This window comes from Hippocampus zosterae, chromosome 10 (assembly GCF_025434085.1).
Source record: "Hippocampus zosterae strain Florida chromosome 10, ASM2543408v3, whole genome shotgun sequence".
Classification (NCBI taxonomy): Eukaryota; Metazoa; Chordata; class Actinopteri; order Syngnathiformes; family Syngnathidae; genus Hippocampus; species Hippocampus zosterae.
The window spans coordinates 19,992,609-20,064,697 of NC_067460.1; the positions used below are offsets into that span (position 1 = coordinate 19,992,609).

Genomic DNA, 72,089 nt, shown 5'->3' on the forward strand with positions numbered 1-72,089 from the left:
ACACATAGACGAACAACCATCCACGCTCACACTCACACCTAAGGACAATTTAGAGTGTTCAATCAGCCTGCCACGCATGTTTTTGGAATGTGGGAGGAAACCGGAGCACCCGGAGAAAACCCACGCAGGCCCGGGGAGAACATGCAAACTCCACACAGGGAGGCCGGAGCTGGAATCGAACCCGGTACCTCTGCACTGTGAAGCCGACGTGCTAACCACTGGGCTACCGGGCCGCCCTTAAACCAAATTATTTTCGCATTAATAAAACACGTTTCACACAGAAAGAGTGTGATTTCATTTAATCGTCCAACACATCAGAGAACTAACTTAGGGTGCATGGCGCCTAAGATGGAAATATTACATTTGATTAAAAAAAGTAAGCTTATTTGCAATGAAGTGCATTTTTTTTGTTTGAACGCTTCTCATGGTACACTCATTGACATGTTATGTCTACAATGGCGGCCTCCGATCTCAGTTTTTGAACAGCATGAATTCAGACCTACTCATACAAATATGATTGATGTCATTCTGCAGAATGTTTGTCGAATGAGTTCCAATTTCACGACCTTCGCCAAGCCCGTTTGTTCTGCTGCTGGTCTTAATTAACATGGGCGAGCGTCATCCCTTTAAACTGGAGTCTCTTAAAATCAGACTCGCCTTTCTCTCCTTCTTCGCCTTGCAACCTTATCTTCTTCTCCATCGCTTGGAGCAGCAGCACTTGATGGATCATTCAGGTCAGCGGGGTTGACAGGCCAAGTGATGTAAGAGACAGAGAGAGTGAAGGACATGGCCTGCTCGTGGACGGGAAGGGCTATTCTAGGCGTCGGCTCCTTGCAGCTCCCCTTTTTTCAACCTTTTCCTCACCTCACCATGCTTCCCTCTCTTTGCGTGGCCTGACATCTGTTTGTCGTGATTTGACTGTTTGTTGGTTTATCTTTATCGCACCTCTTCTGAGCTCATACGCCCCTACACCCCTGCCCGGCGCCTCAGGTCTGTGGACCAGTCTTTGCTAGACGTACCAAGAACTAAACTGAGGCTCAGAGGGGATCGAGCCTTTTCTGTTGCTGGTCCATCTCTCTGGAATGACCTCCCACTGAACATTCGGCAAGCCTCCTCGCTGCCCATCTTTAAAGCCCTCCTCAAAACTCACTTGTATTCTTTGGCGTTTGACTCAGCATGACTTAGATTTGCTCTTGATTTTACTGCTTGGTGCTTTCTACCGCCTTATTACTTATTACTTATTACTGATTCGTCTTACTGTTTATTGTATATGTTAAATCGCTCCATGTACAGCACTTTGTATGCAGCGATGGCTGTTTGAAAGTGCTCTATAAATACTGTTGACTTGACTTGACTTGACTTTTGGAGGAAATGGAGTGCCGTGAAAAGGTATTCTCACCAAGGTAAATGCAAAATGTATTTTTTTTTAATGACGGGTTGATGTTTTGGATGGGATCAAATGCTATTGGAGAAAAGTCATTGTGACCTCTTGAATTAAATGACGCGGATCATGTTTTGTGAACAGCAGATTTGAATTTCACAGACCACACCCAAGCATCTTGAACAGCACAACTTGACAAATGATTTACATTTTGCACAATGTTTTCCAACTTCATTGGAACTCCGCACCTCTTTTTCACGCTCATTATCATACCATTGTCGTATTTTTCCTGCCTTGCTCACGACTCTCGTACCAAGTGCCTGCATTTTCTCGACGTTCCTTCTTCTCGCCTGATCGTCCTTGTCATAGTGAGTATTTTTAGATGAGAGCTATTCTGGGTTTTGTTCGTTTTTGGTCATTTGATTTCACTTGTCCTTTTGAGGCAAGCAATTCATGTGCTCATTTTTTTTCCCTTGCCGTTTGCAAGCGCTACCTGTTCATTGCCTTTTCTCCTGGTTCATGGTTACCAGCGTCATTGTTTGTACTTTGCCGGTCTTGTTTTGTACTTGAATACATTTTTGTCTCTTGATCTAACTTGGTCTATGTTTGTGGGATCCACTTTGATTCTTGATTTATGGATTTTGTATGAGAATTGGGGGTTTGTTATACCATTATGAACCCATGAAGTTCAACCTATATGACAGCATTATCACCGTAGTGGCTAATCGCATTCTGCTGTTTTACCTTGAAGGAATATCGGTTTTAATTGAACATAAATCAATCCACTTCGAACAATAAACCCTTTGACACGTAAGCTCATGCATGAGATATACATAAAATGCAAGTTCGACTGTAGGCCTACACGCGGCTGATAGCTAGTGATGCCGCATTCATGATGCAGTGATCCTGGACGAGTCAAAGAAGAAGAGAATTAGTAGCTCGATGGATCCTTTTGTTTTGATCGATCCAGATATATTATCGTTTGTATGCATTGGACTGTAATAAGGGGTTCAGATAATGCTAAAAAAAAAGGTCCTGTATCTTTTAGTAGTGATGTTGGGACCAGAATTTCGATGAAGTCTGCTAGTGTGTGTGTGTGTGTGTGTGTGTGTGCGTATACACGTATTTATAACACAAGGACAGTGATGCAAGTAGGAGTTGCATATTGATTAACTGAAGTCTGAGAGAAGGTCTCTGTGATGGCAGGCACAGCCACAGAGCCAACAACAAGCCATTCACCCCATATAACACACGCACACACACACACAAAGGTCCATCTGATTCATCCAACGTGTCCAGAAAGCACAATTCCTTCTGTTGTTGCGATGCTTAAGATGTTTTTGCTTCATTATCTAATTATACTAATGACACGTTCCCTTGGATGTATCTTGAGGATCGTCATAGATGAAAGCGAGGTAGTGGAGGAAACACAGATCTGAAAGAAGAATCACGGAGGGAGGGAGCAGAGGGCTGCTAGCCAGTTAAAACGGCAACGCAGGATGGATATGGTATGGTGTCGGTTGGGAGAAGACAGCACACACTGTTTCCTTCCTGGCCATCATAAACTCAAAGGGTGTGGTAGCATGCACGCATGCACACACATTCAACGCTATTCTACTGCAAGTGAGCTCTTGACACCTGACAAAAGTTCACCGGCTCAGAGTTACCATGGCAACGAGGAGATTCCTTGTTGCTACCCGCACAGCATGCGCTCAGACAGTATGAGGAGACCGCCGAATAAACTTACCATCACGTCTTTAAATGCTGAATAGAATGTTGGAGACTAAATTTATCTAAAAACAGGGCAGGATATTTGTGGAGTGTGTTTCATTAAAACATCGTGAACATTGTTGGACATTACTTGAGTGTCCAATTATTTATCTCTTACAGTTACCTGTTTTGCCTTCTGAAGTCAAATGAACACTGGGCACAACATACTGTAAGAGCGCAATTTCGTTTCGTCAAATGGTTACACGAACTATCTTCATCTGGATCCAGATGAGGCCTGGTTAGCGCGTCGACCTCACAGTGTAGAGGTGCAGGGTTCGATTCCGGCTCCAGCCTCCCTGTGTGGAGTTTGCATGTTCTCCCCGGGCCTGTGTGGGGTTTCTCCGGGTGCTCCGGTTTCCTCCCACATTCCAAAGAAACATGCATGACAGGCTGATTGAACACTCCAAATTGTTCCGAGGTGTGAGTGTGAGCACGGATGGTTGTTCGTCTCTGTGTGCCCTATAATTGGCTGGCAACCGGTTCAGGGAGTCCGCCGCTTGCTGCCCGTAGACAGCAGGGATGGGCTCCAGCACCCTCCGCAACCATTTTGAGGATAAAGCAGATTGTAAAATGGATGGATGGATGGAACGTTTTACAGAATCTTTTGCTGGAAGTTCAATGGATTCAGTTAAGAAACAATGACAAGAGGAAATTATATTGGAAAAATAAACAAGTGGTTAGCATTTGCATTCAATGTGGGTGGAGATACTTTTGAAATTACTTTTTAGACTAAATCCACACAAGAGACACACGCACACATAACACACTTTTGCACAGAGTCCTACCCAAACTACGGCGGAGTGGTTGGCAGCACTCGATGTTGAGTGTCTACTTTTAACAGGACAGGATCGATACAGGGGACTGAATAGCCAATTTCAGTTTGTTCTATTGATATCGGCGCAGTGTTGCAATCCAGAGGGGGAGCACCTGAAATTGGCACTGGCGGAGTGGAATTGGATTTGTAAAGAGAGAACCGCTGATGAGTGAACAGAATGATCAGTGAAGGATCGGGAAAATAGCGCTATTCAAGAGGTACTAATGCTCTTGTTGTACACACATAAGCGTTGTAAAAATATGTTGAATCGCCACTGGCAGAATTACTCAATCACTTGTGCTCAGTGTCTTTTTCCCCCCACTGCATCATTGAACCCAGATGGATGCAATAGCAGATGAATGTGAGACCTGAAAATGAAATGCCAATCATTTGATGATATACATATACATGTATTTTTATTTGGAATGAACTGGGGGTTTGTCACGAGCAAAATAGCATGGGTAGATATAGGACTGCTAGAACTACACATCTTTCTTTTGAAACAAGCGGTGACTTGAATTCGGGGTAGGATAGGCACACCAGAGGGCAATGTTTTACTTTATTCATTCATTATATTTAATACAGAGTAATTCATTTTAATAAATGAGTTTGCCGTCTTGCTGTTTTTGGAAAAAGGTGCTTTAATGTGTACGCGGTAACGCTGACAGAATGAATTCATTCTGCCTGGCAGTCTGACCAACGGCTAATTGGTTAAAATTGCTCAGAGTTATCAAGCTCAGATATTATTCACATTGTTTCATTGTCTGTGAGATACACCGTTTTAAGAAAGTAACTGAACCCTGTGAACACGATGCGGCGAACGTGCTAACCAGTCAACCACCGCTTCTATGTACTTTCTTCATGTAAGTTAAGTGATAAGTGATATATTTTTTAAATGCTTTTTGGGGATTTATATTTAGCTTACTCTGAAACCCCTCCTCCCCACAAAAAAACGGACTTTTCACTGAACATAGAGTAGTATCATTAGTGTATTGTTATCGTCAGTACAGTCCTAGCAGCATCCACAGTCAGGCTTTCTCAAAATAACATATCACAGATTTCCAACATATTCAGAATCTTGCTCAAGACACTCGTAAGTCGAGTAAGTCTAACTTTAGTCTGGCACCCTAAATACCAACGTAATTTGAAATCATGATGATACGATCCGAGGCAGACTGTGTTTCATCAGATATAGTCCTGGCAAAGCGAAGACCAAAACAGATCCGAATTGCGTAAACTGTTGTGCAGTACAAGAAGGTGTGTTGTATATTTATTGCTGCTAAATGAAGACTGTCTTTGTGATAGTGTCACAATGGAGTGGCAGTAATCAGTTTTTTTTTCCTGTAAAAAGATTGAAGCCAGGAAACAAAGGCTGTGGAGAGATGAATAACGTTGGAGCTCGATGGGGACCCCGAGTTCATTAAACAAGCCAACAAATCCCCGTGCGCTGTCTTATGTCAATGAAACTCACACCTTAATGCATAAAACAGTTGGCACCGAAATACTTCACAGATTGGCAAAGCTCAACTCAAGGTCACGAAGATACTTGATAAGTGTTACGTCTTTGCATATGGATGTCAGAGCTTAAATTTAGACTGCATCAGAGTGCGAGCCGTTTTTAATATTCTACCCTCGTGTGGTTCAGTAATAATGTTAGAAACATTTCTGCCTTCTGAAATGTCTAGTTAGTATCAGTAAAGTGGATTGTAACACAGGGATTACAAATATAATGCGTGCAAGTCCATCAGGTACAGAAGACGGAAAAGCTCCAAAGCCAATTCAAACATTTGCACAAAGTTCAATTTCAACCCATCCATCCAAATTCTGATTCGCTTATCCTCACAAGGGTGGCAGGCGTGCTGGAGCTTATGCTAGCTGTCTTCGGGCAGTAGGCGGGGGACACCCTGAACTGGTTGCTAGCGAATCGCAGGGCACACATAGACAAACAACCATTCACACTCATAATCACAACGAGGGACACTTTGGAGTGTTCAATCAGCCTGCCATGCATGTTTTGGAATGTGGGAGGAAACCGCAGTACCCGGAGAAAACCCACGCAGGCACGAGGACAACATTCAAACACCACATAGGAAGGCCAAGGCCCTGTACGCTGTACTGTGATGCGAACGTGCTAACCCGTCGCTCACCGTGCCGCCCTGCGTTTTTCATCTGGTAACGAAATAAAATAAATTCATTTTCACCAGGGTGTTTCGTTTTGCTAAAGATTTGAGGTGTCCTGATTCGTGTATGTGGTTGTGAGAATTGTGTGCAGAGCTATGATCAAATGGGCCCTGTTTTCAAAATTGTGTTTTTCTATTTATGATATACAAATCGTGTATATAATTCATTGTACCTTTCATCTCGTTCTGGTACATTCGTCGACTGAAAAAGTCATGCGTGGTCCGTCATTCTCAAACAGTGTGTTTGTGTGTGTGTAGGTGTGTGTGTGTCTCAGGGGCCATAATAGCATGTGTGGTTTATGAGGTGCTGTCTGGCTTCGGCTCAGGCACTTGCAGGAGAACTTTGCCCAGGACACAGTGAAGAGAGCCAAGGTAAGACAACAGTTACAGCCCTTCTCCCTCTATAAGAACAAGGAATTCATCATTTATACTTAATCTAGTTTATTAGTTTGTACATGAAATGAATTCAGTTCATTATAGTCAGACTGTCGCCTGTGTGCCGCTGCTGAATGATTCACAACAAAGAACTCGGCGCTCGCAGGATTCATTTTAGGTGTAACTGCAAAATGAATAATACAACAACGTGAAAACCTGTTGCGGCCACAGAAATGCATGTTTCATTACGCTGTCTACTCTGGACAATAATGTCCATGATATATCTTTTACTTGTGTACTGCAGTAAATCTGACTGAAGACTTTTTTTTTTTAAGGGAAATGGACGACTAGACTTGATCGATTAACATGAATCCTTTACTTGCAATATCTGCATCAATCCTGTCAACCAATGACTTCACCAATTCTAGCCCCATTTTTCTTTTGGGATGCTTTTCTAGGATTGCGCGGCAGCCTCTTGGAGTTGAGCATTTTGGGAGATTTCGCCTTTCTACCGTTTAAAAGGTAAAGTGCTTGGTTGTCAGGAGGTTTTCAGGTCTGATTTCTTTTGTTGCTTTGACAGTACACTTTTGTCATTTTCTTCAAGCATGATGAAGGAGCTCCCAATCCGTGCGGTTGCGTCTGTCTTTAAATTGGTTCTTTTTTCAGGGTCTTACTTTACAAAACTAAACATGTTTCTGCCATCTGCAAATGTTCTACTTGGTCTATCTATCCCTTCCTTTGTCCAACAATGGTCTCTTTTCTCGTCTTCAGAACATTCCTAATGGTTGTATAGGTTATGGCCAAAGTTTGTGCGATTACTGTAGTTGTCGTTCTGTACACCACTTCAGTAGAAGGCACACAAAGTGAGTTTTTATAACCCGAAATATTATCATGCTCAGGGGATAGGTGTGGACCGTCCGTTCTCAAAGTATTTTCCTCCATCCCAGCAGGATGGGCCTTCAACATACACATTCATCTCTTATTGATTAACAGCTGAATGTCCACCTAATATATTTACGTCCACCAGGAGGGTTGGGAGAGGGCATTGTGAATGACACAAAAGGTTGGCCCCGCCCTTTGCACAGCACTGGCATTAGCAAATACCTTTGATCAGGATGGTAGAACGGTGGCTGAAAGCCATTTTGGGTGGGTCACGGCCAGGTTTTAAAAAAATTGCGGGGGCTCGTCAGGTGACAGCGGTTATAAGCAGAGGACATTTCATTGTTCCAGACGCCAATGTTCAGCAAACGCATTTTGTATTTGCAGTTGTGATGTTCATCTTCAGTTTCTCCGCAAGGCTCCCTAAAAGAAATTTTGAATACGTAGCCTAAGCGTGTGTCATTAAAATGTGACACAAATACGGTTTTAAAGGTTATTTTTGAACAGTCGGTTTTCTTTTAAAGTTGGGTTCGACTTGGCAACAACAGCATGATTTTGCTGTTGAGAACCAACGTTTTATATTCCATGTACTTTTGCGTTAAATTCTTATCTCGTCTCTTCCTTACATGAAATGTTTTCAAACACTTTTCATCGTTGCGTCATGTGCATATGACTCAGAATCACACAGCGGCATGGGGGCATACGTCTCTTTCTTTGCCCTCGCTTGAGCTTCACAGCACATTAAACAGTATGGCAATAAATGTCTAATTCAAGCAAGAGACAAAGCCACAAAGGCAGCTTGACATTCACCTTGTTTCTGTCTGCAATAGTAAATTGGAGGCAAGTTTAATGGCTTGAGGGACATGATGAATGTCTTTGAAATGGCTTGCTGAAACCTCTCTGTAGATTTGCCGATAACATGTAGACAGCTCCTGGATGTCTGATCATTCCAGGAAGAAAAAATTGATTAAATAAATCGAGCAGCACTTCTATTGGTGGTATAGTTGTTCACATAGCTGACTTGACTGCAGCTGGCATGGGGTCATTTCCCACTCAATTCTAGTTTCACAATTTATTTGTGATTTGGTGGTGACTTAACCCCTGGCAGTACCGTGAACAGGTTAAATGGAAAAGGATGTCGTTTACGAGTAGGATAGGTGGAAATACAGTGGTTGGGCTGGAGCAGGGAGTCACCAACCTTTTTGGGTACCGGTTAATGTGAAGGGCTAACATTTTGATACACACTTCTGAAATAACAAATGACCTAAAATCACATTTATATGAATCATACCTAATGGGATTCAATCAGTGAAGACGCTGATCATATCAATGATGTCTCACAATGATTAGGGAACAGATTTATTTCAATAACACTGATTTTAATAAATCCTGCAAGAGTTTGTTCAAAGCAACTCATGGATCCCCTAATATGCGGCTACATTTTGAACTGGTTGCTTAAAATGTCATTAATCTGAATATCTCGGATTACAGGGACATTTTGGGATCCAACCCAACTGTTGAATGATTACTGTATATTCCGCTCTATAGACGTAACTAACTAACATTAAATTCTCTCAAAAGCCGACAGTGTGCCTCTTGGATGCATTTTAAATGTTTTGTAAAGTGCTTTGTTACAGCTGCAGCGCTTGTGAAAGCTCTTTATCGTAAAGTGTCCTTGGGTGTCTTGAAAGGCGCTTATAAATAAAATGTATTATTATTATTATATACATCAAGCTGTATTGTTTTGTATTCCCTTTAGTGTAGTGCCATCTAGTGTATGCATAATGCAACCGTAGCCAAGATTATAGCTTCTATTGTATGCGCCTTATAATGCGGCGCACCCTATATTTAAAAACTGTTTTAAAGTAGGCCTTTCATTGAAGGCCTACTTTATAATCCGAAGCACCTTGTGGTGCGGAAAATTTGTTCCATTCTTTGTCTCAGTAACGGCAAGCAGCTATTGGAGAGAAATATGAAGTACTTCACTCTTTTTCTGAAGTTAAATATTTCATAAATAGCTTTGTTAAAGGTTACTGGTTGTTCAGAGGGAAAATGTCCACTTATCCTATAAGTATATCAGTTATGTGAGTGCGTTGAGGTTTTATTTCTTGGTGAGCGTCCTGCCATTGGGCCTCTTTCAGCATGAAATTAGAACTGACCTTCGAGAAGTTGCCTTTTGAATCATGGTGACATTAATTGGTTCTTAAGTTGTTGACCTTTGTAATCACTCATCTTGCACGCCTTTGGTTTTTGTGTTTTAGATGGGGAAAAGGCAATTCTCGGCTTTGGAGGTGACCTTAATGGTCCTGTTCGCATTGATGCTGGTGATAGCAATTGCTCTAATCGTTCTTTTTGTGACTGGCGAACCTGGTGCCATTCTGGATGGTAAGTAAATTTACACGTGTATGGGTTTACTTTCGTGGGACACAAGATTAGGCACACCTGGACAATAATGCAATGAGAGAATCCAATCCAGGGCCTCTTAAAATATGCCTTGAAAGTACTCTGTATAATATCATGTCACGATGGCATGTGTTGTTGGAGTTAGGACTATATTTTAGAACCATGTATAAGTGAAATAATTCATATCAAGTACTGACCATTTTTCATGCCGCTACTGAGGTCACCAAAATATTAAAAATACTACCTATTTATGAAACTACTTATTTGAGTGAACAAGTGCTCTGTGTCGTGGGCTCTGAGTCCTACAGTTCAGAAAATATTGAAATATTATAATCCGCATGAGATGACCAAATATTTGAACGGATTAGGATTACAATGTTTATTTACAGAATAAATCCATGAATAATTCTATATCAAATACTGAGTATAACTTTGAATAAACACAGAAAAACGTTTTACTGCCCAGTCTGTTTTTAATCGTTGACTGTTCTTAATTTATTATTGTACTCTGTAAGGTAATAAAGCACAATGACAATAATCATGTTTAGTATTTATGTACTGTATGTTTGTCACGTGGAAATGTCCATTCTTTTTTGACAGAGCCAACAGAGGTGTTTGTTCCACAGTGTCCAAATATTCCTCTTGCAGCAAGAGTAGACTGTTTCCCTGACGCTGGAGCCTCCAAGGTATGTGTGACAATCAATACGTGAGGGTTGATGAGACTTTGGACTCTTCGGCATACTTTACTGCCTTCATGGGTCTCTTTCATATTACAACCAGTGCTGTAGCTGATCGATATTATCTATTTACTTGGTTAGAATGATTATTCAAACACAAAAAATGATGACCCATGACAGTAAAATCATGGCATTAGTATGGAGGTGCTGTAAGAGGGTAATCAGAAATACCGTGTTGTTTTATTGTTTGGTTTCTTACAAATTGTACAGTTGACGAGAGGCCTTTTAAATATCTGATTTTAGTAATTTGTTGCATGGACCTTGTCATCTTGTTCAAGGCCATCCGTGTGTTCAATTTATTTCAATACGAGCCACCTCTTTATTTGGATCCAAATAAATGTCATTGCAGTCATATCAAGACCAAAAAGAGGACCGTCTCACTTATAGTCATGTTGCTTCCACAGAAAGGATGCCAGCAGCGTGGATGTTGCTGGAGCCCTCTAGATGAGCGAAATGTACCTTGGTGCTTCTTTTCCACCAACCATGGATACACTGTTGAGTCCGTGGAGCATCCGGATCCTTATGGTAAGATTGTAATGTCGAAGGACCTGACATTGAAATCTTTGTGGAGGGCAAAGCAGTGACATTAAACATTTCCCAATCACTGTCATAACACATCCCAGATAAGACCCTGCGGTTTATCTTCTTTTATTGTACTTTAAAAACAATAACAATTTTGTACGTTTGAAACCAAGGTGATTATACTGTATATTCATTACTCAAGTAAAAAAAAAAGATAACTGATTAATTGATTGATTGACTGATTGGGAAACACTGAAAACTGAAATAATTTCCACTTTGACCAGTTTTTCATCTCTTGTTCACTAACTGACAACCGTATTTCCTTTTCTATTCAGCTAAGTTTGGAGGCCAACCGAGGACGTATGACTGCAATCTGTCTGTCTTACCCTCATCTTGTTTTTTCCTCTATCACTCACTTTGCCTCGGGCATTTCTGTCAGTGAAACATGATGTGCAGCCTCTAAGTGAGCCTGTTTGAATTTGCAAAATGCAGATTTTTCTACTTCCTGCACGGTTTTATTTTTTGCCTTAAGTGATCTTAGGTACTGGTTTCTTAGCTTGAACAAACAGCTTTTCAGCAATAGAGTTGGATTTACGACAATAGAGTTGGAATTAGCAAAAAACAATGTGACGTACTACAGTCGTAACTCGACTGTCATGTGGTGCACCTTACTTTGAACACCACTGACCAGGATGTAATTTGATCATACCTGACATAAGGTATTCAAATACTGGCGTCCTTGTCAGCAGAAATTCAATGTAAAAAGTCTTGGCCAGGGATCAAGGCAGAAAAAAAACCTGACAAAGATCCTTTTTATCGCTGCATGATATGTCAAGTGTGATATAAAAGATGTCATGTTCATGCTCAATATATTATATATGTATATATATATATATATATATATATATGTATATATATGAAACTCGAGAAATACCAAGGGCTCAGAGAGGAGCTGGAGAGAGCCTGGAAGGTAAAGGTGACAGTCGTGCCTGTGGTGGTCGGAGCACTCGGGGCAGTGACCCCCAAACTAGATGAGTGGTTGCAACAGATCCCGGGAACAACATCGGACATCTCAGTCCAGAAATGTGCAGTGCTGGGAACAGCAAGGATACTGCGCAGAACCCTCAAGCTTCCTGGCCTCTGGTAGAGGACCCGAGCTGAATGAGGGACGGACACCACCCGAGGGGTGAGATGAGGATTTTTTTTTTTTTATATATATATATATATATATATATATAATATTGACTTTCTTGGCCTCAAAAGGCCCTGAAGAATATTTGTATCAAATGGGTAAATTAATAAACCAAGAGACACTCAACATTTGATTGTCTACCACAGTTCACCTGGAAAATGTCATAGGCAGCATTGGAACTTATGAAAGCAAAATGTATATTCTCCTAATACATGTGGCTGTACATGATAAACAGTACTTATTCCAAATTCCATCCATTTTTCTTTTTCCTTTTTTTGTTTTATAGTGGTTGGCCTCGGATGAGCTGAAAGCTTTTCCAGTAGCTTTGGGGCAACTGGCGGGGCATCCCCTTGTCCGGTCGTCAGCCAATTGCAGGGCACATGAACAAAAAGATGTTCACACCTTTTAATCAAACAAACACGTGTAATTTGGGCTGGAGAATTTGCAGAAAACAAATGGCCAATGCATTTGAGGGAACGTAGGATAATTAATATAAGTTCTTATCTCGCTGTTTGTTTGTTATTGTTTTGCGAAATCTACGCCGTGTTTGATTTCTTGCTTTAACATGACTTGTCAGACATTTAGCCATGATCTCCTCTGTACTATGACCCGGACCTTGCTTTTATTGTGTTTTTATGGCAGTAATACAGGCACATCTGAGGAGAATGCCCTCCCCTTCCTTGTTTGGAGCAGATATACAGGAACTGTCATTTCATGCTGAAATGCAATCAAGCAATCGACTTCGTTTTAAGGTACACACATTTACACACACTTTCACGCACGTTTACACACACACACACAATTGCGCCAAAGAAAACTGTCAGATAATTTATTCTACATCAACTCAGATTTATTTTTATGGTGTACTTAGATATATGACGCCCGCATGCAGAGGTTTGAGGTGCCCCATGAACATGTTAACAGCCTCAGCAATCACCCGACCAGTCCCATCAGCAACACACTGGAGCTCACACACAAACCTTTTGGGCTGCTTGTACGCAGGAAGGAGAACAAAAAAGTCCTGTGAGTTCTCACCGTTCTTTGATGATTTTTCTCTTTATATTGTCTGTGGACGTAACAGCGCACCATTGTTTTCTCATGGACAATCAGTCACAAGTTACAAAGTTGGTAGACCACACATTTTAATAGGACATAAGTCTGGTTAGCACGTCGGCTTCACAGTGCAGAGGTACCGGGTTCGATTCCAGCTCCGGCCTCCCTGTGTGGAGTTTGCATGTTCTCCCCGGGCCTGCGTGGGTTTTCTCCGGGTGCTCCGGTTTCCTCCCACATTCCAAAAAATATGCATGGCAGGTTGATTGAACACTCTAAATTGTCCCTAGGTGTGAGTGTGAGTGCGAATGGTTGTTCGTCTCTGTGTGCCCTGCGATTGGCTGGCAACCGATTCAGGGTGTCCCCCGCCAACTGCCCGGAGACAGCTGGGATAGGCTCCAGCACCCCCCGCGACCCTAGTGAGGATCAAGCGGTTAGGAAGATGAATGAATGAATGAATGAATAAGTCTGGAAGCAGTGGTTGACTGGTAAGCACGTCCACCTCACAATGCCGAGGTCACGGTTTAGATTCCGGCTCCAGCTTTCCTATATGAAGTTTGCATGGGTTTTCTCTGGGTACTCCCACATTCCAAAAACATGCATGGCAGGTGAATTGACCATTCTAAATAGTTTATTGGTGTGATTGTGACCGTGAATGGTCGTCTCGAAATGTTTACATTTTACAATGTGTTGCAATGAGTTTAGGCTCAATTGTGTATAATATATTTGTATTCTAACCTTAATTTCTTACATTTGCCTCCAATTTTCTACTTGCTTGCTAATTACATACAGATTTGACACAACGATGGGACCATTGGTGTTTGCAGACCAGTTCCTTCAGCTGTCTGCAAAACTTCCATCCTATAATATTTATGGCCTGGGAGAGCACGTACACAGGCATTTTCGCCATGATACAAACTGGAAAACCTGGCCCATCTTTACCAGAGATGCTTTTCCGAACGGGGTGAGAAATCTCTTAAATGAGTGAATGTGTAAATGCCATTTTGCTAAAAGCCTTCTTGAAATATTCCTTTGCCTTGAAGTGATGACATAAACACATACATATAGTGAATGTCTTGGGCAAGCTAATTGGAAAATGTAGGAAGCTAAGCGAAAAATTATTCTACATTAAATGAAGCTTCAGTCAGTGAAAAATAGAATTCAAAGAAGCGGAGAGAAGAACAATCAGGTGGTTATACATCTGAGTAACATATTGTTCTTCTGTAATTACCTCTCTCTCTAGGGAACACACAATCTCTATGGACACTATCCCTTCTTCCTCTCTCTGGAGGACGAGAGTGGAAAGTCATTTGGGGTCTTCCTCATGAACAGCAACGCAATGGGTAAAAAAAAACAGAGCAATATAAAAAAAAAAAATCTTCCAATTTCTGAGTCCAACATGTTACACTCATCCGAAGCTAATGGGACTATTTAAGGTTAGGCTTAAGATGCCACAAAAACCTTTCATTTCTGTGCGGTGTCTATTTTCAGAAGTGACGTTGCAACCTGCACCTGCAGTGACATACAGAACAATTGGAGGAATCCTCGACTTCTATATTCTCTTTGGAGATACACCGGAACAAGTGGTGCAGGAATTTCTCGAGGTGATCCATACCTAGAAAATTCAGAAAAGCAATTCGAGCAATACAGATTACAGTGCATTTTGTTCAAATGTAGTCAATAGTTTTGTCACTTAACAATAATTTTAATCAATGAAACAACTTCAATCAATGTTTAACTTGCACTCTTGTTTGTCACGGGGACAGACTTTCAATGGATGACTTCCATGAGCAGTCTATTGTATGGGTACAGACACGTTTTCCAGACTGACTTGACCTTACCAACTGTGCTTTCAGCTGATTGGCAGGCCTGTCATTCCGCCCTACTGGTCCCTGGGATTCCAGCTTTCCAGGTGGGACTATGGGAGCTTGAGTGAGGTCAAGAAAACAGTGGAAAGGAATCGTGCAGTGGACCTCCCCTATGTAAGATGGTTTTGTTTCCGGGGAGTGATTTGCATGTTGTCCCTGTGATTGCATTGCTTTTCTTCGGGTTTTGTGAGCTCTCTCACATTACCCTAAATTGTCTGTAGGTGTGTACGTGAACGCTTGTTAATCCGCAGTAAATTTGTCTCGCAATTGACTCGCGACTAGTCCAGTGTGTAGCCCGCCTCTCGCCAAAAGTCAGTTCGGCTCCAGCTCATTTGACGTATTATCATCAACATCAACATCAACATTGACATGACAGACCACCAAATCCCTGCAGCTCCGTTGACCACAAATGCCAAACACCTCGGACAAGTGTGAAGTGCTCTCTACTCACTTTGTGACACATGCAGAAACTCTTCTGCGCTCAGCAAAGTCACGCTTCACTTTACTCATTGTGCTCATTGTTAAAATGAGACTGTAAGAACTTTGCGGCGGGGGCAAATGATCAGAGATGGGCACTTTTACATCCGTTTACCGCTCCGTCCTACATCCTCCATCCATGACCTGGGTACTCTTCCGTCATCGTCCCTCCGTCCTTATTCATATAATAGTCGTCCTCCATCCCCGTCCGTCCTCATCCTTTTGAAGCGCTTCTGTCCCAAAAAGAAATAAATAAAATTGCGTCCGTGAGTGAGGCCGTGGAAGAGCGTTCAATTGCATCTTTGCAAATTATAATAGAGTGAAACTGTACGAAAGGGGGGGAAAAACCCACCACGCATTGATTGTATTCATAAAAGCTCATTGACTGCATACAATATTTCCTCGATAGAATCGACTCGGTAAGACAGAGCAAGTATGCCAACTGTAATAACACAAATATGAATGGATTTTTCTTGTCTGCAAGCAACTCCACAAAGTTAGAAGAAGTTGGCATTGATCTGTGTTCGACTCTGCTGCTTGGTAATGAACCCCCGTAACATTTCTTTTATATTTTGCTAAACATCACAATAAAGACATCACGAAAAAAATATATATATACGTTAAAGCAGTTCGGTATATGACTGGCATGCTCATGCATTAGGGTTACCGCCTTTCTTTGATTTTTTTTTTCCAGTACTGATTTTCTTCACAAAGAAGAGGATAAAAATAGGAACAGATCAATAAAACGTACAGCTACCAAGAATGTGTGCCACCAGTGGTTTCTTGAGGAGCGCAGGGGAAACACTTTCAGTGAATGGTATCAACAACCTTTGCGACCTGTTATTCTTTAACAGTTTACACCGAACTGTATGTTTGCATGGGCCTGACATGTTACACCGTGGAGGCGCGATGCGGAGGTGCAAGCAGCAGTTGAATCGACAGTCTGGAGTGATAGTAATGGCCTTTCGCTTAAACGGGGTTGTTCAGCTTTCTGCCCGCTGATACAGCTTCTGCTGGGCTCTTTTCAAGTTCAAATGTGAGAGCGGCGTTTTTTTTTTCAACTTGAAGTGAATGTCAATGCTGATCAAACATCAATCGAAGAAGTTCCTTTCATTATCACATTCATTCCGATCAAAGTGTGAAACCTACTCCGGCCCTCTCTCCACTTCACCGGTGCTTGATAAATGCCAGTTATGTAAAGACATTTTCTTAGAAATGTGTTTTTTTTCCCACGTGGGGCAGAAGTTGCTCAGCACACAAGAACTGAAACTTGACACATCTTTTTAAATTAATTGATAAGCTAAACTCCTAACCTATACCTTTAACTTCATCATACCATCATAAAATGCTATCACAACATTGGTATTTGATCTCACGGTATCATCGCCAATCAAGAGCCACGCCGCCTTATCTGATTAGTACCTGTAAGTACAATAAAATACATCACTGATTACGTTCAATCTTTCGTATACTGTGTATTCAAAGATTGCAGCATGCAGCTGCTTCCTCTTCTGTCAAGGGGAGCGATTTATGACAATTTAGAGAAAAACTCTTGCATTAAAAGTGACTGCGAGTGAAAGAGGAGTCAGGATGAACAAGGTGTTCTCTATTGCGCTCAATTAATTGATTTTCTTCTGAAATAGAATGCACTTGTGTCTACAAATGTGTAGGAAAAACTGAATAATGTGTTAATGTTGATATTGGCTGGGGACCGGTGCAGGAAAGGCCCCGCCTCTCCCCTAATGGATGGATGGATGGATGATGGATGGATTGAAATAACCACTGAACGCTCTGCATTCTCCGCATTATGTCAAAATAAGTTTTTTTTTTAATTCACAGAAGGCTTGTCATTCTGGACCAATGTTCCCAGCGAACACTGACATCAAACCAAATGATTTCCTTTCACATCATATCCTGCGGTTGGTTGTCTCATCCCAAGATTGCGTTTAAAGAATTGCATGTGTTTTGTCTGTAACAACCTCACGCAGGACATCCAGTATACTGACATTGACTACATGGAGGAGAAGAAAGACTTCACTTATGATAAAGTCAAGTTCAGTGAGCTGCCCCAGTTTGCCGACTACCTTCATGCGAAGGGACAGAAATACATCCTCATCCTGGTAGGGAACACCCCAGTGTCAATTTAGCATATTTCATTTCGCATAAAGAGGATGGTGTACATTTGAAAAGAAAGTTCTTTCATAATAGCAACGCATATTTTTTTTTTCAACACAACAAATTTATTGTTGCTTTTTGTTGAGTCAAGTCATTAAAGCAACACAACTTGACACACAAATGATACAGTTTCGTGAGTTGATGAATGCAGTTTCCCCCTCATGGATCGACAGTATGTCTGTGTGCACTAGGATCCGGCTATTGCCACCAGCAAAAGAGTCGGGGGTCTGCCGTATGAGTCCTTTGACCGTGGGACGGAAAAGAAAGCCTGGGTCACTGAAAAAGATGGCAAGACTCCTTTATTGGGAGAGGTGAGATGAAGCTATGCATGGACGCTAAACAATACGGGTTGCGGGCTAGTCGTGATGTTCATATCTCTGTTCAATACCGACTGCTTTATGAGTGCTTAGAATTAGCCATTTGCCCAAATGAAATGTGTAATTTATGTTCTGTATGCAAAATCAAGGTAAACAAGATTAGACAAGAGTACAGGTTAATATCACAATGTACGGGTTAATTACAAAATTGCAATTATGCAAATCACAATCAGTATCGCAATTAATATGGGATCTCCGTTGATTGTAGTTTCGGCGGAAGTCGTACCAAAAGTGCGTACGTTGGCCTTCGCTGAGCTTGAAGTGGTCGCAGAATGAAAGGAACATGTGACACGCCTTCTCTTAGAGTTTGTGCAACCGCTTTTTGCGAAACTGCGGGTTTTGCAATCAGCAGCTTGAAATGCACTCTGACAAGAAAGAGGCTGTCGATAGCAGTGAGAGTGCCAGATAAAATTGTGTCATAAACAAAAATTAGGTCAGCGTCAACAAAAAGTGTTTGCCACGCGGAAAATGACAAAACACTATGGAAATAAACGCACGGGACTGTGCTGTTTCAATTTCAATTATTAAAAGAGAAATAATATATATTGTTGCACTTGAATTTGCATAATTCTGCTAGCAATGACCAAGAAATGCGAAATTTATTAGTTTAAGTGTTCAGATAAAAAAAAAAACCCACAACCCACTGGCCAAACATGCAAGCTCTCTAAAAATTTGTTGTGAATTCACAACTGTTGGTGCTTTCCTCTGTTGGTTTAAAATGTCTTTTCTTCGGCCAAACGTTGAAGATTTCTTTGCTAGAAAAAATATATATATTTGTGTGGGGAAAAAAATGTAACCTATTTTAAAAAGAAGACAAGCCGAACGCTACATAACATTTTCCTCTGTTGCTCTATAAAAGTGAAATAGATGATGGATTGACAGATGGTCCATGCTAGTAGTTTGTAGCGAGCCTTTTAGTAGCTCATCTACTAAGCAAGTGTATTTGTGTGTACACTGATGTCCGGGTGACTAGTTTGTCCTAATTTCCATCAAACCATAACACGCCCTAATGGAAGTTCAAATCCCCGGTGTGCTATTTTCTACCCATTGCCCCCGCACAGCTTGTTTTTAAAAGGCATACCCGCTGTGAAGGGGAGATGTGTGAGGGATAAACTTCTGTTGCTCTTATGGTTTTACTGCCTTGTTTTGATTATGCACACGATTAGGTCCAGTCCCACTGCTAATCGCCTTTTCATGCTGCTTACAACAGGTCAAACATATGCATTGATTCCACATTAGGATTTAATCTTAGAATGTTCTGCATTACTGCATCGCAGATTAAGCAGAGAGAGAGAGAGAGAGAGATAGAGAAAAAGAGCAAGACAACACTGAAAAACTGTGCCTCGAGTTCTTTAATGACATAGCTTCTGTTAGTTCATGATTTTCAAGTGTTATGAAAGATGTGATTAGAGACTCTTGTTTATTTTCATTCAAATATGTGTCCTAATTCGGTACTCATTTGACTTAAAAAAAACTGAAGAAAACGGCATTGTTTCGGAAATTCTCAATGATTTCTACAAAGATTTTTTATCATCAAATCAATGTTTTATTTTTACTTAGTTATTACGCAGTTATTACTGTCATGGCTCATGCAAATGAACCACGTCTCACCCTCACCACCATCTCTGACTGTTAGGTGTGCCAATGTGCCAAAGCAAGTATTTCAATTAAAGCAATTTACCAAGGGGAGAACTGAGGGGCGGTTGAAGCCCCAAGTGTGAGTTTTGATTTCAAACATAGAAAAAAAAATTGAGTCTGAGGGCCTACAAAGTGAGTCAAAGCATTGTTGCATGGGAACTATGATCATAAATGAGTACACTAATAACAAGTCTGAATTCTTTCTATGACACGCACATACTGTAGACTTCTATTGCACTTAGGTTTGTGTGGGAGAGTTGACATTCACTCATTAAAATTGAAACTTCATCCTACTTTGTAACCCCCCCACCCGCGCCGCAATCCTCCAGAAAAAAATACCCTTCTTTAAACTTGCAATATTATAGCACTATAGACAAGGAGTAGAAAAGCACGCAGATGGAGCTACAAAAGCGAACAGATTTGGTTAGGAAAAAAAAAATACAGGAAAAGGGAGGAAGCCCGGATTTTAAAAAAGTAGCGAGCACCAAACAACCTTGCAGTTCTAACCACCTGCCAGAAACATCTGCCCGAAAAGTAAAATGCAGCGTGTTTGTGTGTGTGTGTGTGTGTGTATGTGTGTGTGTGTGTGTGTGTGTGTGTCTGTGTTGGCGCACTGGCCATATTTAATGCTATGATTCAAGGCTTCTAACGACTTACTTTAGTGGTGAAGTAAGTCAGGGTGAAGTGAACCAACCTTGGGATTCCCTCTGTCCGCATGGAACTTTCTCTCGCATCAATTACGCGCAGATACCAAGAAGTAGAATCGCTTTCATTCTTAGTGGATCATTTTCCCTGATACGACATACAGACTGACTCAGATCACATGGTTACATCTTGAGAGCTCTAATACTTTATACATTTTTTCCTCTCAACATTGTTCTTCCTCAGCTTTTACTACATCATTTTTTAAAACTATTTTGAGAGTTATTATGCTGTTTCCCCACTCATGTTTGTAAGACTGTTGCTGTTTACTCGACACTCTCTCTGTCCTTTCCAGGTTTGGCCCGGAGAAACCGTATTTCCAGACTACACCAGCCAAAACTGCATTGACTGGTGGACTGATGAGTATAAGAGATTCTCCCAGGAGATTAAACATGATGCCCTCTGGATAGTGAGTTTGAAAATTCTGCATTAAGTAAATGAATTTTAAAAGCAATTTAAAATTAAGGTAATTAAACACTGTAATTAGGTAATAACTTGCTCTTTTCACAACCGATTTGCATGAAGCTTACTTTCTTGTCAAGGTCATAGCGCATGCGACCAATGCGGGAAAACTATTTAGGGTTTTCTTTTTTTGAATTTGTGTGTCATCCACAAACATGGATCTTTTTTATTGCAACTGCAATGGTTAAAAGGTAGAGCGATTCATCAGTGTGACTCATCCCGTTGCAGGACATGAATGAAGTGGCAAACTTCAAGAAAGGATCAACGAAGGGCTGCGCTGATAACAACTTGAACTATCCTCCCTACACTCCAAGTAAGGGACATTCTCCCATCCAATGTCTCTACAGCAATCTACTGCATTTCAGTATTTCGAGCGCCAATCTCCTGAGTCATTTTCACCCTTTACATCCGATGACTCAAGTGATCATGTAAACAATGTAATGTGGTGTGCTGTGTAGGGTAACGGCCTTTTTATAAAATCTGATCAACACACTTAAATACGCTGACTTTTTTTTCTTGTCTGCCCTGTGTACCCGTTAAATACAATCTTCATTGTTCTTATTCTGGTTGACCGCGCTTTCTCAGTAGTAGGAACGACAATAGTTACTCAAGTGACTTGTCTAGGTATCCCCAATTCATTCCATGTTCAACAAGACAGGAAAATTAACAGAAAATAACTGGAGAGTTGACTTTTGTGCCATGATAAATGTAGAAAAAAATAATAATGGACTCAAATCATGTACCGGGGGAAGGGGGGGGGGGCATTTCGGGCCATCACTCACTATGTAAACAGGCTCACCATTTGAATCCATTCCTGTCCATCACCGCTATCATCTCTCCCTCCCACAGAGATTCAGGATGAGGTGATGTATAGTAAGACTCTGTGTATGGATGCCAAGCAAGCCTGGGGGAACCACTATGATGTTCACAGTCTCTATGGCTACTCCATGGTGCTGGCGACTGAAAAGTGAGTGCAGAATCAATGTTTGTATTTTGCCAACTGGTGCTTTGGAAGCCAACTTGCTGACATCCCTTGAGAGCAATGAGGAATTCACATCAAAATACACCGTCAAATTACAAAAATAGTTGAATGTACGTTTTGATGGGGTACTGATTATCGTAGAAAATGAATGAGAGCAATACATTCCTTTTGGCTTTACATCGACAACAATGGGCACCAAAATGTCCAAATCGCAGCCTCATGAGGACGGATGAAAATCATTACAATCAATTTATCAGGTTTTTCATATTTGGCTTGGTGAAAGCAGAAACCCGCTGAATGAAACAATTGTCCAGTTACATCATAAGCATTCTGAATCTTTCAGTAAAACAATTCTGCTTTGACTTCCTTCAAGACAAAAACATGATGTAGATACCTTTGTGTCAACATTGACAATCTCTGGCTGTGCATGCAACCGCACAATCTCTCCTAAATGTCTTATTTCATTAGCCATTATCTTTGACCTCTATGCTTTTTTTCTCTGTTAACCTCAGGGCTCTGCAGCATGTGTTTGGTGGCAACCGTAGTCTGATGCTGACCCGCTCGTCCTTTCCAGGTGTGGGGAAATATTCAGGTCATTGGCTGGGGGACAATGCTGCTAACTGGAACGACATCAAATGGGCAATCCCTGGCATGCTAGAATTCGGTCTATTTGGAATTCCATATGTGAGTTCTGAACTTTCACTCAAGATCAACATGCTCTTATGATTGTTTCGGTGCGAGTTGACATCGGATACGATGACTGGATACCACCTGCTTAGCAACGTTTTTTGAAGGCAGTAGGGCAGGTGCCCATCTGAAGAGAGACATTAATATTGTTTAGAAGCTCTTGTCAGAACAGTCCATAAAGCGAGGTTGGTATTAGGTCCAGAAAATAAGTGGTGGGGCCTACTGTGGAGAGAACCTTATTAGGCATTTCAGCATTTTCCAGGGCAAGGTAGTGGAAGGCATTTTGATGCAGTTGAAGTCATGTTGCGCTGAGATCAAATATTGCATCTGATCATGCCAATCTTTGCAAAAAATCATCAAGAAAGTGCATTCATAAGGGTTAAAGTAATCTTGGTGGGTGGGCATGGATCTCTTGGGCCCACCCGTGGTGATGGGTCTGGTGAAACACACACACAGTTAACACAGTCTCAAATACAGCCAATGCTGTCACGGTATGACTGTGTCATTTACATTTAAGATTCATCTTTATGTATACACACTCGATACATGTAAGGAAAAGAAGAGAGAGAATTGATTTTGATCGATTCCACCAAGTGGTTTTATTGTAAAATCTGGCCAATAGTAAAAAAAAAAAAAAAAAACTCAAGCAGTCTCAAAGTGGCCTTTGAAAGTCTTTTTCAGAGACTTGCATTGTGTAATCAAAGCAAATAAATGATCACAGTCCTCATCTACTGTCTGTCTAAAACTAAGCTGACACCAATAGACACAATGCGGTGCAGTTCTGAATGAGTTTGCACAACCACAAATGATTTGCAATGAAATACCCACTAAAGATTTCTCGTATTTTTATTTTCTTGTGTGCTTTTGTGATGCTGCATACTGAGATGAAAGTTATTCTTAGTTACCGGTCTGCCTGCATTCCCTGAAGTATAATGCGGTTATTATTTTGGCAAATCATTCAAAATTGAGGCACCTTAATGGTCAATGCCAATAAGTAGGTGACGGTTTTATGTCTACTTCGTTGTGATGGATTATGTCCAAATACCTCTGTCCCTTAACCATAGCATTACGGATGCTGTTTTATCGCAAGACTAATCTAGAATAAAGATTTGACATTTAATGCGTTCATACGTTTCAGATTGGAGCTGACATCTGTGGTTTTTTTGATGACTCAAGTGAAGAATTATGCCGTCGCTGGATGCAAGTGGGAGCTTTCTATCCGTTCAGCCGCAACCACAATGCCCAGGGCTACAGGGTAGAGTGTGCTTGAGTCATGTTTGCACTTTTCTTGTTTTATTAAAAGATCCATTTGACATGTATACTGTATATCACACAGAATGAAATGTTTTCCCGCAGAAGAGAATTAAGTACTCGGGACAGAAATAGTGGAAGACGTCGTCAAATTGATTGACAATAGTTTTTATACCTAAAAACAACCAATTATTCATTCACGGAGGAGATCTGTTGAATTTGGAAATCATTTGTTCAAACATAATTTGCACTTGGCCGCAGTTCGATGATTGACTTTGTGGTTCTATCATCGGATTTGCGGCCGCATGTTTTGGACACTCGGGTGAAGAGAGAGGCGGAGCTGTCAACTGATCAGCACTCTTTGTTTTTTTTACCCCCCAACATTTCAGGAAATGAAAACAATCCGTGTCATTTGTAAATGTGAGAAATGTTGTGCAACTAGCGAGGCTGACTTGTAGGTACATGCATGTGCTTCCCCTAAAACAAATCAGAGGGGAAGTGAGGTCCTCGCTCATCAAATCCAGTTTGAGTAATTGATGTTGTCTGCAGCCTCAGGATCCAGCAGCATATGGGCCAGGCTCAGCTCTGGTGGAGAGCTCCAAACACTACCTGAGGATTCGTTACACACTGCTGCCGTACCTCTACACACTTTTCTTCAAAGCCAGCACCACAGGGGAGACCGTAGTGCGTCCCCTTATGCATGAGTAAGTCATTTTGAAGATTGTGACTCCCACAACACACAAATGGGACTTCCAGGAAATGTACAATGTTTCATTCAGAAGAATACATACAGTATATTCATATTCATTGTATGCATTTATTTCAAAATACTAATGCAGTCACGATATATCACCTGTATAATAGCCTCTTCATTTTTCAGTTGTGAATTTTGCCCCGCCCCCTACCCCTCCTCCTCCCGCCCCTATTTTCTTTTAATCCAAGAACACGTTCTTCTAATATTCATTCATTCATTCATCTTCCGAGCCGCTTGATCCTCATTAGGGTCGCGGGGGGTGCTGGAGCCTATCCCAGCTGCCTTCGGGCAGTAGGCGGGGGACACCCTGAATCGGTTGCCAGCCAATCGCAGGGCACACAGAAACGAACAACCATTTGCACTCACACTCACACCTGGGGACAATTTAGAGTGTTCAATCAGCCTGCCACGCATGTTTTTGGAATGTGGGAGGAAACCGGAGCACCCGGAGAAAACCCACGCAGGCCCGGGGAGAACATGCAAACTCCACACAGGGAGGCCGGAGATGGAATCGAACCCTGTACCTCTGCACTGTGAAGCCGACGTTCTTCTAATATTTTTTTTTTTATTTTTTCCACTATTCCTGTGCATCCAGTTCTTAAGAAGACATTAAGTCAAGTCAAGTCAACAGTATTTATAGGACACTTTCAAACAGCCATCGCTGTTCAGGGACTGGACAGGTCTTCTCAGGTCTTCATAGAATTTCACAGTGTTCTGTTGTAGTATCTCTGTGCAATTTGTTGCGTGACTGATATTTCATTGTTCACTGTTGCTTCTTAGGTTTTACTCTGACAGTGCCACCTGGGGGGTGGATCGTCAGTTTCTCTGGGGCAAACACCTGCTCATCACTCCTGTGCTGGACCCGGTTAGTCAACACACTCGGCAAACAATTGCGCAACCACACGTGTCTCTGGACCGTTCACGACAACCACTGAACCCTTGAGACCCGGACACTTCAAATGAGACATTTTTAATGCCATATGTGCCATACAGATTGGATGACCAGTTCATCTCTCTCTCTCTCACACACACACATGCACACACACACATTGACCTCCACTGGGAAAACATGACACGGGATTTGCTTTGTTGCCCTCCCCTCCACTCATCCCTCTTTCTTCCTCTTTCATACTCTCCCTCTTTTCTCTCAGCTCTAATGAGAGCACTGACCTCATTACAAGCAGATTAGAAGTGTAGATGGAAGTGTGTGTGCGAGTGCGCAGAGTAATGTGCAAGTGGTAAGTTTCCTGTACGGCGCTGCGCTGTACGGGCATCTGTATGTGCATAGATTGCGGTCGTGTCAAAGTGGGCTGATTAATGAGCACTTTAGCATGGCCCCTTGTTAATTATGGATTGGTGGAAAGTAAATTGGATTCAAAGGTGTATCAAGTTATTTCAATCGGTGTGGTCGCAGAAAAGTTGAGTATATGTTGAGTATCTATCTATCTATCTATCTATCTATCTATCTATCTATCTATCTATCTATCTATCTATCTATCTATCTATCTATCTATGGATTTCACTTAACAAACATAATGATATGTGAAAAATCCGCCATATATATTTCAGGGCTTCAGACAACCTTTTATAGTACAAGGCTAATAACCCTAAACTTATCATTTTAGGGCTGGAAGGAGAAAAGGGGCACACAAACTGAAATATTCACATTTTAACTCATTGTCGATCTATTATTGATAAATGGATGGACTTTTTTGGGGGGGGGGAGGGGTCAAAAGGACACTTGGAACATCAAGGGAAAAAAAGATGTTAATTTAGGGCAGCTGGAGTTTAAACTTTCGTTTAATTATGGTTTGGAGATATTTGATTTCATGGATTCAAACACATTACGATAAAACCTTTTGGCGAGTTCTTTAACAGGAAGTTGTCCAGCTGGAAGAACCACATGCTTACTATCATGGAAAATGTTGCCGTTGATTGTCAATTCACACATCTTTGCATCTCACAGGGAGGCCAGCAGAGTAGCTGCAACCTTCCCAGCCACTGTCTTAAAACGTTGAAGTAACAATAGGCAGTGACTGCAAAAAATTGCAGTGACAGACCATCCTCTCCTTTATCTCTCTGCGGGGCGTCATCGTAATGGGCCGGTGTATTTTACACCTGTCAGGGGCTCAGCCACTAAACTGTTTTTCGATCAGGGAGGCTGCCAATGCAAAAAGGTCGTAATAAAATCGTGGTTGCCGGTAGAGCACTGAGGACAAAGTCATGAAAGACCTAATCCCCACCTCTTTTCTGTTAACCCTTCATTTTCTATCCTACATTAACTTTAATTCACTGTCTTTCTTCGTTCATCATTCCGTCCATCTGCCTGCTCATTGCTCTAATGATGCTCGAGCACCACCCTTCAGATCAGAAGCTGCAGTAACCTTGCAGTAACTTTGTGAAAAACAGGGTTGATCTATTGACTTGCTTTCCATCACCCCCTCTGGCCACCGGCCACACCGTTATTTTCCACTTCAGTTTTTATTCCTTACCACTGTTAATTTTGACAAGTCTTGAGACAAAAAAATGAATTGCAATCTACCCTGTAGTTGCTTATTTGGGGAATCTAAGCGAGGCGACCAGATAACCTTGTGACCTGGATTAAATCTTTCATAAGCGTTGCCCCTCCAACTCACTGCGAATGCTACAAATTCAAGCATCGATATTGCAGTCCAACGCAATAGATGCTGCGTGTTGTCTTGTAACAATTCCATTTAATAATAATTGCACTTGACAATACTTCTTTCAAATGTGTTTATGCCTACGTCAATATGGGTCCTTGCTGATCATGCCTTTTATGTGGTTATTGTTTTGTTATGGATCTATAAAATGAAATTGTACCCCTGTTTACAATATTAAGACTGTATAATGTAGCTTCATCTTTTTATTGTCTGGTCTTCAGTGAAAAAAAAAACATCTAAAATGCTGCTAAAGAGATGACACATGACATGCTTTTGATTGGCACAGTGACTCAACACCACTGACCTCCTGTTATTAATAATTTGGTGGGTTGGGGTGGCTCCTTCATTCAATGCTCTCTGTTTACTGTACTGCCTTCCTCTCTGTCAGTAAGAGCCATGATCTGACAACGCTATCAAAGGCCTGGTGCTCTTCTATTGATTGCTCTTGTCTGTCGGCGATCTTGAACCATCAAAAAATTGTCGACAGTTGTCACTTGATGTGGTCTTTGCCATCACGAGTTGCATTTTAGTGCTGCAGACTGAAATGTCACAAGATGCTGTATGGAAGTCACACAACAAAATGTTTAAAACGACTTATCTGAGATAATGATGTCTCAGGATGTGAACATTTTGAAAAATATTCCCTTGTGCTGTACTTTAGTGTCTACCGTCACAGCCTTTAAGATTATTATCACCAGACGGGCAGCAAGTTTAAGTTTCAGGAATTACTTTTTGCTCTCTATAATTCAGACCCCGAAATTGTGAATGGAAGAAAAGATAAAAATACTATAGATCAAGGTTGAAACTGAAATTTGCTTATGGATGACAACCACTTTTTTTTTCCAGGGTGTGGTTATGTTGAATGCATATATCCCGGATGCACTGTGGTATGACTACGAGACGGTAAGACATTTTGAAATACAATTTCTATTGTACTCCACCTCACCTTTTCGATGATCGAATGAATTCAACATTCAACTTTTTTTTGGAGAGATTATTTACTAGAATTCTAGAATGTAATTTGAATTAATTTAATCTAATGCAACAATCATCATGCTCTTAAAGATATATACAACTTGATTCAGAGAGCAATAAATATTTCATTTTGCATGTACTTATGATCCCACTGCAAAAGTTTCCCCCTGTTAGATTGTTTAAAGGTAGCCAAAATACTACTTTATGTATGACTGCAAGCCTTTGGATCCTCCATCGAGATACTTCAAAGACATCATTCATTCATTCATTCATTCATCTTCCGTACAGCTTGATCCTCACTAGGGTCGCGGGGGGTGCTGGAGCCCATCCCAGCCGTCTCCGGGTAGTAGGCGGGGGACACCCTGAATCGGATGCCAGCCAATCGCAGGGCACACATAGACGAACAACCATCCACGCTCACATTCACACCTAGGGACAATTTAGAGTGTTCAATCAGCCTGCCATGCATATTTTTGGAATGTGGGAGGAAACCGGAGCACCCGGAGAAAACCCGCGCAGGTCCGGGGAGAACATGCAAACTCCACACAGGGAGGCCGGAGCTGGAATCGAACCCGGTACCTCTGCACTGTGAAGCCGGGCCGCTTCAAAGACATCAGCTGCTACAAATTCTGATCGGCGTTCACCAGTGATTTTTATTTTATTTTTTTTTAAACAGCTACTTTCGTAATACGGTTAATTTGCCTCACTTAACATATCCTCAAATAGCTATTGTTTTCTTCCACAGTATAGATGAATAGAAAAACTGTGATTAGCTTGACAACATGAAAAACAAAGGCCTCCAGTATTTATAATTAGGCTCATCTTGGAAACTAAAAATTGAAATCTGACTCAGATTTATATCAGTGATGGAAAGAGACAGGATAAAAGCAGTCAAAATATTCAAACGTGTGTTTGTTATTCTTGCATACATAAGCATACACATTTGGAATACCTTGTATGTAGACGGACGGGCACAGCAATTACACGATTTAAGCCTACGTGAAGACATGATCATCCGGTATAGTGTAATCCAGGTCAAAAAAACAAGCGATTCACAAATGTCAATGGAGCTCAATTAGCATCTCCTTGATACAGCCTTAACAAAGACTAAATATCATAAGCTGTCTCGACGGGGGGAAAGGGATCTCGAATAGGCTAAACTGGATTCTTTGCTGCTGCATCACTCCTGGATTAATTTGGAGTGCGAGAAAGCTTCAATTCTACAGGTGCAATGAAATGCTAAATGTAGTGCTCGAGAGAATGATTGCAGAAGGGGTTTATGAGTATTAGAGGCATTAGCAGACACCACAAACACACTTTCACGTGGACGTCCGTGTCTGAAGTTGTTTGTCAGCGATTGGGAAACAAGAGATAAAACGGCGTAAGACTGGAGACAATGACGAAGTGGTAGTTGGGGTGCCGCCGAGAATGGCGAGACCGTCTTCCCCACAGAGAGATAAAAGAAGCGTTGAGTCCCTCTGAGATCTTATTTTGGACATCACAGTGGAATTGTAAAATGGCCGCCTGATCTGATGGATGATTAAATATCGTTGCTGGTTTCTTTGACCTGGTTCCCTTGTGGCTATCTAGTTAGGAATGCCAGACTAACAGAGAAAATGACATACATGAAGTGAAATGAGAAACCACAATATGAGTGGAAAAGGAAGAGAGGGTGTGGCGGGGTTGTGGAGGGGAGTACTTGATTTGATCAGGTTCTGCATCTATTGAACATTTTAACACATTTCAATCACGGGCGATAATGTTTCAACTGAGAACATTCCAAGGACTTTCTTTTTGTCAGTGGGGATAAGCCAACTGCAGAGACAAACACACGCAGCCATTGCACTGCACTGCATAAAATGGCTCACACCTCAGTGGGAACGCAGCAAAAAGAAAATTAGAGCATCACATGAGAGGAGAAGAGAACCTAGAATAGGGCGGTGAATAAAATGAGATTGAGAGAAGATCCTTTTAAATTGTTTTGGCCTGCTATAAAAGTTCAGGCCTCAGGAGATCAGAAATGAAGTGTGCACTATCCAGGCCTCGGCAGCAATGAGAGAGTGAGAGCAACTGAAGAGGACTCTTCAAAAAGCTTTTTAATAAAAGGAGGCGACATTTGTATGCAAAGAAAAATTATCGAGTGTCCTGCAAGTATGGAGATCGGCTTCAAGACAATCCGTACATAACGTATTCTCTTGTTTTATCAATCAGATGAAGCCATTGGCAGTGCGCCGACAAAACATTCAACTGCATCTACCGGGTGACAAGCTTGGTTTACACATAAGAGGTGGCGCAGTTCTCCCCACGCAGAAACCAGCTGTCACCACCACGTACAGGTACAGACTCCGAAAAAAAAAACACTTCGAATTGAAGCAAAAGCCCCCTGCGGTGTGTCTGTGGGCAGTCTTGAGAGGCCCCGTGCCCAATAAGGGCAATTGGGGTCCACGTCTTAAACCAAGAGAAAGCTGCTTATCTTGACTGAAGAATTCAGCAGGGAGTCTAAAAAATGGAGCTTGGAAAGCCTCATCGATAGCCCTGAGATTGTCAATTACAAATTCTCGGCAAGGCCCAAAGTGTAACTACAAATTGCCCGGGCATTGGACGATTTTGACCATGCCGTTTGTCCCGGAAAAACTAATGAACATTTGACAGTCTTTGTGATTGGGAAAAGGTGACATTCCCATGGAATTAGGGCTCAGTCAGTCACCAACGCATCGAGCGCTCCATGATGTCGAACTAAAAGAATACCCGTGGCAAACCTGAACATCATCTACGGATCATCTCTCTTGGGAATGCCGGGAGATGCTGCAGGGAGAAGGAGATCTGGCGTGCACTAATCACCCTGTTCCCTTGGTGACACTTGCATAAGATGCAAAAAACTACTCCATCGTTTATGCCTAAAACTGGAGGGGGAAAAAAAAGGGATCCAGACAATATGCTATACCGTACATATTAACACGGAGGTGCCTTTTAATCAATTTTCGTCATCTGAAGGCTTGGCAAGGCCCTCTGCTTCCCCACACATCTGAATTATTCATCTGTCATATCTTGCATTGGAATGCTAACAAAAAAAAAAACAAAAAAGAGGACATATCCAAAACGTCTTCTACATTTAGCTACGACAGATTTAACGGTAAAGATGAATGCATGTTTGTTTGCAATGGAATATAAAGATGGAAATGAATGTCCCGAGACTCTATTGCATATTCAATAATGAATGTGAAAGTTGTTGCTGTCCTATTTTGATGTACAGTCGACGCAATCCAATGGGTCTGATCATTGCTCTCGACGACCGAGCCCAAGCCGCCGGGGAGTTATTCTGGGATGATGGAGATTCCAGAGGTATGTTACTCAAATGGTGTTCACGTTGCTCCGAATATGAGCACGGCCAACCACTTAATGTCACTTTACCGTTCGTCAGGCATTTTCTGTCAGCTTTAAGTGCTTTTGTGTATCGTTTTATTCATACTTGAGCTATCAACTGACCCTGCAAGTCGCTGAGAAAATCAAAATCTTACGATATGTATTGAAAGGATGATGGTAACGTGTACTCACTCATGTAAAGGTCAATGACTATTTCAGTGACACTCGACTGTTTTACTTTGATTAATGAATGGATACCGCTTTTCCATTAGGGATGTGCAACTTACGAAATAAAAATGCTCATACCAGAACTGTTTAAACATTCTGCTCACACAGATGAATAAATGAAGGTCGGTCAGTCGGTGTGACAGAACGCCGGCTCTGTCAAATCACTGTGAAAAATTCCAACATCTGTTCTATTTTTTTTTTTCTTTTCTTTTCACAGACACGCTTAAAAAAGGCAACTACATCCACTACAAATTCACAGTTCTCTATGTAAGTCTCCTCTGTCTACCTGTTTTCTTGTCAATCCAGCCCTTGCTCTCCATCTCATCAAATTCAAAGTTTAAAACGACTATATTTCTGCTGACTGATGATAGTTATTCTGCTCAAGATGACGGTTTGTCAAGTTTCCAGCCATAGCAACGAAAACGGTTGCTGGAGTTTGTGTGTGCAATGGGCCTTTTGTCCAGTTATGAAATAAAAGCAATAATGGCCGGAGGACTTGGCTTGACGTCAATCACGCTCTGTTTTTTCTGCTTCACAGGGGTTGCTGACCATGCAGGTGATGCATGCTGGCTACAGGGATCCCAACAACCTACATTTTGAGAACATCACAGTCTTAGGCGTTCCCCATCCTCCTTCGTCTGCCTCCGTGACACACGTGGACTCTGGATCGCATGAAAACTCCACGACAATTGTTCCAGATTCCAGCATCGAGTATGATGCAGCCAAGGAGGTACTGTCTATTCATATTCATCCTCATTCACATACGTATGCGCCGTATTATTAACGTTCAATGAGCTGCTGCTGCTTTATTTGCGCTCCGGCAGCCATGTGATGCTGATGAATCTTGCCCGGTTACAGAAATATATGCTATGTATTCTACACATACTGTATGTACTTCTGCCAAGTATTATTAGAATTTTGCGCAGACACTATTTGACACAGCTTTTATTTATGGCTTACTTTCAATTTAAAAAAAAATATTTGGTGAATTCAGTGGGTGAATTAAGTGTTGCGCCGATGCAGGAGAAATGCGAGGTGGATGACTTAACAGTATTGGCTGTACCATTTCAAGGTTAGCCACTAAGTGTGAGAAATGAGAACAATTTACGGTGGGCGGGTGTTTATATAAAAAGAGGCAGGGAAAAAAAAAATGACTAAGAGCAACAACCCTTTCATGTGCCAACGGGGTTATGAGTAATAAGGCCACAAGACAAGAGTCTATAAAATGAGAAAACACCCAGTTAACCAATATTGTCGGTCGATGCCCCCATACAGATTATTTTTCACGCTCAAGGTTTTTCTGGTCAAACACAGTATGCATTTATCATATTTTACGCCATCATTATCTGGTAGATGAGGACAAAAAAATGTTCTAAACTCTAATTGTTCAAGCTCAAGGAATATTCCCTGGCCGGAATCTGCTGCATTCACCTTGAGTGAAATAGAGCTGAATTGTCATCTCATGACACCTTCACTGCGATTTGTGTTTTTCGCTCCAGTTTCTTGCTTTAAATTTTGAATCTTGCCTGTATGGTATTTCCCAACTGAACGTCTCCGCTTGGATGTTCCCCGTCAAATATTTTGACTCCGTTTAATAATGGGAATATGACTTCAAAAGACAAGGACAGATTATGAGGAACATGACTAATGTGGAGCAAACGGATCGAGAAACTTGACTGTGACTGTAGAGCTCCCCCAAGATTTGCTGTGACTCAGTTCCCCATAGAGGCCGTTAAAGAAGCTTTGGAAATTAACAGATGCGTCTTAATTGGGAGCACAAACAACATCAAGCGCATCCGTTAGTCTCAAGGAAGCCTGTCTGTACAAAGCTTTGCCGTAAAGACGAATTGGCCTCATTCGACTCTACCTTTGTTCTCAGCGGTGTTTTACTGAATAGAAAACAAAAGAAATGTGGTGCACTTAGCTACGCTGCATAATGGGAAAACGTGCATGTTTATTTTTATTTCCTAATGTGGTTGTTAGTGTAATTGAGATGCTCCTTAATGCCTGTATTTCGACGTGAAAAAAAAAAACATTTTGCAGAAAGAGTTCAGTGTTTAGAATACAAGGACATGTAAAGCGTCATGACTGATAGCGAAGCGTCCACTGGCACGTGTGCGGTAAATTCATCGGTCAGATGTGATGAGACGATCTGTAAATGTATCGCCGACATGAGGCTCATTAAAAAAAGATAAAATAAAAATCTTACCAGGTTCAGGGCTGTGGGAATACTGGAACCTGTAACTCCCCAGATTGTGATTGAAAGGCAGACGACTGTGTAGATTGTTTGCCATTCAATTGCAGTGCCGACAATGACAACTTTTCGCATAATATTGCCATTTGCAACTCCCACTCAAATGCAGGTCCTGGTCTTACGACACCTGTCTTTAACTCTGGGGGAGACGTATCTCGTGCGTTGGGAGGTGCCGCAAGAGGAGTACCAGCGCTTCGACTGCCACCCTGAGGAGCATGCCGATGAGGCAAAGTGCAAAGCCCGAGGCTGCATCTGGAAGGTTCGGAGAAAATGCCCCATTACAACTCATTTTTCCATTCTCAAGTTTAAAATCTGCTTTCTTCTTAATCAGCAAAGCAACATTGAACGAGTTCCCTGGTGCTTTTTTCCGAAAGACCACGGATACCACGTCAGACGAAATGAGCATACCATGTCTGGCATTTGGTTCCAAATCACTCGGAACAAAAGGTACCAGAGCAGGAGCCGCTCTGAGTCACCTGACATAGATGACCTCCATGTTCAGGTCACCTACCACAGCGGTAGCATGCTGCAGTTCAAGGTCTGTTTATTTGTCCATGTGCCATGTCACCTTTCATGTACAGTATTTTACCATCCCAAAGTATACGTTAACATGGCCGATTGAAATCAACTGATATATTCATTCATTCATTCATTCATTCATTCATCTTCCGAGCCGCTTGATCCTCACTAGGGTCGCGGGGGGTGCTGGAGCCTATCCCAGCTGTCTTCGGGCAGTAGGCGGGGGACACCCTGAATCGGTTGCCAGCCAATCGCAGGGCACACAGAAACGAACAACCATCCGAACTCACACTCACACTCACACCTAGGGACAATTTAGAGTGTTCAATCAGCCTGCCACGCATGTTTTTGGAATGTGGGAGGAAACCGGAGCACCCGGAGAAAACCCACGCAGGCCCGGGGAGAACATGCAAACTCCACACAGGGAGGCCGGAGCTGGAATCGAACCCGGTACCTCTGCACTGTGAAGCCGACGTGCTAACCACTGGACTACCGGGCCGCCCAACTGATATATTATACTCTGTATATGTAGCTGAATTGGACAACTTCGTTCCCTCATAATACCATTGAACAGAACTACAACGGGCCCTCTTGTTTGACTATTTTTGACGATTGAGTTCATCAGTTGATAGCATTTTGTCCAATACCGAATCATTTTTGTTTCCACCAGCACGACCATCCTGTGTGGTCGCCACACATGTACTAATATGCCCTTCTGTCCAGATCTGGGACCCAGCAACAGCTCGTTATGAGGTTCCAGTTCCGCTGTCTGTCCCACTTGTTCCTGAGACTAATGAGGACACACGGCTTTACAAGGTCCTTTATAAAAGTGATCCATTTGGCATCCAGGTCATCCGGAAAAGCACAGGAACCGTGATGTGAGTGCAAGTGAACGCAGAGTTGTTTCAGACTAGCCGGATCGGCTCAAATTACTTACGCTGAATCCGACCAATTAGTGTATGTTATAAATTATGTGGATTTGCATTTTTGTGACTATTTGGAAACATATAAGACATCAAAGTAACCCTCCCTGTACTGGTCGCTGCCAGTCAATGATAGTCAATTCTTCACACTCACACTATCGTTGAGTGTGACTCACTGAAGTCAGCATCGTTTTGTCATTTTTTTTGTTAACTTTTCTTTTGATGGCGGCGCGGACACCCGCAGCGGCTCCTCTTGTTTTGTGTTGAGAGAGAAGAAATGTCATCTGTGCTGTATGTTTTACATACGGTACATTTGACAATAAAGTTTATCCAATCCAATCCAATCAATCCGGAAGCATATTGCTGCCACACAAGGAAAAACAATACAAAACAAAATACAAAACGTATGTAAAAACTTGATTCTTATGTAAAAACGTGAAAGTTATCATGTAAAAATGTCATGACTATCATGTAAAATGTGAAAGCTCTCATGTAAAAACGTGAAATATCATGTGAAACCGTGAAAACTATCATGCAAAAATGTGAAAATTATGTGAAAATGTGATCATTGCAAAAATGTGAAAACTATCATGTAAAAAATCGTGATACCGCGTAAAAATCTGCCATTAGCGTGCAATGAAAAAAGTACACATATGTTCTTGCTCAATGCATATGAGGAAATCTTCTGGTACACTGCAATTTTTTGTAAATAGCTCAGCAACTCCAGTTTAGTGCCATCGGATTCAGAAGCAAAAAAAAAACTAAACATAGGGGCGGTGCCTTGCAGCTAAAAACAACATGGAATATTTGCAGCGCTCAAAAACTCATGTGCATATTTTGGGACCTCTCTAATTATTTTGTGCCAGTTGAAATGTTGCTAATTAATCCATCTGAAAATGAACAATGACTTCCTTGGGCGTTAACCGTGTTGTGTTCAACATTGTGATGTGAATAACTCTTTTGACAATAATGTCTCTGATTGATGTCTCTGTCACTTTATCTCAGTTGGGACTCCTCGGTGCCAGGTTTTACCTTCTCCGACATGTTTATTCAAATATCAACACTTCTGTCATCAGAGTATGTCTTTGGCTTTGGCGAGACGGAACATTTAACATATAAACATGACCTGAACTATCACACCTGGGGTATGTTCGCCAAAGACCAGCCTCCTGGTGTAAGTATCTTACAGAAAGCTGCATTTTATCATCTTAAGATGATAACATCTTTCACATAGTACAAACACCATATCTTGTAGTTGGGGTAGCTTGTTGTTGTTGTTTTCGATTGGATAAAGAACAATATATCTTTACCTCAAGCCAAAGATTGCAAACAATAGGAGGTCCATCCACATCACCAAATGCGTTAACAAAAGGGTTGGTATAGATTAATTCAATACTAAATATTTTCAACCCTAGATGTGTCCTGTAAGGTCACCATGTGATACCAGCGGTGTGGCTATGTCAACACAAGCTCCTTATAGTGATTGTAGACGTCACTGCATTACCAAAAAAAATACATTTTCCTTCTTCTTGAGTTATGTCAAACAGATGGCAACGCAACACACACCCACGCAAACCCAGGCCTACCCTACACGTAATCTCACACACACACATACACACACATATATTTTTAACAGCTCCGTTAGGTACCAGTAGAGTAGGAAGCTGATGAAGTCTGACATGCCCGTGAGCTTTTGTCAGACATGTTGACATCTCAAAGTGGCAGATTTCCTGTGTCTCGCAAATCACTGCGTTCCCTGTTGCCCAATCCATCTTGTTTCATAGTCTGATGGTAATGTTCAACTGGGTAAGCAAGTCTGAAAATTCCACATTTTACAATTAGCACTGCCTTTACCCTGACTTAAAAAAAAAACTTGACAGAAATGCTCTTGGACAAACATGCAAACAACGCACCAATTAAAAATAAAAATCCCAAGCTTGATTGTGTTCTCTTTATTACAGTACAAGATGAACTGCTACGGAGTTCACCCATTCTATATGGGCCTCGAGACCACGAATGATGCTCATGGTGTGCTGCTGCTAAATAGCAATGCGATGGGTAAGAGGAAATAACTTGCACGTACAAGCGAGCGCGTGCACACACACACACACACACACTTAACCAAACACACGCTTGATGAAACACATTATGTCAGCATAAGCCTTGACATGGATGCAGTGGGCATTTACTGTTGGTATTAATAGTAATGGAATATTTTATCGTGCATGACAGGAAGCCTTCTAAAAGCTCAATGCAACTCAACGAGCATTTCTTGATTCTTCCCACATTATTCCCACATTAAAATCTATTTATAGCCAAGAGCAACAGACACGCCATTCTGCAGAAACAAAGATGCTGTTATATACAGCCATACTATAGATTTAGGAATCTTAAGTATTTACTTGAGTTTGTTTGCTCTCATGTCAAAGTCGACGGCGGATTTATAGGTCAGTCTTAAATCGCACTTGTGGAAGCGCGAGCCCAATTAGCATTGCTAATCAATCGCCTTGCAAGCATTCTTTTCGGAGCGAAGCGCAAATATTAATTAGTTATTGTCTTTTCTTCAGTTCTACAGTTGTGCAAATTTATGTGAGATTAAAAAAAAAGATTCACAAACTTACGTTTGGAAAAATATATATTTTCAAAATAATTGCATATTGTTAGAATAAACAGCACAGTGAATTAGTGGGTTCCATGCCTGCGATACAACCAAGAGGTTTGGTCTTGGAATGCTGACTCACGCCTGTTTGAAGTGTGCATCCATGTTCTCCTTGTGCTCTCCGGGATTTTTGTCCGTTATTCCAGCGTCCTCTCACATTTCAATAACATCCATGTTATCCTGGACTGCCTTAGAGGTGTGAAAGTGTTTGTCTATTTGTGCCCTGCGATTGGCTGGCAACCAGTCAAGAGCGACCACTCATACAAATTCAGGTGGGATATGTGCCAGCTCACCCATTACCCAAATGAGGTCTTGTGGCATATGGATGGACATACTATAACACACACACACACAAACTCCAATTGGTTAAAACAATAGGGGTAAATGGGATTTCCTCTTTCCATGAAAATGTAAAAGTAATTCACTGCATTATATAATAGAATTCAGCTGGTCTTGTCTTTTAGTATAATGTACCACACCGAGAATGAGTACACACACACACACACACACATTAACGACTGCACTCGCTCATTAATTGTGAATAAAATGCAACTATGTAAATGTATACAATTCATGTATTTGTTTTTCATGTGCCGTTCCCCTTTGCTTTTCATGCTCTCATCATACCCAGGCGAGCAAAACCAAGACTTACACATAGGGCAAAATAATAGAACATGCTAAAAACATTTAAAAAAAAAACAACAACAACCAATATCTTGCTTTCTTCGAACACAGATGTGACTTTTCAGCCTACCCCAGCTTTAACCTATCGAACTGTGGGAGGCATTCTGGATTTCTACATGGTCCTGGGACCTACACCTGAGAATGTGGTGCAGCAGTACACTGCTGTAAGTCTTCTTACTTCTCTGATTTGTTTGTTTGTTTATATACAGTATATATATATGTATGAATGTGTGTGTGTGTATTTGACAGTCACATTTGAAATTGTGTTTTGACCCTGTATGTGTGTGAGTGTGTGTCCTGACTGGCCCTGGGCCTCCGTTGATGGACTGCAGCAGCTGGAAGTTTTTCGCTTCATTGCACTCCCTCATTTGGACAGTCTAAACACACTCCGTGTGTGTGTGTGTGTGTGTGTGTGTGTGTGTTTCTCTCTCTCTCTCTCTCTCTCTCTCTCTCCTTCTCTCTTGCACACACACACACACGCACACACACACAAACACACACATTTTCCCTAACGTTTTTTTCTACTAAAATATTTTGACTTCCTTGTTTGCTTTTTTTTTCGTAACAGCTGATTGGAAGACCTGTTCTACCTGCTTATTGGTCCCTTGGATTTCAGCTCTGTCGTTATGGATATGCTAATGACAAGGAGATAGCAGATCTATACACACAAATGAGGGCCGCAGGTATTCCCTACGTAAGTCCTTCGAGAGCCATGCACGAGTACACATTTAAAATATGAAACATTTTAGATGAAACGTGTGGTATACTGTATTTCTTCATACCATTGCCTGGGGCATATCTTTACTCAGTTGTAAAGATAACCAGGCTTATATGGTAAAAAAAAAAAAAAGTGGCAAGAGTTCTCCTATGCCACCGTTTGCGTCCGTGAAAGCCCCCGGGATGCAAAAACAAAATATTGCTACGTGTGCGCAAACTCGCAAACCTGTGCTGCTCGGTAGGATTTTTTTTTTTAAAGCAAAGTTTTGTTTCCCAAATGATTTTTATTGAGTTTTATAACACAAGATATTTCAGATATTGTGCATTCAATATCAGTATGTTCATTAGTGACCGAGCATCTCAGAGAAATAGTATACAGTATTCACTATTTCTTATCAGTGTAAGCATTCAACAATAATGTGATAGATATTCAGTCTAATGGAAAGTATGCATGCATATTTTAAAATGCACTTCTACGTTGAAGCACAGTGATATCAGACAGAGATCCGACTTAATTAAAAGAGGATAATCATAGTTTGATGATTGTTAATTTTTTTTTCGAACTGGAATCTCCAGGACGTGCAGTATGCGGACATTGATTACATGGATCGGCAGCTGGACTTTGTCCTGGACCCAGAGTTCGCTGGTCTACCTTCCCTGGTTGATGCCATGAGGAATGAAGGCATGAGGTTCATCTTCATTCTGGTAATCCCCAAATTTGAAAGTCTGGTTAACGCTTCCAAATGGACGAATGAAAACCACATCTAACTATATACAAAATGCATCTGTTAATGGAAAAAATATGTCCATACATACGGTACATGCCGTTGCTTTTTTTGGATATATGATGTTGCGTTTTTTTTTTTTTTAATTCCAGGACCCAGCCATTTCAGGCAATGAGACTCATTACCCTGCATTTGAGAGGGGTAATGCAGCTAATGTCTTCATTAAATGGCCCAAAGCACTTAGTGATGACATTGTGTGGGGAAAGGTAAGTTGGCCGGAATAGCCGTACGGAAATGAAAACAATGCAAATACACTCTCTCTATCTACGGTATGTACTGTATGCAAACATGTATTGATGTCAATGGCATTATTGCCTTGCAGGTTTGGCCAGATTACCCAAACGTCACAGTAAATGAGTCTTTGGACTGGGACACCCAAGTAGAGGTATAATTAAAAGAAAATTCAAAAGTCAGACACAATACGGTTGTTCTCATTTCCAAAACATGTTTTTCTCATCGGAATAATATAATGTGAATTAATGTCTTCAGAATACTTTCATTGCCGATACAGGCAATATTTTAAGTAAAACATACTGATGCCATCCAGCTGCACGCAACCCGTTTAGCGTGAACAGACCATAAAAAGCGTATTGTCACTGATTCTAGTAGGAGCAAATGGCTGGGAGGTTTGAGACCCCCAGTCTATAACTTCAGGAGAGGTGACAACTTCTTTTGTGATGTCACAAATCTTTTATTTTACACTGGGGCATATTTTTCAAATAAAGCGTGGTTCATCATTTAACTTTTCACCTTCCACAGGTTCCACTGTATCTGTATCTTTGTATTGTTGCATATGAGTAAACAGGAAGTGGTACAGAGCATGTGCACAGTTCGACGAGTTACGACGACGAATTGAAACCTGCTAACTTTCCGCAATTCATTACCTAGAAGAAAACCATGTCTTCTCAGCTCTACAGGGCCTTCACTGCCTTCCCTGACTTCTTCCGTAATGCAACGGCAAAGTGGTGGCATCAAGAAATCATGGATTTCTATCAGACTACTGTGAAATTTGATGGCCTCTGGATTGTGAGTGAAATGGAATATAACATCAACTTACCGTGTTTTTATCCTGCCTAAATGCATCTACTTTACTTTAATACTTTCATGCTCAAATGTTTCTCTCTCCCTGAAGGATATGAATGAGCCTGCCAGTTTTGTACATGGTACAGTCGGGGGGAAGTGCCTAGGTTACCCTCTGCTTGAGAAGCCTCCATATATGCCACGTAGGACATGCACAACAGCACATGTCATGCATCTTATACTGACATTTTGTTGTTGTAAGCAAAAATAACTCTTCACTCTGCATGCGCTTTGTGTCTTTGTTTTCGCAGCCTTGGAATCCAAACATCTTGGCTTAAGTCATAAGACTCTGTGCATGAACAGCGAACAGATACTCAGCGACGGGACGGCAGTCAGGCACTATGATGTCCACAGCATTTATGGCTGGTCCCACACGAAGCCTACTTATGAGTGAGATATATGATGTGTTTTTTGTCAGAATTCAATTCTCAGGATATGTTCACAACGCAGCTCAATTCGGATCTAATTTTCACACTCGTGTTTCCATTAAAGGAATGGGTCCTTTGGCAGTGTAGTGTTTCACACAAAAGGCTTATCATGTAGAATAATGTAATTTTTTTTTTCTCAAATGCATAACGATGGATGTGTAATCTTTTTGTTTGGTTCATATAGTGCCCTGCTGAATGTGACTGGGAGACGAGGTATAGTGGTGACCAGGTCCACTTACCCCTCCAGTGGAAAATGGGCTGGACATTGGCTGGGTGACAACAATGCCAGCTGGGACCAGTTGTATAAATCCATCATAGGTACTGTACAGGATGTTCAAACACATGCAATAATTGCACCGTTAACAAACCATGACAAACATATTTGGTTCTAAAAACATGGGGTTGCACAACCAAACCTTTGTGGTTTAAAAAAAAAAAGAAAGAACCTTTCCTGTAGAGGTCACACAAGATTTTCCTGTCTCACAGGCATGATGGAGTTCAGTCTTTTTGGCATCCCTTATGTAAGTATCACCATTTTTTATTTTTTTTTGATAAGACATAATCTTATTGATGTGACCTTGTCTGCTAAAAGGAGATTACATGGCCACAGAAATGTTATTTCATTTTGTTGGACACTTTGATCAAAGGACATCTTGTACGGCATGCTATTACAACAGCAGGCAGGGATCTTAATGTTGTCAGTCAACATAAAAAAAAAAGGTCACTTCTCCAATAAAAAGACATTTACACAAGCAGGCTGCTACAGATATGCATTAAGATGAGCAGTTGGTGTGTATGATCATCTTCAATTCACCTGACGCTACCTTTACATTATGAGGGTGGAAATATTGATTTTTTTTTGCAGTTTTGTGAATCAGCAACTTCATGTGAGCAGCAACTTTCGAATTTTGTATTGCGTTTTTCTTTTCTTTCATCAGACCTCTCTTTCAGACTGGAGCAGACATATGCGGGTTCTTCAATGCAGCTAAGTATGAGATGTGCCTTCGCTGGATGCAACTGGGTGCCTTCTATCCTTATTCACGTAACCATAACGGCAAGGGCAACCCGGTGAGTAAACTCTCGGGAGAATGATGAAAGCTTGGCTTGCTATGACGCACTACTGGCGTAAGGATTCGCTGTTGAGAGATATGCCACTATTTTCAAACAACAGCTTGTATTATTATTATTATGTTTTGTTATGGAAATATTTTTGAATACTACGTTAGGAGATTGGAGAGGACCAGTTTACTATTATTTTTAAGTGAAATAATATGTCTTTAATCAAAAAGGACTAGCGTTAACAAGCATTGATTAATATTGTGAGAGAATATTATTAAAGTTAGATGATATTAGAGGAGCCATGTCAATCGCAATACACCTGAATGAATTCATTAATTCATATATTTGTTTGTTTTCTCATGCATTATGATTGGTGCACGTGTTTCAAAATCTGAATTGCCCTGATTGGATTGTGCTTGACCTAACACGTTCCGCTCGATTTGAATCACTCCAAGTACAGGTGCTCAGCAAAAAGATGAACACGTTCTGAGCATGTTCTTGTTCCCTGGGAGAAAGTCTAATTTTTGCAAAAAAATACAAAGCTATAGACACACACACGTGCACACACACATGCACACACATCTCTAAAGAGATACACTGGCTTGGTGTTGTGTTGTTGGCATTCATTTTTCCAGTGACCTTTAAGAGCTTTAGAACACATCTGAGAAATCCAATAAGGCCCGTCCAGGGATCGATCCCACGAGGCAAAATTTCTCTGAAATGGAGTCTGAAGTACTCGACGGCGTGTGTGTGCGTGTGTGTGTGTGTGTGTGCGTGTGTGTGTGTGCGTGCATGCGTGTGTGTGTGTTTGTGTGTGCGTGCATATATAATATTGGGGGTGAGGGGCCTAATTGAATTCTCAAGGTGATCGCAGCCCCACTGCACATCACCCACCCCGCCACCAACGCACATACGAACCTCATCGTTCCAGCAATTGTGTAAGGGCTTTTAACATTTGGAGGATGATCACCTAGATCTGAGTTTTGGAGCTTGCAATCAAAAACTTTGAGGAAAAGACCAAGGCATCCATGCAGCAGGTAAAAAGAATCAGATAAAAAAAGCAACATGGGGGCACACCTCTGTATGCTTTAGGAATTAAGGAATTTAACAATCTCTCCTGCACCTTTTTTCATCTTTAGGTCACAATGCAGTTTAACTAGATACAGGTTTAAATATACCATAAATAGTATTGAACTGTTATTTTTTAAAATTACGATTATGATTATGAATTCAACACATGAATTTACACTGCTTAGCATGAGGATGTGAGTTGAAGGTTACACATAGGAGGGCGTGACTATCTTGTATCTTAAGACGCATCCATCCATCCATCCATTTTCTAATCACGAGGGCATGCTGGAGCCTGTCTTCGGCAGTAGGGCAGGGTACACCCTGAACTGGTTTCACTGTGAGCCCAACATGCTAACTAGTCGCCCACCGTGCCGCCCCAAATAAGTCCTTACCTCAAAAATAAAAAAGCCATTCAAATTGCGTCAGAAGTCTGTAGAACCGTTTCACATTCAGTCACATCTATGTCTGCAATCAAGTAACCATTGGACTATTCTGCTGAGAATAAATATGCAAACATTTTACCTAAAACGACTCCCCACACCAAGTCAGCACTTTGGGAGGCTTTGGATCAACAGTTTTTAAAAGGTGATGATTTTAATCAGCATCTTCATCGAGCCACGGAAGACAAGTAGTCATGGTAATGTCTTGTGGAGGCAATATGTTCCACTGCACTAGGCTAATCATACACGATAGTGATAGATTAGTGATTTAATCATGCTTTTCTCCCCCTTGCTAAAAGTTGCTTTCGGAACCAATAAAGATCAAGTGTACATTGTCACCCGTCCAAGGTCGAGAACTATGATCTTTTAACAAAACAAATCCATCCAGCCATCCATTTTTTATTATTTAGCGCCTAAATAGTACATCTTCTCATTTGCCCGCAGAATGCTTTGTTTTACCTCAACGTTGGAAATATTTGATACGTTCTGCAAATGAGTTTCGAAATAGTCTGTCGCAGTTTCATTTCTTTTAACTTTCTCTTTTAACTTAAGCTTCAACCTTTTCTGTACATTATCGTGATTCTGTGGATGTTATGTATGTTTTATTAATGATAATGTTTCAGTATCTGAGACTTTCTCATTCACGGCATGCACTTTCTGGTGGTTTTAATTCAATTATCTGAATTCTTATAGAGTCGCTAACGGTGTAGGGGTACACTCGCCTGCCTTGTGTGTGCGGGCAGCGTGGGATCGGTTCCCACTCGGTGACGGTGTGAATGGTTGTTTGTCTCTATATGTGCTCTGCGACTGACTGGCGACCAGTTCAGTGTGTACTCTGCTTTCCACCCGAAGTCAGCTGGGATAGGCTGCAGGAACTCCTCGCAACCCTGTTCAGGATTGAAAATGGATGGATTCTTACAATTAAAGTTCACACTTTCCTCATTTCTTGGGAAATAGAAGGGAAAAAACAAGCATCCATATATCTGTGGCTCTATGGTTATTATTATTATTATTTTTTTTTTTTTTTTAATTGGGAATTTGTTGTTTTCAGAGACAAGATCCTGTTGCCTGGAACTCCACCTTTGCTGAGGCATCTCGGAAAGTCCTCAACATTCGTTACAGCCTTCTGCCATACTTGTATACGCTCATGTATGAAGCTCATACCAAAGGAAACACAGTCGTCAGACCACTTCTGCACGAGTAAGTGCGCTATTTGTTTGGGGTGACTTTTTCGCATTGGTGTCCACTAGAATGGACACGTGTCCCCTCAAATAGATGCCACACATAAACACAAGGTTCTTGATACTTTAAAAACAGCAACCAATGAGTGAATATGATATTCAGTTATTTCTTTAGTCCTGTTTAACGTACATTTTGCGGACATATCGCAGGTTTGTGAATGACAGAACTACTTGGGACATCTACAAACAGTTCCTCTGGGGACCTGCTCTTCTTATCACTCCTGCCCTTGAACCGGTACGCACACACAAGTGCTGCTATCATTGTGTTATTTTCTCTTCTTGTTTTTATTTTCTTTTCAATACTCACCTGGCCTTGCGATCGGCAGGGCGCTACACATGTCGAAGCCTATGTTCCTGATGCACGCTGGTATGACTTCCACACGGTGAGTCCAATCAATAAGCAACCCGGACATCATGCAGTGACATTGTCACCAGATGTTAGTGAATGGGAAAAGCAATACATACTGTACCGTAATATCTAATCAGAAATGAAGATTAAAATACATCTGAAAGTGAAGCGCATTTGGTCAAAACATATTTTACGCCAGTAGTCCATACGCGTAATGATTTATGTCTAAAATCCTAGGGATTTGTCGTTGCCCTGTTGCATGATTACATTCAACACCTCTGGGGTTTTTATTTTCGTGGGCGGTTGGTATCAGTGGATTTATAACATTTTCACGTAGTAACGCTTTGACTGACTTGGAGGCTCAGTACGGTTTACTTTCAATACAGTACTTCACTTAAAATATAACATGCCCGCAAAACAATTTATTTCATCACCAAGCTGTCATTATGTCTTTTTTTTCCCCCATCAGGAAGAAAGAGGCATCAATAAAAGTTGAAGCCATTTTCTTACTCAAACAATGCCATTAAACAAAAGCAGTTGTTAAAGAGTCGAATAACCACATTAAATGATGATGTGTAATGCTTGCTTAACAGTGTTGTGCAAAATAATAGACTGAAGACGAAAGAAACCCTTGGGGGTCCTACGGTCATACATTGACTCGATGCCACCCACGTTGCGATGCCTTTTTGGTCATGTCCGTCATTATTTTGCCAACTATCATTTTGAACTAGAAGCTTCTACTTTGTATATATCGCTCATGAGATGCAACAATCAACCTTTTGATTAGGCCAAGGAAGTCAAAGTGCGAGGCAAAAAGGTTTGGATGCCCACCCCTATGGACCACATCAATCTTCACATAAGAGGAGGATACATCTTACCTTGGCAAAAACCAGAGAACACAACATACTACAGGTAAAAGCAAATAACAGCATACGAATACAGTGGGCATGAATCTGACGATGCAACGCTGATGGTGTCGTGGTACACTGGCCTGACTTATGTGCGGGCAGCGTGGTTTAGGTTCCCATTCAGTGGTGGGGTGGATGTGGGTGCGAATGGTTGTTTGTCTCTGTATGGTCCCTGCGACTGAGCGGCTACCCACTGTACAGTCGACTCGCAGTTCGGTTACCGTTCGCAATCGGCAATTTAAACAGCGTGGGCGTTGCTAGAACAGTGGTGTCTTTGTTCAGCTCATTTTTGCATAGTTGTCATATTTGTCCAGTTGCAATTTGATGTTTGAACGAAGTAAATTGCGTTGCAACTGGGCTTAATCATGCCGGCGCTGCACTTCCGGGTTGGACCTTTGGGACTTGTCGTTGTTTTGTTAGAGTCAACTTAATATGTTTGTGATGTATGGTTTCTTACATTTAAAATAATGATGACGATAATGATACATAGTGAAATCATTGTTGATTAAAGTATTTATTAAATGTATTGTTAAAATGAAAGAATTAATTAATGTGGGCGACCCGGTAGTCCAGTGGTTAGCACGTTGGCTTCACAGTGCAGAGGTACCGGGTTCGATTCCAGCTCCGGCCTCCCTGTGTGGAGTTTGCATGTTCTCCCCGGGTCTGCGTGGGTTTTCTCCGGGTGCTCCGGTTTCCTCCCACATTCCAAAAACATGTGTGGCAGGCTGATTGAACACTGTAAATTGTCCCTAGGTGTGATTGTGAGCGTGAATGGTTGTTCGTCTCTTTGTGCCCTGCGATTGGCTGGCAACCGATTCAGGGTGTCCCCCGCCTACTGCCCGGAGACAGCTGGGATAGGCTCCAGCACCCCCCGCGACCCAAGTGAGGATCAAGCGGTTCGGAAGATGAATGAATGAATGAATGAATAATTAATGTCAATTCTATACATATTTACATCGTGATGCAGAAAGATAGATATATTCATTTTTGACTGCATTTATGTGTGCCTTAGGTTATTACCTGCTTCTGCAACTACTTCTGCTGCAAAGTGCTCCAATAAATGTGTCAAAAAAGTACAGAAAGAGTGATCGTTCCATGCTGACCGACGATCCCTATTCAGAGAGCCGTGAAAAACGGAATTAACTGAACAATATTGCCGTGCTACATTAACGCCTCATCCAAACACAAAGGAAAGAAGGTTTTGGTTAATCCACCAGTGGATCGTTCAATAGCAAGATGACGCTATGAATTGCAAAAGTGATTAATCGGAAAGCATTGTGGGATACTGTCAGGAACATTTTTTCATCACATATGAATCGATTAAGGCCTTGAACAAGAAATTGAATGTCTGCTTTTTGATTAAAAAAAAACAGTCAAGTCCCAAAACAGGTTTTGGTGAACGGTCCGGATGGTTATAGCAAGCTTGAGAAAGGCAATAAGTTGCATATTGAGTGAAGTCAAGCTAAGGTGCGTCCCTGTCAGCAATCTTATAGATACAGCAGTTGTCCTTCACTGCTGCAACCCTGACCAGGATTTATCTTTCAGCCGAAAGAATCCTTTGGGACTGATCGTTGCCCTGAGTGACAATGGGACTGCTCATGGATCGTTCTTCTGGGACGACGGCGACGGAATAGGTGAGTAAGAGAGAGGACCTTGCCGCTTCCAAATGTTGAGATTTGACATTTAGATTTACTTGACAGTGTTAACTTTGCTTTTTTTGTCCTGACAAATGCTGAAGGCTGTAGACATTTCGAAAAGAAAAAAAAACAATTACACACACAAATATCTGTTCTTTTTCAACGGAACGTTTGCCAATGACCCAACGTGAATATGAAATTTACCTTTGACTTATTTTTGGAAGTGCCCCCCCCCCCCTCCAGAAGTTGTTCCGCCGCTTCTCCTTCCTGCTAATACATTTCATGATTGAGCACTCCCATATAAATAGGCACATGAAGTCATGTTTCAATGCATTTAAAAAATATGTGAGGAATTCTGTTTTGCAAAGAAGGGTAGTTATACGTGTCTCCTCCTTCCTTTTTTTTTGTGTTTAATTTGTCTTTTTTTTTTATTTGCCTTTCCACTCACCCAAGTGACGTATTGCCTTTTTTTTTTAAAATTGTTTTGTTTTTTTTCAGTTTCGACATAAGCAATGCGTTGACGGTAACTGTAACTGTAAGCCGGCTTATTGCTTCAGCTTGTGTGCCCGAGAGCCGGGTCATCACGGCTAACCTGCTACACGTGTGGTGTGGTGGCTTAAGAGAGAAGAAACCCAAACTGAAGCTAGTTGGAAGGCCATCACCGCTAGTTTCGGGCAGGACTTTGTGCATGTGGGCGTGCAAACGAAAAAGCCGAAAGAACAGAAAATTAAAAATTGCTGGGTCGCCTTCGGAGATCTTTCAGTAGAGAGCGCGGCTCGAGAAATGTTGAAAGTAGTGCTGAGATTTCCTTTTTGTGAGAGAACGAAAAGACAACTCAAGACAAGCAGATGCGCAAAGTACCCCTCGGCATGAATTTAGCTGTGGGTTAACCATTTTACCACTGTCAGCGGTTCTTTATTTACAACACTCGAAGTTTGTTTTTGCAATAGTATGTTGTGTATATATCAGTATTTATATTATAACTTTACTTTAATTGCCTGGTGGAGAAAAGTACAATTCTCTGAAGCCGAAAAAAAGTACCGGTATGTACGGGTAAAGTACCGTTGAGACTGCAGTTAGATCAATTTCTTGCTTGTTTCAGTTTCAGCAATTCACACTTAATTATATTTCTCCCCTCAGACACGGTTGAAAAAGGACAATATCTGCTGACCTCATGTACCGTCGAATCGGTGAGTTCAGAGGCTAAATGTCTCTTTCTTTCCTTCATTGTCACTATTGTGATTAAAGCAGCAAGACTTTAATTCAATTTCCCGGAGAGCAGTGGATGGTAAATGCGAAAGGTCGCAAGTCACCTTCACAGAAATGAATCCAAACGATGGAAATGGAATTTGTGTGACTTCTTTTAGGGTTAAAAGTTGCCTTCTTCAAAATCTTACTGTGAATCTAGGAAGGATGACTTATTTGTGTTTTGCCATTTAGGATGGACATTCAGTTATGATAAATGTGCCTCTCTGCGTATATCCCGTAGTACCGTACCGTAGGGAGTGTAGCAAAAACAGCAATGCATCGTCATCGAGTTCAAAAATATTAAAACTCGTAGGAGGGATTGTATGAAACCAAATTGCACACCACATTTACAACCTACTATGAATGGGAAGTGCACATTTGAGTTGAACACAAGTGAGTTCAGCACGCCCCTTTTCAGTTTGACGTGTCACAAACACACTCGGATTGATGCGACCCGGCCCCCATTCTCTTTTCATCCAGGCAAAAACACTCTTGTCACACACACGGGCATACATTTAATCTCTTCACATTCACTGATTGACATCCACAAACATTACACACCCGCGCACACTGTATATTAAACGCACGTACGGCGACCGGTGCCAAACATCTGTGGCTGTCCTCTGCCTACCATCAGGCTCATTCCAAAGCAATTTCACACAGCGATAAAGCAGACGCGCTGTCTGTCAGCCAAGGGGATGAGGAACAGAAAGAAAGACTCGGTGTATGCGTGCATGTTTGTGAGCGCGAACGGGCAGATGTGAGGAGATGAGCAAAGTTGGACAACGAGGCCAAAGCTGCCTTGCAGATTTGCACATCGCATGCCATTTTGGATGACGCATAGAACATAGATCGTATGTGCGGCTGTGTGTGTTTGCATTTGTGTGTGTGTGCATGTTTATTTCCACAGATGCGCGTCCGTTTATGGGCCCATGTGATTACAGGTTTCACGGTTACATTCTAAATTCTATTCTATTATTCTATTATTTTTAATTATTTATAATTTATAACTGTGTAATTATAATTCTATTATACAGGACCCTTTTTGTCAACATAGAGTTAGTTCACAATTGCTCTAATACTAAATGTGATGTATTTTTTGGGTCAAAATACCCAAATATTATGAATGATACAAACATATTGCGCGCTGAAAATCTTAAAAAGGTTTTCAAGCAAAAAGCCAAACCGTCATTTTCCAACACTGGCTTCACCAACGTTTCACGGGTCGCCACTGGAATCCTCTTCAACTTCTCTATATTGACGTCACGCAGTTGAGGATCACCCTCAGAATCGCAATTGGGTTTTTGGCCTGGAGAGATGCTTGGCCAGTCCATTACCGTTTCCATCGACTTCAGGCAGTGGTGATCTTGGATCTGTGTTTCAGTTCATATCATGAAAGGTTCGCGATTGGCTGGAACCCAGTTCAGGGGGTACTCCGCCTACTGCCTGGAGACAGCTGAGAAAGGCTCCAGCACACTCGCGATCTTTATGAGAAGCAGATCGGAAAATGGAGGGATGGATCATGCATGAATACTGCCCTGCAGCCCAGTTTCTGAAAGTATCCATCACACTGCTCTGCTTCAGTGTGTTAACGATACATGTTGGCATTCATGGTACAGTGAACTGGAACTGCCCAGTGCCGGCAGCACTCTTGCAGTCCGAGACAATGACCTCCCACACCACTACGCTTATCAGTCCTTGTACGCCACGGCTGTTTCCTGCCATACACGCTGGACACCGTTTGGATTAAGTACGTTTGGCGTGGCGTCATTAGGCCACGGGACACTGTTCTCGGAAGTCATGTGCTTCCTCTTCCCAAACGGTTTGCCGGCTTTCTTGTGAGTAATATCAAGCTTCCTTCTGAGAAAACAGCCCTGCAGATCAATTTGATTCGGCGTGCGACGTATAGTCCCTCCACTGCTTCAACCCCAGCAGCAATGCTGGCAACACTTATTAAGTCAATTTTCCAACCTCGGGATATGAAGCTGAGCATGTGCACCCAATTCCTTTGGATGGCCATTTATGTACAAATATGTTAGAGGCGTGCTCACTTTCATCAGACACTTTGTGCAGTTTATTCAGCCTTTTTTCTCGTCTTGCTAAAATCAATTTTAGGGGTTGACTGTCTCATCCTGGTCCACGATAGCGAGTCAATGTAACTCGGCGCCAGTGTACGCCGTGTCTTGCTGCTTGCTTGCACTTGCGGAAGCAGAGCTCAAAGTGTGGAAAAACAAGCAAGCAATTGAAAGCGTTTCAGTGGTGCCAGGACCATTCGCCCAGCACAAACACACACGCTCTCGTCCTCCACCCAGCAGGCAAGCGTACTTGTACATAACAATCCTGTAAGTGCCGTTTATCTAACGCTAGTCTGAGAACTTCAGAAAACCCGATACGTCTCGGTTTAAATTGGGAAGCACCACTGGCTAATTTACCCCTAAATCCCCGCACAAACACTTAAAGTGAGTGCCCATAGAGATTTGATTGCATTGTCAGTAATTTGCAAGCAGTCTGTCTTTATCGAAAAAGAAGCATTCATACGTAGTCACACACACACACACACACACACACACACACACACACACAAAATGACCACCGCACGTCTCACAACAAAACAGAACAACTTGACTTCTCCCTGCTACTCAGACAGCAAGTGGTGAAAAAGCAACAATTATGTTAAATTGTTTGACAGGAGTAAATAGTTTGAATAAAAACATGATGAAATTCAGAGTTTGGAATTTCCAAGTATTTGAGTGATCGAATAAAGAAAAACTGCATATTTTTTCAGCATTAAAAATGCCATCACAGACGCAAGTCATCCGTTCCTTTTTTTTAATCAAAGGTTTAATTTTTATCTTATCTCATGGGTTGAGCTTTATGAAATTAACGTGACCTAAACAAAGATCAAATCGCGCTTTCCAACAACCTCATCCGAATGGCTAAACAGCATAGAACTCTTCATTCCCATTTTTATTTTTTTTATTTTTCCACCTCTAGAACACTTTGTCGAGTATAACTAGCCACAACGGCTTGTTCGAAGCCGACCATTTGATGCTTGGCGTGGTGAAGGTCTGGGGGATCGGTGCAAACATCACAGAGGTGACTCTGAGGGACGTGACCGACACGGTACATCTTCTGACACCTCAGTATAATGCTGACACAGAGGTGAGTACCCCCCCACCCCACACACACACACACATAAAGTATGTATGTAAGTATCAATGATAATAGTTCAATTATTGTTCAAGTGAGTGTAAACAGGGTACAAATTATTGCAAAATCTCAACGTTATTTACTACACATGACAATTTGACATGAATTTAGATTTTAGCAAGTTGACACATAAAGTGACCTGGCGAGCCGGATCTGGCTGAAAGCATTCATTATCCAAAGTTGTCAATGTTGGCTGCTTTTTTACCCAACATCAAAGCAACTTTTGATTGTCTTTGTCTCTTGAACAACAGGAGCTGATTATTGATGCAACTGCAACTTCAGTTCGTGTGGATCAAGGATTTACTATAACGTGGAGAGCCAGTGTCTGAATTTGATTTTATGTTCAATTGGTGAATATTTAACAACCTGTACATGTGTCAATGTATACAGTTATACATTTTTATGAATTGGTGTTTTTTTTTGAGTCTGAGGTAATTCATGTACATCTTGATAGTGACATCACAAAGTACAGTTTTTCTTGTCGCAATTTTAAATGTGTTTAACAATTCTTTGCAAAGAGAAACATGATCAAAACTTTTGCCAACCATCTAATGAATGTTACTTTATTACGCAGATTCAACACAGTGCACTTGGTTGTTTTTTGTCTGAATATGCTGCAAGGTTCTGCCCGCGCAATTTGTAATGATGCAATCTGCCTTATAAAGTACAAAGCTTGGACAATGTGTATTTGAATAATGTTTCTCCTACTTTTTTTTTAAATAAATCAAAACCAAGTCACGATGATGATGATGGGAAATAGTCTCTCTTCACTGGCCAATTTAGTGGCTTTATTTCGGCTTAACAGAGTATGCATTGTCTGTACTTACGACAAAACAGTGGGCAACAGACAAGTAAACGAAGGAGTCGAGTGAAGGCCTGGCAAAACATTTCCATTCTTGCATCCATCCATTTTCTAATCCGTTCATCCTCACAAGGGTGGCGGGTGTGCTGGAGCCTATCCTGGCTGCCTTCGGGCAGTAGGCGGGGGACACCCTGAACCGGTTGCCAGCCAATCGCAGGCCACACATAGACGAACAACCATTTGATCTCACAATCACGGCTAGGGACAATTTGGAGTGTGCCATTAGCCTGAAATGCATGTTTTTGGAGTGTGGGAGGAAACCGGAGTACCCGGAGAAAACCCACACAGTCACGGGGAGAACATGCGAACTCGACATAGGAAGGCTGGAGCAGGAATCGAACACTGCACCTCTGAACTGTGAGCCAGACGTTCACACCGTGCGTCACCATGGAGGAAATTCCAATTTGCTGATTTCCATGGACTCCAGACTCAAACACAGATACTGGAGCTACAATTTTAACACAACACCAATTCTGCTTTGATACTGTAATTATGGGCAATTATACTGATAGTACCATTCAGTTAATTGACCTTCAAACTTTCACAAGTGCTCTGGCTGGATTAAAATGTCCTACTGGTCGGCATTTTTCATAAATTTTGGTCATCAACAGGGACCAATGGAATCATCACCTACCTTGTGTGTTTGTTCACGGGGCTGAATACAAAAAGGGTTGCGTCCAATTGAGAATATACTGTATGGAAAGACTTTGCACTTCACGTACAGTAAGTGCCGGTGCGAAAGCAAGAAGAAAAAGTCAAGTTGCATTGAAAAATAGCTTGATTGCTTGAGCCAAATAAGAAAAATATTGGCAGCCAGCGGGTAGTGCAGACTGTGGATTAAGCAATACAGGATAGCCACACACATACAAATCTTTTTAAATCATATCAAATAGCTCAACAGCATCTTCCACCTATTTATATACTCACACAAACATGCTTTACAAATCAAATTAAGCAAGAAAAAAAAAATCATTCAAGTGTTGCTTGCCATTTGGCTCGACCATTCACGCAGAAAAGGATTTAAATATCATTGGAAATGGGGCCAGCGTGATTGCATCACTTCCGGCTCAGTGGAGATACTAAAATGCCTCTGGTGCCCGAGTAATTCAATACTTCATATAATCTAATGAACATAAATAAAATAAGCCTGCGTTGCATTTATCACCAGGAAATTGAGAGCTCTCACGGGACCAGTGATAATAATTATACCAGGCACATTTGCTTAATTATAAATGGAAAGATAATGTAAACTGTAAGGACGGTCAGCTTTATCACACCTCTTCTCTGAGAAAAGACTTTGCTCTCTGTACGACAAAATAGGATAGTGTAAAAAGTAACAGGAAACAAAAGAGTGATTCCCCTTCAGGATACTCACAGGGCCAAGAAATTAACGCCGCCAAATTCAATTTTATTCATTTATTTATTCATTCATTCTAAAATATATTTTAGAAGGAAAAGTAGAAGTTTCATAATTTTCAGTGGCAATAACAATCAGGCTTAGCAAAGATGCGATATGTGAAAACTGAGAGGCTCCAGGTCACCACGTGGCCCTCATGATCATAAATGGATGGATGGAGGGTTGGATAACAAAGAAGCGGACCTTTTGGGTGCATCAATCGGAAGGAGAGGGTTCGACTTTAGCAGTTTAACATATATACAGTGAATGTTAGTATAAAATAAGCAAAACAAACTTTACAAAGCATCAAAATAAAAGTCGAAAACGCAAGCAAAAAATTTCGTACCGTTATCTCAAAGCGTCTACATTTTAGGAATCAGAGTCAGCTTTGTTCGCGCCGTTCCCTCGGAAGTTGATTGTCTTTTCTTCTTCCAAGTGCAAGATTTGTAACACAGCCGATAGCAAACCGGAAAGCTCCAGAGAAGAGCAGATTAGCATCACACAACAATAGAAGCAATGATGACGAATGGAAGGGTGATCACCGAGAGTGGATACGAAAAGATGAGAAATGAGAGTGGAAAGTGACAGAAGGGGAGATGAGACATTGGGAGCACTGACATGGTGACAGAGTGGGTCAGGAAGAAGAACGGAATGAGGATGATTTTCAGGGATATCGTGGATGGAGGAACCAAAAAAAACAAAAAAAAAAGGCGGATGTCCTTTTGGTAGAATGGCTTGTGATTGAGGTCAGTTTTCCCACCGGTTGAGACTCCACTTTAATCACCCTCTGTCTGCCTCATCACCATGGAAGGGCCGGTCTCATCACACAAGCAAGGGACAGTGAAAGAGAGGAAGAATGATTACGGAAGAGAGATATACAACATTTGGGGAGGGGATGTCGTGATGTCTCACAGTCCTTTTCTCACACTTAAATAGAGAGTGCAGACAAAAGGATCATAATCCACAATCAGCAATTTGGCTAATACGCATCAGCACTTTTCAGAAAATTAGCAGGTGCAGATCATTTACTTGAAAGTGCACCTTTAACAAGCAAAGACCCCCCCGACCACATTTTTTAACCGTTACCGTTTAGGTATATTGGACTGAATAGGTTTGTGGCAATATTTTTGATGAACATGCCGCTATCTTGCCCGGTAGTCCAGTGGATAGCACGTCGGCTTCACAGTGCAGAGGTACCGGGTTCGATTCCAGCTCCGGCCTCCCTGTGTGGAGTTTGCATGTTCTCCCCGGGCCTGCGTGGGTTTTCTCCGGGTGCTCCCGTTTCCTCCCACATTCCAAAAACATGCATAGCAGGCTGATTGAACACTCTAAATTGTCCCTAGGTGTGAGTGTGAGCGTGGATGGTTGTTCGTCTCTGTGTGCCCTGCGATTGGCTGGCAACCGATTCAGGGTGTCCCCTGCTTACTGCCCGGAGACAGCTGGGATAGGCTCCAGCACCCCCCGCGACCCTTATGAGGATGAAGCGGTTCGGAAGATGAATGAATGAATGCCGCTATCTTAAGTATAGATTATATTTGATAGCAGAGCCGAGCATCCTAATGACTGCTTCGTTGGGTTTCTAAAGATGAAGACTACAAAATGTTTATTGAATTTGAAAATAAATAAAAAATGGAGGCTATGTGCATTCTAACTGTGATGCTAACCGTAAGCAAAATTATCCACCGTGGAGAAAGCTAAGTAACTTGCCGATCTGTCAGTGGATAACAAGTTAATTTGTGCAACATTAACAACATCATTGCATTTTCAATAGCATAACAAAGAGCCTAGCTAGCATAACTCCCAATTGCACTTCCGCTCTCGATTACCCCCCGTGTTAGAATTCAGCGTTACCCTCGGCGCAACGATCTGGATTCGATCCCTTTGGGATCTTCATGTCCTGCACCGCCGTTTTCTCCAACAGATCATCCTCATCACATACACTCTCTCTGTCTCAGTCGCTGATGAAAGCAATGCTTCTAAGTGGAGGCGCAAGACAAGTGCCTCCTTTCCAAATGCAATTGCAACATCACAGAAAAACTGCGTGGCTCGTAGCTTTACAACAACTTTAATTTATCGGACGAGGACACGCATTCATACAAGGGAAAAAGCAAGCGAATCTGTGGCATTTTATGCATAACCGGCGTCATTGTTGCGAGGGTTTTTTTTTTTTTTCTGAATGAATGGTAGATAGATAGAGATACATAGAGATAGAGAGAGAGAGAGAGAGAGAGAGAGAGAGAGAGAGAGAGAGAGAGAGAGAGAGAGAGAGAGAGAGAGAGAGAGAGAGAGAGAGAGAGAGAGAGAGAGAGAGAGAGAGAGAGAGAGAGAGAGAGAGATAGATAGATAGATAGATAGATAGATAGATAGATAGATAGATAGATAGATAGATAGATAGATAGATAGATAGATAGATAGATAGATAGATTGTAAAACACAGACACTTGAGTAATTAGATGTGGCATTGTGACAAGTCACCTCTTGTAATCTCATGGATGATTTGCAGATTTGTGGTCGATTTCATGCATGGCTGTTCACGTGAGCGGAAAAAGGAAACATCTTTTTTGTTGTGTGTGCGTGCATGCGTCTGTGCAAAAATGACAGGATGCTCCTTGTTTACCGAGTGCAGTTATAATTTTTTATTCATCACGCTGGGTTAAACTGAGTGCATCCGTCCCCGTTTTAACCTTGAGACGGGTGCCATCGTACGTGCATTGAGGGAGTGTGGCTTTACTAAGGGATTACTTTGTACAGTCTGAGTTTGCATTTTAATGTGTTAGGCTAAGACTCAAGCCGATCTTTCAGCATAATAATCATGAAATGATAGCAGAAAATGTTCACATAAAAGTATCGGTAATTATTTTCGAGGAAATAGCTGTAGTCATGTTGGCCAGTGGTCAGCCCCCCCGCCCACCACCACCAGATGAATGGTACACCATTCATATTTGAAAGAACAGCAACCATCTGCTGCATTCCCATTTGGGACATACACTAAATGGTACGTTCCAAACATTCTGCCGGCCACCGTATGTCGACGCAGGGATTGAGGGAGTGGCTTGTACTTCAGTGTATTCGCGTCAGGGTGATAATGCACACTCCTGATTTAAATAAATATGTAAATATTGGTGTGACCCGGGACTAAATAGTCGCCCACCGGTGGTTAGGGACCCCCAATTTAGGCTGAGCGCTACCGTCCCAGTCCGCCACAAGGAGAGAGAAAAAAAAATCGTCAAAGCATCCATGCATGACGCCGTGGTAGGGAGGCATCGAGAAATACTCTTGGAAGAAGTAGCAGAGTGAGGAAGAGAGAGAAAACAGTTGGCCGTTTAGCCCCGATGTGGCACCAAAGAGCACACGAAGGGGTTGAGTAAGAGGATTGTTTTTCACCTTTTCCCATTTTTTTTTCTCCATCTTTTCATTTGGGTTCAGACAAGTGTCTGATTGTATTACGGTTGTCTTTATTAGAGCTAAAGTGTCCCCAGACAGACTTTGTTCCAGCACTCTAAAGGATATGCATGTAATACAATCCGCTCAAGTTCAGCCTAGTTCAGTCTATTCGGCCTTGGGCTTGTACACACGCAAGTTTACAAGTGTTTCATTTTTTTTTCTTTCTCTCAAAGTAAAGGTGTCCCCAGGTGTTACATTTCCGGCACTTTACGGGCTATTTAATTTAAGTATTGTCCTCTTTCAGTAAAAGTGTCCTCAGACAGGCTTTGTTCCATTTCCAGCCCTTTATACGTATGAAATACAGAAGGCCGTGTCTATATGCTCAAATTCAGATTGTTCAGTGTTTCATAATTGTTCAAGGTGTTAAAGTACAAATCTTTGTTCAATTTACAGCACTTTTTAAGAGCCTATAGGATATGCTCAAGTTCAGGCTATTTCGGTCTATAAAAAAATAGCAATGTGCATAGATTAGGAAGCACTTTAAATTTTAATTACTGGTATGTCAAAATACTTTCTTGACTTCTCCTTTCTTACTGACCAACAAGTGACCCCACGGCCAAGAGGCTAATATGGCATGTGAAACAATGTCAATTAAATCAAAGCATTTGGTTTTTTCAGATTAAAAAATACACTTCTATGCACTTCAGAGTTTTGGGGAGCCTGGGAGAGTTTCTCAAACAGCCTGTCATGCATGTTTTTGGGGAATGTGGGAAGAAATCAGAATACCCGGGAGAAAACCCACGCGGGCCCAGACAGATCATGCTATGAACAATTTAGAGTCTCCGATTAACCTAAAACGGCGGGGAAGCCGGAATACCTGGAGGAAACCCACACAAGCACCTGAAAAAAAAAGCAAAATCCACACAAGAAAGAAGGTTATGCAAAAACTGGGAAAAAAGTTGCCTGGCATGACATGACATAAAACTATAGAGCAGCTCAAATTTGAGCTTTTCACTTTGCTATGCCCCTGTGTGTATGTATACGTATGACATATTTTGAGATGGGTAATGTACATTTAATGAGGGTTGTTTGTTTTCAACTGGCACATGTGTGATATTTACAACACAGCCAATTTTATTTTGTTTATAATATTACCAATCAAGTTTCACCATCTGGCCGATGTTTCTAGTGCAAATGATGCATGCAAATTGGAAAAAAAAAACCAACTGTGTGATGCACATTTTTTTTGCAGTGGGTAACACTTTGAAAGTGTATTTGTTGGGCTAAAATAACTACCCGGTACATAAAAACATCCATACGTGAATAATAACACTGTGCTGTCATTATTTTTATACCCACGGAGATGAGTATTCACACTTTCTCTGCTTGAACGGCGCTGAAAATGACGCTCCTCCTTCGGCACCGGCTGCGTCGCTGGGGCTGCCACTGGTCAGAGTGATGAGGAGGCAAAGCTATGTGAGTGTCCGTGTTTGTGTTTGTGTGTTAATTCCGAGTTGAACACCCGCAAACATTTTTGCCCTGCAAATAATCACTCAAGGGGGATTTCTGCTCTTTATAACTTCACAGAGGATGGGGTGGGGGGAAAAATAATAATGCTGGATTTAAACTCTTCTATCCTCCACTGTAAATACATAGCAAGTCTTACTTTTGGGTACCTTCATTTCGCATGTTTAAAAGGTAGATGAGTGAAATGACATCTGGTGGAGGGTGATAAAGATAAGGGTGTCCTCAAGCTCCCTGACCCGACACATCCCCTTCCTTCCAAACCGTCCACCCTACTCCATCATCCTCAATAGGAATCACTCAGATGTTTGACAGCAAATGAGGATAAATGGCAGACTTAGACTGTCAATTTGCTTGGTTGTGGCCACCCAAAATTTCAAGGTAGCGAGGATAAAGGGTAGAAAGGGATGTGAATAATGTATCAGGCTAGTGGAAGTGGGTAAAAACAGTTTGGAGACAGGAAAATGACAGATTGAGCCTGAATAAGAGAGCTGAAAACAAGGTGAGAGAGAAGGAGATGCGCATTGAAAAAAAATACAAAAAACAGGACAATCAGAAAAAGGGAAGAGTGATACAGAGATGAGAGCAAATTGGAAGGGAGCGGGAATGTGAGATGGTGGCCAAGGTGGGCTCACAGAGTTTCATTTTGTGTATTGAAGTCAGGAAAATGGAAAATATAAGTACAAAATGAAAAAGTCCAAAATAAAAGTGATCTGTGATCCCAGATTTGGAAGTGTGTCTCAGCTTTTGCCTTCTTTTTGCCCGTCTGTTGTAATTACTAGTTAATTACACTCTAATTACACATTTTTTTCATAAGAAATGGGACCCAAAGAACAACAAAAGCAATCACACCAACTGTAATCACAGGTAGCCTTGCAGAATGTAACAAGATGCAGTCAATGAAGACGCAAATCATCAAGCCCTTACTAATGTCAACAGTTTGAGAGCTACTGAGTAATTTAATATCGTTAATCGTTGTTCTTGTTTGCACCGGCCATACTGAGAACCGTGTAATACTTTGATCCTCCCATGAAGAGACAATAAATAATTCAGGCAAGAACACGTCAGAGATTATTGCTCTCAGACAACAGCAATCCAAACAGGTCAATGACATATTCGCAAAGGTGGAAGCCCATGAAGGGAACAGATTTACCAAATGAATGATCCAATGGGCGCGTGTGCTTAAATCGCAGGACTTCATTTGAAAGCGAATGCCGTGGCATCTCGAGCATCACTAAAATCAAGTGTAGAGATACTTGATGCTTGGGTGAACTTGTGCACGGCCCAAAGATTGAACTTCAAATAAAAAAAGGACTAACTTCTAATGATTTATTTCCATGCTAAATGACAATAAAAATATAGACGACAAGGTACAGAAAGTTACGTGATACTAACAGACAGTGGCAATTATTGTCATTGCCTTTTCTTTTCATTTTCCTCAAAGAACGGCAGTCGCATCCAAGTCCCTTCTCAGGCAATTACCTTTAACTGGGTAACCTTTTCGTTCGCTGAAGAGGACCAATTTTAACTGCGCTTACAGTGTTACAGCACTATGCAGGAAATCACACTTATGTTGTGAAGCCAAAGAAAAACAATTACAGAAATCTGTTTGAATTTCCATGTCTGGGATGATTGCATATGAGAAAATGTGAATATCAATCTTAGAAGTGAGATTGGTGTCATATCAAAATAAATACGTCACATGTTTTGCAAGCACTTGCATCTGTGGTAACATTACTCGTCATGTCAAGTACTACAGAATACAAAACAGAATATACGGTGGTACCTGGACTTACGAACGTTTCTTCATCCGAATTTTTCAAGTTACGAAACGCCTCATCGTGAAAATATTGCGATATCTTGAATATGCCAGGCGAGGATCGAATGCAGACGTTTTTGTATGGCGTCACATCGCCGCACGTGCACACAGCTTTTGATCACCATCTTGTCGCGGCTTTTATGAGTCCTGTGTGGAGTTCGACTTCAGACTCTGCCCACCGCTGTGCCTTTGGCCCAACAGTTGCAGTTAGACTTTATTGTGCATTTTTATTGCGGATGTGAGTATGTTGTTAGTCAATTATTATAAGCAACTTTGGAGTGAGGGAGGATGTTAAATAGCAATACAGAAACGAAAATTATAGCACATTACACTCCTTTAATTGGGCGGTGGGGTCAATATGGGTGTCTACAAAACAAGATTTAGACACACAATATTAATCAGGGTATCATGTTGAGACTAGTGGGGGCGGGGGGACCTAGAACATATAACCGACCTAGAATATAGTGAATAAAAAAGAAAATCTCAAACCCATTCGACCTCCATATTTTAATATTTGATAGGACTTTATAGACTTTATAATTTAGGATTATTTTTGGGGGGGCCGGGGGGCATATTCAGACAAAACCTCTTTCTCACCATGCGTTTTTCTAAAACAATTGCATTTTCCCAGTCGGCAAAGGCATCTGGCCCGGATTCGGCATGAAGCTGGCAAGGCTGACCTTGAGGCGGCACTGGCATAATGCATGTGGGCCGACCACGGCCCAGGAGTGGCAAAGGAGGCACTGGCAAACCAGATGAGGGCGAGTTGAGGAGTGAAGTATTTGGGCCAGAAATCAATTTACAACTGCAGCCCGTATATGGCCAGCCAGTATTGAGCCACCCTTAAATGCAGTTTCAGATTTATTTTTTCAACACACAACCTTGTTTTACAATTGCACACCGATGCGGAATTCCATTCATCACACACACACACACGCGGGCGTGCGTGAGGTTCAATCAGGCCTGCAGGATAATTTAAAAATGAAAAAAAAATGCATAAAAGACACAGTATTAATATTTTTAATAAGGTGCAATTCATTGCGTATCCGCTAGGGGACACTGTTTTGCACAGAGAAGAAGACAACAACAGTCTCAAAGACACTGAGACAGACCCATGACAGCAGACGCTATCAATAGCACTCTCACATTTACACATTTATTAGCACTCTCCTCAGTTTGTAAGGTGTAGGCAGGGATTACAGACCGAGCTGGGCCAGACCAATTTTGCTGACTGGTTTGTTATTTAAAATGAGCTTGCTTTGGACGCAGTGACACCGTCCTGATTGAGTTCGCTTGGGAGCCTCTGAGTTGAAGTTTTTCGTTTTGACTTCAATTTTTGACTTAAAGGGCTCGGTTCCACTGAAGAGTGTGAGGCAGGTTACAGTGACGTGCCTTATTTTGTTCATAACGTTTTGCTTTTCCTCAAAACTGTCAGGTGAACACTCGCACTGAGTTTGTTGACATCACATTAGATGTGATCCGGTAGAATATGTGTCACTGGAAGGCATTTCTTGGATGTGTCGACTGCAGTTGTGTGAATATTATTGTGTACAGGGTAGGTCTGTGTCCGTGCGCTTTGGTGTGTCTAGACGTGTTTGTGTGTCTAACTAGCCCGATGCGGTTTGTGCATTTCAGCTCAAGGGAGGTAAGTTATTGGACTGACCTATGTGGTGTGACAACAGTTGAGTCCGAGGCAATCTTGAGGACCGAACCTCAGCAGCCACTAGCTACCAAAACATATTAAAGATTAAAGCAGTCGCTCAGAACAAAGCCACCAGTGTGTGCGCTTTTGGTCCAAGTGGACGTTGTGTGTTTTTGCTGCACTTTTGGGCCCTTGTATGTGTTTGTGGATGTACCTGCAAGCATGTCTGAATTTGAGTCACTTTGGAGTAGGTTCTGCTAGACTTGCAGAATCCATGTTTGCCATTGTAGTCCCGCATATCCATTAATGAAATAATAATAAACCAGGGGTTATGATTTATACAATGATTCTGGTTTTTATAGCCACGACTACACTGTCTGTCTTACGTGATATGTTGTCTTATAATATGTTGTTATTTTATGTTAAATGTTCTGCAAAGCGCTTTGTTACAGCTGAAGCTGTTGTGAAAGCGCCATATAAAAAAAAAAAATTATGTATTGTATGTATTGTCTCACTAAATAGTTAACACGCATTTGCATTTTTTTTGGTGTAAAATTGAAATATTTTTGTGTAAAACTAAAACAAAGAATAAAAGTAGATTATACTAGCATTGTAACTTAACCGTAAGTTTTTTGTTTCCCCCCACCAACATGTAAAGTAATATATACTGTGTTGCTAGTCATCGCTATTTGTAAGTCCTGGTATGTATATAAATATATTCATGTATCTTATTGCATCACAACTGTATTGTACTGTATTGTGTGTCATTTTCTATACCATTTTTCCTTATTAAGGTTGTGTTTTAGCTGCACCCGATTCCTGATTTGAGGCAAAAGTGCAAACCGACAAACAGCCATCACATCCGGAATGTACAAAATGGAAAATTTAGATTCTTCAACATTCAACTGAAAGTGCATATTTTGGAGGGAGGAAAACAAAGTAGACAAAATATTGGCAATATCACACTTGCTTTGTGTGTACAGTACAGTCTTGAGATTTGAATGAATGACAAGTCACTGTTTCTGGTGTTGTAGCAGGTACGTGTCATATAGCATGACGAAACCTAATCAAAAAGTAAAATGATCACACAGATGAACGAACAACGTATTTTTTAAATTATATCTCTGTCATCAAATGTGGTATATTTTTAAAGGTCAATGAGAAGCTCTTCTGGCCTTGACAAATACAACTTAGGTAAATTTAAGATTAAGTGGACCGACTGGTAATGAAGATGCATGTGTGAGTTAAAAGGTTCGTGTGTGAGTATGATGATGTGAGTGCATGTGACAGAGCAAACGCATTGGTTGAGAGGTGAAGATGGCCAAAGCGACAGAGACAGATAGAGATTTCAAAAGGCTACCGTTTCTTATCAGCAAAGGTCACTCAAGCAATTACGTGACACATTGATTTATATCCCCAGAGGCAAGGCATCCTCCAAAAGCACGAGCAACGTGCTGACTCACAAACTCCAAAACACGCACAGACGCAAAAAGCCTTTATCAATCTGCCTCTCACCCCTAATTATTATTGTTTGCCGGGGAAGTCTTACGCTTGGTGAGATCATTAAGGTCTTGGCCACAGGGAGGAAACTAATTTTTGTCGTCTGTCACAAGTTACTCAAACAAGTTTTAAGGGAATAGGAGCTTTCACAAGTAGGCTAGCCACATGCATCAACCCATTTTTACATTCCTATGTAAATACCCGTGAAGGTAGTGAACGTGTGTGTGTGTGTGTGCGTGCGTACGACTACATGGATACAGTCCTGTCAAATGGTTCATTAAACATTGTTGTCTCCTGCAGTGAGTCACCGTTTCTCAGGGCATCTTTTCATCTCGACTTCTGATGCATAGGAGCATGTTGAAATGCACACGTCCACTCACATTACAATCGATGGCAGACATACATGGTAATGAGCAGCTGGAGCTGATTTAGATTGATGACTACCTAATTCTACATAGCCGACACATATGTGCGCCAAAGCACACACACACACACACACACACACACACACATAAATATGGAACATCCTCAAGTACCCTGTCACAAACAGTTACATGAACATATTTTCAATATCAACATTTGATCACTGCGACATTGACTCCATTTCACTGATTTGTGCTCAGGGTTCTTTAGAAAGTGCTTCGTCAAATACATCGGGGCAGTTAATGGCGTTGCAGCTTCAGGGCAGAGTACCTGTTGGTGGAAAAACAAAACAAGAACATTCATTCATTCATCTTCCGAGCCGCTTGATCCTCACTAGGGTCGCGGTGGGTGCTGGAGCCTATCCCAGCTGTCTTCGGGCAGTAGGCGGGGGACACCCTGAATCGGTTGCCAGCCAATCGCAGGGCACACAGAAACGAACAACCATTCGCCCTCACACTCACACCTAGGGACAATTTAGAGTGTTCAATCAGCCTGCCACGCATGTTTTTGGAATGTGGGAGGAAACCGGAGAACCCGGAGAAAACCCACGCAGGCCCGGGGAGAACATGCAAACTCCACACAGGGAGGCCGGAGCTGGAATCGAACCCGGTACCTCTGCACTGTGAAGCTGACGTGCTAACCACTGGACTACCGAGCCGCCAAAACAAGAACATACTACAGAATTCAGTTACTTAGGGATTTAGGACTGAATAGTGAACTCGAACAGATCAAGAACTTCACATTTTGCATGGTGATTATTGGGGAAATGAGTACACACACACCTTTTCTCATGAAAAATAATGAATACATAAAAGTCACTTAACATCACACACCTGATTTTAGGTGAGGGACACCCTGAACCGGTTGTCAGCCGATCACAGGGCAGACATAAACAAACACCCATTTGCACTCACAATCATGCCGAGGGACAATTTGGAGTGTTCCATTAACCTCCAATGCATGTTTTTGGAACGTGCGAGGAAACCGGAGGACCCGCAGAAAACCCACGCAGGCCTGCGGAGAACATGCAAACACCACACACCCGATTCTTTCAATAACTTGTAGTCAAAATTGAATACAAACAGTGAAAAGGAAATTATTTTATTTGACTAATCAATCATGGTTTTTTTTTTCCACCCCTCACTGCTTTGGCTTTTATGGACATTTCACTGACAGCTCAAGTTATCGTCAGGCTATGCATTAAATGAGGGATGCGCTTTTCAATGAAAGCAAATCAATGCTCTCTTGGGTATGAATTTAAAGAAGCGAGCTTATTGAAAAGCGCTGTTGCGTGAACTATAGAAAATAAATCTGGTCAATGTAGAAGTGAAATGAACAAAGGAGAAAGGAGGATGAACTTTTGAAAGCCTTTCCACCATCATAACTTTCAGGCAATAGACTTAAGGGAAACAGCAATGTTTAATTATCACTTCACACGTGCAACACTTGAGCCTCTTTTATGACTTAAAACAAATTAAAATGGATGAAAGTATTGACTATTTCCACACGGGGAAATCAAAATAAAAGAAAATATAGATTGCGCTTTGTCTGTAGCTGTAAAGCTTCCATTCCTTTGGGAAGTCGGTGTCAAAAAAAAACTTTTATGAGGTCAGTGGTCGCTGATGTTGAAGGAAAGGAGCCCACTCACAATCTCTGTTCTCATTCATCTCAAATCTGTCCAAATGGGGGTGAAGTCTAAGGCTTGCAATTTTCTTTTACACCAAAACCATCCAAACACACCGAGCACGCAGTAGGGAACAATTGGGGCTTCCGACACACCGACAAAATATGTGCGCAAATACCGAAGAGGCGTGACAGAGTCAAGTCTGAGGGTGGCTGTAATATCAGGATTGTGGAGTTGTCCTGAGACAGGTGAATTCCGTCGAGATCCATTAGGAAAAGATGAAAGGGGTCGGAGGAGCGTGTGTGGTTTTTTTTTCCATTCACTTTTTAATAATTCCAATGCAAGCAATTTAATCTCCCGTGCTCATAACTGAATGCTTTGGGGTGAAAGTTGACCTGGTTGCCAAGCAACGCGATGCATGTGGCACACAGGCAATTACGTACAAATAATTACCTGTAACTCACAGCCCATTATTATGACGATATTGTTTGTGATCTGCGCTTCAACTCCAAGCTTACATCAGCATGTGGAAATGCTCCTCATAGGTGAGGAAAAAAAGTCCCCCGGCATGGATCCTTTTTTTCCCCTATCAATATGATATATATTAACATGGCTGTCATCATTTAGTAGGGAAACAGATGTGATTGTTGGGGAGTCTATAAGGGGCAGGTGTGCCCACCACCCCAGCCCCCGCGGGGCTCGTCTGCACGAATGAGTTAGAATGAGTCGACGCGTGCAATATGATATTTGACCTTCAAGAGGCTCCAGACCTAAATACAGTCCGCAGAGAGCAAGTGACATAAGATGCTTGAATTCACAGGAAGATGCGCATGCACTGATAGATTAGTCAGGGTCAAGTCCTAATTTCAAGGTCATCAAGTCGATGGGAGAATCTGCGCAAAACGCATGCATCGGTGTGCTTTTTCGGACTCAAGTAAACGGGAGAATGTATGCCCTGAAGAGATCATCCACTAATTGGGTATTTAATTAATTTACAGGTCTCTCAAAAGGGGGTGGGTGGGGGGGCACAATGGGCACATGTACCTTACAGGTCAAAGGTCAAACGATCACATCAGGTTCTCCTTACTTGTGGATATCAGTTGAAAGTCAGTTTGGGTTCCAGTTCACCCGCGGCCATAGTATGCGGTACAGAAAATGGATGGGCGAGTGTTGAGGATAAAAGTGGACATCGATTCTGAATATCACGGTTATGATGAAAAACATTCATGAGCTAGCTGTTTTTTTAGAGCTCTTTCATTTAGTTGATTTTCCTCCTTTGAAGTTGAACTGGCAGAGGCAAGGTTGTGTATATTATAGCTGTCAGTCAGCTGCTGTAATTAGTAGCAGCAACAGGAAAGTGGCTGCAGACACACACACACACACGTAATGAATTGTGTGTTTTTACAAAGGAAACTATCTTGCAGTCACTAACAACTCTACACAGGGAGGGGTCACAGTTTGACAGGACAATAACCATCATCATGGTGCAAAGGCTTGGAGATCTAACAAATCCCACTCCACCTGCCCAACGTTATGTGAATCCAAATGATGGCATACCTCTGCGTTTATGCACTTGTTTGAGGCAAATGTGAGACTATGCGGAACAAAGTAATTTAGCTCATGTGTTCAACACAACAAATGATTCAGATAAAAGTATGGTATATAGTTTTGCTAACGGCAGCCCATGAGAGCCATGTTTTATGCTGTGTAATGCCAGACTGGATATCCCGGGGAGAGGAATCTGTTTAAGCTTCCCAGGTATTTGTTTAATATCTTCAATTTCTTACTCAAGCATGTATGCAAAAAAATGTGTTTATGTGCAATCCTTTCAGTTACTTTTTGTTTATATTGTTTAATTGGGTACCTCAGGTCTAGGGCCGATCGTGATGCATCTTGTATTTGTTAAGGAGCGAGTTTCCTTTTGTTGGACATGAAGGGTAATTGCAGCCTTTGTAGTTTGTCGGGGCAGGTGGTAAGCCATCTGGTGAGGGCAGGTAAGAGAGGAGGAATGAAGCTTTGGGGACAAAGGAGCGTCGAGTGGCAGATGCAAGGATGGAGTCACTCACATGGATAAATAGTTGTACATGAGCTATTGGAGCCATAGTCAGAAGCACCATTCAATGAAGCTAACCACATTCGGTATTGGCTCATTCAATGAGATGCATTTAAATGAATACTAGAGGGAGCTGAAACAGATGGTTTACTAGTTAGTAACTACTTTAGATTGTGTTTGGATTGCGCCTCATTCTCCATTCGTTCTTGGAATTCAGTTTTTTGTTTTTTTTGCATTTCATCCAATGCGATGGCTTTAGAATATTGTACATTCTAAGCATTCAAAGTAGAGCATTGTCACTGTAAATTGACAGCAGCTGGTCCTATCAAACCAAAATTGCCCCTTCCCAATTATATGTTGGAAGACTTGGTGAACATTAACCAGATGAGATTAACTTTGATTTGGTACCGATATAGCTCATGGCGGTAGGCACAGTACATTTGAAGTTCTAATCAACATCACTCAGCCCTGCTTTGAGTAAGATGCTCACATTTTGAGCATCGACTGCACACTTACTCGACCACAAGCTGCGTTTTTTCAGCTCCTCATCTTCTACACAACGGATGCCAACCAAACTTCTGTTTTGTTTCAAAAAAAACTTTCCCAAAGTGGGATGTCACATTGTCATGTCAAAGATTAATTCAATACAAATGTCTTTGGATCATTTATCCATCTATCTATGTATAGATAGATAAATGTTTTTTTCGGGGGTGGGCGGGTGTTTGGTTTATTTTAACTCAAACGTGCGTCTCCGAACACTCCCTTTAGCAGAGACAATGCGCGACACACCCCAGCGTGACTTTGATTCTAGTACTTTGTGCTAATGCGGGAGGAAGAGCAACAGCTCAAACAAAAGATGCCCGAGGGTCACGAGCGCGAATGAAGAGCTGCCATATGGACAGTTGCATGCTGCTTATGAGGTCAAACCATTTAAGCTTGTCAGTGCTGTTACATAAGATGAGCTCCAACAAACAAAGTTGGAAAAGGGATGCAACGCATTAACAGTATGCTGTATCATGGTTGCAAAGTGGCAGGGCTCCAACCACTCAAGGTAGGTTCCAGGAAAGAAAAACGATGAATTTTCAATTTTACTTCAATTGCATCCATCCAGCCATACTCGACACCACTGGTGTCAAACTCAAGGCCCGGGGTCCAGATCCGGCCCGCCAAGTCATTTTATGTGGCCCGCCAAAGCAAATTATGTGAGTCAACTGGCTAAAATCTGTACCGAAATGTCAAATTTAGATGTGTAAGAAATAACACATCACAATATAATCAATAATGGTGATATAAATCTAATTGTCACACAAATATTGTAATTTGAATCGAATTGGTGGGTAATCGCCCCACCCCTAGTTCAGGGGCAAAAATGAGCTCAAAACCAGCTGACTTTGGGCCACAAGCAGGGTACACCCTGGATTGATCAACTGTCAGACGCAGGTTCAAGTTTTCACGTCCAACAACCGAATCATTGCAGTTCGGATAATTTGAATAGATGCCGTATCACCGTAAATCTTTCTTAACCCTTCTACCCCTTCTTCACAGCGAAGGTTTTGTGTGGTATCCCCTTAACTCCCCTTATGGCCATGTCAGGTTTGTTCACAAAGCATCTCAGTGGCTTAGCCGTCATCATGGCAGCATTCCAAATCTGCTTTACTGTTCCTCTCCCAGGGTGGTCCTGTTCCAAACCGAGGCTTCAGCTGCTGGTACTCCTACCCACTGAAATTGTACCATCAGTTTGTGATTGTAAAATCACAGAAATGTTGTTAATATTCTCTAGGAGTACCTAATGTAGCCTAAATATTCAGCTGGATGTCAATAATATGCGAGCTTTTCCCAAGATGGCCATATATTGTATTGTTCGGTTAACATCAAAGAGGCGGCACCTATGTGATGTTCTATTAATGCTTATCTCAGAAAATAGCAGTTCACACAAATATGTGCTGTGTGGGAAAATATTTAGACACTACAGTACCTGGAAGATTCATTTGAGAACCACTGTACTATACAGTGTGTATTAAAGACTTGGAGGGAGGGGTGTATTGATGAATGCCTTGAAGTATGTGCTTGTTGTGTATGAGACAGCGAGGGATGGAGTTGCTGGTATAAAAATTACAGTTAAATGTCACTCCTGTCTGTCACAACACACCTGGCGTCTGCGATGCGTCGACAGTGACAGGCTGACATTTATACAGCTTCAACTGAACAACACACAAACCTGCATGTTCCCAAAAACCATCAACGTAATCAGAAAAAAAAGGGTCAGAGTCATGAGGTTTCTGTTGTTCTCCAATTTCGCAATAATTTCCATTGGGCTTTATGTGGTCATCATCACTTTGTACCCAAATAACACACACACACAGACACGCACACACAGAAAAAGTAAATGTTTTAGGCTCTGCTAGAGGTATCTTAAATGCTTACAAAATGGAATGAAGAGTTAATGGTCAAGTTTCTTTAATTAATTAATATATTTTTTAAATTTTGATCAGAAGTGACATCACTCCCCTTCATAATGGAAACGAAAAATGCACAGGGCTGTAGGTGAGTGCAAATAAAGAGCCGGAGTTTGAAGACACTCCCTAAGAAAGGTGCATGGCTGCAATTTTTGTCTCTTGAGACATCATCGCCACTTCACTTTTATTGTTGGATGATGGCTCAAATCACTTTGCCTCATGTCGCTCTCTTGATGGAAACCCTTACCTTGTCCCTTCGGATGGTTTATAA

The 72,089-nt window shown here is 41.6% G+C and overlaps 1 protein-coding gene across 2 annotated transcripts; it reads left to right on the forward strand.

Annotated features, from left to right (window-relative positions):
• Window positions 1-6,436: 6,436 nt before the first annotated feature.
• On the forward strand, window positions 6,437-53,846 carry si (sucrase-isomaltase (alpha-glucosidase)). Of its 2 annotated transcripts, XM_052078240.1 has the most exons (49): window positions 6,437-6,517; window positions 6,979-7,042; window positions 9,661-9,784; window positions 10,403-10,488; window positions 10,944-11,064; window positions 12,896-13,005; window positions 13,125-13,276; window positions 14,096-14,267; window positions 14,547-14,646; window positions 14,795-14,907; window positions 15,160-15,285; window positions 17,637-17,768; window positions 18,015-18,134; window positions 20,836-20,949; window positions 21,231-21,315; window positions 21,852-21,969; window positions 22,497-22,668; window positions 23,810-23,926; window positions 24,472-24,626; window positions 25,457-25,541; window positions 28,204-28,260; window positions 30,544-30,668; window positions 31,586-31,674; window positions 32,141-32,190; window positions 32,462-32,653; window positions 34,287-34,436; window positions 34,509-34,715; window positions 35,420-35,574; window positions 36,625-36,793; window positions 37,581-37,677; window positions 39,014-39,126; window positions 39,531-39,656; window positions 40,256-40,384; window positions 40,557-40,670; window positions 40,787-40,849; window positions 41,374-41,490; window positions 41,597-41,687; window positions 41,796-41,934; window positions 42,157-42,290; window positions 42,459-42,493; window positions 42,924-43,040; window positions 45,594-45,742; window positions 45,934-46,018; window positions 46,110-46,166; window positions 46,920-47,044; window positions 48,586-48,674; window positions 49,818-49,867; window positions 52,920-53,087; window positions 53,387-53,846. In XM_052078240.1, the coding sequence occupies exons 3-49, from the start codon at window positions 9,661-9,663 to the stop codon at window positions 53,462-53,464; spliced, it is 5,472 nt and encodes a 1,823-aa protein (XP_051934200.1). In that variant the 5' UTR covers window positions 6,437-6,517; window positions 6,979-7,042; the 3' UTR covers window positions 53,465-53,846. The 2 variants fall into 2 exon arrangements, with proteins under 2 accessions (XP_051934200.1, XP_051934201.1); XM_052078241.1 differs by lacking the exon at window positions 6,979-7,042 and having other exon boundaries at window positions 6,472-6,517.
• The last annotated feature ends 18,243 nt before the right edge of the window (window positions 53,847-72,089 follow it).

Bases quoted from the DNA above. Each gene is read 5' to 3' on its own strand.
- si (XM_052078240.1), top strand. From the start codon at position 9,661: ATGGGGAAAAGGCAATTCTCGGCTTTGGAGGTGACCTTAATGGTCCTG. The intron at 28,261-30,543 runs GTAAGACATTTT...TTTATCAATCAG, and splicing joins TGTGGTATGACTACGAGACG to ATGAAGCCATTGGCAGTGCG. The intron at 32,654-34,286 runs GTACTGTCTATT...ACTCAAATGCAG, and splicing joins AGTATGATGCAGCCAAGGAG to GTCCTGGTCTTACGACACCT.